We start from the raw sequence: 71,116 nt of genomic DNA on the forward strand, positions 1-71,116 counted from the left end.
TGGTCTACCAAAATGGTACATATTTGGTTCATTAAAGTTCATTATAAGTATAAAAAAAAAAAAATAAGTTGAAGTTGGATTAGAAATACGAAAGAAGACGACCCAATAGTTTGTGCATAGCCGATGTTTACGGTTTTACTTATTTGGGATACCTTTAACATTATTTTAATGGCTACAAATATTGCGGCCTTTCGTTTCTGGTGGAACTTTTGTATAACCAGCTACTATATAAATATGTCAATGCAAATTGAAACCTGTGGAAAATCAGATTAACTTACCTTTTTAGGTTGTATTACAATCAGACCGCAATTCTTATTGGAAAACTGTGACAATCCGTTGCAATTACATATGTACATGAGTATATAGAACTTTGCGCTTTATTGTGGCTAACACAATATCTATGTTTTGTTGCTGAATGCTCTTCGTTTGGCAAATAATTTGGTAGAATTTTCTTATTTTGATTTCAAATGCTGCAATACTCCAACTCACATGACACATTTGTTGTGAGTGGCTTAATTATAGACGCCAGAAATTTTCTTAAATATTAACATACATATGTACATACATATGTAACTATGTACATATGTATACAAAAAATTTCGCTGAACTATAGTAAGCACATTTGATAAGTAATTTATAACACTTTTGCTTTGCGATTTTCACATTGATTCACTTCACGTTTGCAACTGCACATGTTTACCGTTAAACACTAGCTTGTATGCGCACATAATTCTTTAAAAAAAATAAACAAGCAACAATCACACACTAACACACACGCACGCACGATTATTCGAGGTTTTGTTAGCAATTATTCGCCGCACACTAATTTCACGCTTGCTGCAAGTACACAATTCACTTGCAATGTAAGAAACACTTATGTATTTAAAGTAAACACAATAACTTGTGTGTAGTATATTCCGCAATATCTTTCGTTTGGCTCCTTCCACTCGAAACGCGCCGATACAACTGACAACTTCCGTGTTCCTATTTCGTGCAGTTTTCCATGTATACTTCCGGCCAGTGACGCTACGCTTCCGCTCGTGAGCGCACCACCCACTAGTTGTGTCTTAATTTTTGCTCACTACGCTTACGATTCGCGCCGTTGCGGTCTCTGCCGCGGCCAGCGTTTACACCTACTTAGGCTGGTGGCGCCTTTGCCAACTAACACATATGCGTTTTCTCTATATACAATAGCATAAGGCAGGCACTTCCTTTCTGGGCGGGCGCGGCGGCTGAGTGAGTGAATGTTTGAGCATAAGTGCGGTATATAAACGAAAGCAGAAAGCAGGACGAATTGTTCACACCCTGACCTGGCGTTGACCTTTGTAATGTTTACGGAGTTTTATTACTTTTGTTCTTGTTCTCATATGCGATTTGAAATTCTTGCTTCGATATTCGTATGTTTTTGCAATTATTTTGAATTAACTAAAGCACACGCATACACGCACATTCAAGTTTATGTTTTGTATTTTCTGCGGTTATTTCTGGCTGTTTTGTTTTGATTCATTGTGCATTATCAAAGCGCGACGTGACCTCATTGAGCACAATAATAACAAAAATTTCGTGCTCATGCAGTATTGTTGTTGCTGCACATAAAGAGCTGGTGCTGCAGCTTATATGACACTTGCAGGCATATATTGAATGACTACTCTTAATTTTCACTCTCTTTTTTGCATCGCACTATATTTTTCTTACTCTCGGAAAGAAATCAATTCAAGAGAAACCTCGCGTACCTGCTGCCTCCCAATACGCTGCCTCCTTGTTAAATATGTGGACTCATAGCATAGGTCGCTTCTGCTCTGGTTTTTTGCTTTGCATTTTGTTGTTGTACTTGTTGTCGCCTGCGTGCAACGCAAATATTGTATCTCTTATGGATCTGGTTTGGTGTGTTTTGTTGGCAAAGTGTGTTTGTTTGTGTTGTTGCGTGTTGTTGTGTAGTTATGAAGCTAGCATAATTTTTCTGCTGCGTAGTATTTCGTTTCGTGCATTCCACTACAATTTACTATCTGCTGTTGTAGTCTGCTGCTTGTCCACCGCCCGCGTCCTCATTGCCACCCTAAATCACTGGGACTTTGTTTGACTGCTATTGTAGATAAATGTACGAATATATAGCGTATAACGGCACATTTCATTACGTACTAGAATGACGAAAATATTTTTTTGTTGTTATTTTTACGGCTTTCACACAACGGAACGGAATGGCGTTTAATCTGATAAAAAATCGTTGCACAGTTTTAGGCGTAATTGCGTGTTTATTCAAGTATACGTCAATTTTTCACGCACATTACTTATGTCGCGTTGTTTTTTTTTACCACGAGTTCCACGTTTTGCTCACTGTATGTTTTTCTTCACTTATGTTTCTAGCACGTATGTGACGGAAATGGAACTTTTACGCATTTACGCTTATCAAAATTCCACAAAATTAGCTTTAATTGATTGTTTTTCATCATACATTTTCACCTTTGTTGCTGTTTGATTTTGTTGTAACTGTGCGCGCGGGTCCGTGACGCTCTCACACATCCTTTCAAACGCAAAGTCATGAACAGACTGTGGCTACGAGTATTTAGGGTGGCGCCGCCGACAAGCAAGCAGTTGGCTGCGAACAGCCACAGCAGCAGCACAAACGTGTGACCAAAAGTCGAAGGAAAAAGTAGAAAAACAAAAAAGCAAAAACCAAAAACGGCGACCAAAGAGCCTGCAACCTAATACAGACACACACTTAAAGCGTGTGTAAATATGTTTTCTGCTTGCAACTAAATGATTATATATGTATATAACCATATATACATTTACGTGAATGGTGCCTGCCCACTTTTAGTTGATCTAAATAGATTTTGCTTTGCGCACTCTTGCTTTTCATTACTGCTTTGTAAAGTAATGCTGTTAATCGTTTGTCTGGTAAACCGGCTATTTTCGGCCCATCACAGTTTTCTCTTCAGACTTGCGCGCTCTTACTCTACCCTCAAGCAAAAGCGTTTCTTATTGCAAGATGATTAGGCCAAGCAGTCCAGTTGTGGCATGTTGGAGTAGTTCGTAAAATGCTGCAATAAAATGCGGCAGCAGACCAATTCGTTATGTTATACCAGTTCGTTGCTAAACGACAGTATCGTGTTTAACATCATCACTGTACGATTGTCGACCGCGAACAGTTGGAATGTTAGAAAAGTGGAACAGTTTTGCATCCGTTATGAATGTCACGTGGACCTGAAGGCACATGTGATAAATGTGATGTTTCAATTTATACGAAAACCAAAAACAAAAAAGCAAAAAACAGCTTCAGTTGTAAGTATAACATATCAATTGAAAAGTCCACTGCCTGACGCAAAGATGGCGCTACTAGAATAAAATTCATATGATTTTTAGTTAACCCTAACCTTCAAAAGGCGCATGTACAAATTTGACAACTGTTGGATCATTAGTCTGTAAATAATATCATTTTGAGTGTAGCCGCGTTTTTATTAAGAAAAAAATCCAAATTAAGCAAATATTGCTTTTGAAGATAAAATACACAGTTGAAGCCGAAGCTCCAAAATAATTGGGAAGACCATAAAATAAAGTTGTTCGAAATAGCAGGCAAACATATGAACTGAACGTGTAACTCATGTGATTCGTGAACACTTGGATATGAGAAACTTCTGTGCAAAGTTGGGGTTGCGCGAGCTCATTTTTGACCAAAAACAATCACGCTGATTTGGAGCGTAATAAACCCGAGTTTTTGCTTCGATATGTGACAATGGATGAAACATGACGTCATCACTTCACTCCGAGGTCCGATCGAAGTCATCCGAGTGGACTGCTCCCGATGAGACCGCTCCAAAGCGCGGGAAAAACCAACAGTCAGCTGGCAAGGTGTTGCGTCTCTATTTTAGAATGCGCATGGAGTAATTACTATTGAATACTTTGAAAAAGGAAAGACTGTCACCAGCGACTGTACATAACGTTATTGGACTGTTTGAAAGAAGAAATCGCTAAAAACGGCCGCATTTGAAGAACAGGAAAGTGCTATTTCACCAAGTCAGTGAAAACGATGACAAAACTCCATGAATTGGGCTTCGAGCTGCTTCCGCATTCATTGTATTTTCCAGATCTGGCCCCAGCGACTACCTCCTGTTCTTAGATCTCAAAAAAATTCTCGATGTGAAGAAATTTTCGTCGAATGAAAAGGTGATCGCCAAAACTGACTTTAGATGCTAAAGGCAAATCATACTACAACAATGTTGTCGAAAAGTTCGAGGGTCGCTATAAGCAAGGTATCAATTGACCTGTAATGTAAGTATGTATAATCAAATATTTTCTAGACGCAAGAAGAAAAATAAAATTCGGTAAGTATGTTCTTATATTCTAAAATGCTTGCATGTAACCAAAAATAACCCTTACGCCAATTATTTATAGAGAAATCATTGGAAAATAGTTAAGAAAGTAATTTCTTGTAGTTAGACCATGGAGTACTCCGTCGGCAAGCTGAGTGGTATTACAGGCTTCCGCTAGGGCATAGCTAGTTTAAAAATACCATGTATTTTATATGAAATACGTTTATTTCCGGGGTACTCTTTTATCAATGTGGAGAACTTTTGCATTCAGATATCCGGAGTACTCTTTCAATTACGTCGAGTCTCTTCTCATTCATGCATTCGGAGTACTCTTTCACCCACGTGAAGTACTTTTTCATTCATGTATAGGCTACTCGTCACTTTGCCTGCAAATTATACGCATTCGCTCACTTGAAATCTTTTCTGTTTTTGTCGCTCATTTCGCATTTTTGTGCTGTCTCTCGTTGCTTATGTCATTTGTCTTTCTTGCTCGGTTTGTTTTGTTCGCTATGCCGCTCTCTGTGCTATGTACTTATATGCATATGTATTATATAAAAATGTGTGGGAAACGAAATAAATGAATAGTGGCGAGTCGCGTTAGCCACCACCCAAATCGTATTAAGAGAGCGACTCACGTGCCTACTACCAAGCAATCGTAGTGTAGTAGTAGTAACGCAGAACTGCGCGTAGACTACGCTCCCGCCAACTGCCAACTGCGCCGGCAAAGAATGGAGCAAAAATAAAGCACGTAAAGGTCAAAAACTTTTGAAGATGCTCTGCTACCCTCCGGTAATTGTGCTTGCTTATGCTATTAGACGAAAACCAGAGAACGCAAAATGTAGACTATGGGCAGAGTATGTTAATGATTCATTCATATTCTCTGATTTAACATTTGTGCCTTCTCATTTTATTTCCATTCCCAGTATATGTGCAAGATTAGATCCGTTTTTAAGAGTCTGTTATATGTCTAGCTATTATACACTTAACAGGGTATATTAAGCTTGCCAAAATGTTTGTAACACCCAAAAGGGAACGAATGAGCAGCATGATGAGCAAACTAGTCCCTCAACCTGCTCATTTATCGGTATCGTCGATATCGGTCTACTATTTACCATAGAAATCAATTCCTTCTATGAAAATCTTTCTTGTGTGGAAATTGCGTTTTTTGTGGATGCTATACCAAACCAACCGAAATTAAAAAAAATGAGGTCCGGTCGTTAAGGACCGCTTTCTCATAGGCAGACGGAGTCTTGGTTAAGTTATAAACATTCATTCATTGGGAGTTCATACGTGGTACTGGTTAAAAAAATCTTTGCAAGCTGCTTATTTTAATATTTTCAAAATTTATGGAATTATCAAGAAGCCACTCAGTTGATGCATTTTTTCCATTTTTCCAAGTATGTTTTCAGTTTTTGCACTCTTTTTTTTCCGGTTGGTTAAGAGTCCAGAAACACGACTAATGTTACTGTTGTTAGCGACAGCTGGCGGTCATATTTTTAGAGCAAAACAGTTGAAATTTTTCGCCGGCAAATGTGATAGGAAGTTCTAGCCAATACCACAACCACACAGGGTGTCAGAGCGGCTACAGTAGCGGGAGAGCACGCTAAAGCAGTGAAAGACAAATTTTTTTAATGTTCTCCGACGTGAGTATTCAATGTTTATGACAAGTAATGAACGAAAATTTACTGTTTATTTTCCATTACATTTCTTCCGTCAATGTAAATATAAAACAGTAAATTTTGAAAGATGCTTCTTTTTCTTCTTTACTGTTAACAACAGCGCGCTAGTCGTTCTACCGTTCCATCGAATGCCGAGGCCAATGCACAAAGGACCATAAATCCTCCGTAGAACCTTTCTCTCGAAAACTCGTAACGCCGACTCTTCAGATATATAGCAGAACGTGAATAATGAGGGACTTATAGAGTTTGATCTTTGTTTGCCGAGAGAGGACTTTACTTCTCAATTGCCTACTCAAGCCAAAGTAGCACTTGTTGGCAAGAGATATTCTGCGTTGGATTTCAAGGCTGACATTGTTGTTGCTGTCAATACTGGTTCCAAGATAGACGAAATTATCTATGACTTCGAAGTTATGACTGTCAACAGAGACGTGGGAGCCTAGTCGCGAGTCAGTCGTCTCGTTTTTTTATGACAGGAGATATTTCGTTTTGCCCTAGTTCACTACCAGGCCCTTTTGCTTCGCTTCCTTATCCATTCTGGAGAAATCAGAACTAACGGCGCAGTTGTTGAGGCCAATGATATCGATATCATCGGCGTATGCCAGCAGTTGTACACTCTTATAGCAGATGGTACCTTCCCTATTTTGTACTGCAGATCGACTTATAGTATTTTCTCCAAGAGCAGATTAAAGAGGTCGCACGAAAGGTAGTCGCCTTGTCTGAAACCTTGTTTGATATCGAATGACACGGAGAGGTCCTTCCCGATACTGACGAAGCTTTAGGTACCTATTGCTTAACGTCAGTTTACACAGTTGTATTAGTTTTGCGGGGATGTCAAATTCAGACATAGTGGCATAAAGGCAGTTCCTTTTCGTGCTGGCAAAAGCAGCTTTGAAATCGACAAAGAGGTGGTGTGTGTCGATTCTCTTTTCACGGGTCTTTTCCAAGATTTGGCGCATGGTGAATATCTGGAATTAATTTATTTTCCATTCAGAAAATAAACTATCAGAAAGGATCAGCTTGGTTTTCAATTCGAAGCTCGCTTTCAGGAAATTATCGTCGAACGAAGAGGTGATCGCCGCAACTGTGGCCTATTTTGAAGCAAAAGACAAGTCGTATTATAAAAATGGTATAGAAAAGTTGGGTCGCCTTGAATGTTGAACAAAAAAAAAATTCCCAAAGAAAAAAGTGTTTTACTATGGCAGGTTCCCTGGTGTCTCAATTGACTTGCATATCTATTAGGACGCTGATAGAAAAGCGGTATTCGTTATCTCGCAAGTAAACTTGTCTGCTTAAAAAAATAACAATTTTCCAAATTAATTCGTACACATCGTTTCTGAAATTTCATTTCAATGAGCTTACGGCCACGTTTCACCTACATACATTTGTACATATGGTATGTGTATGTGCATTGGACGTTGCAACCTATGCGTTGAAACGTTGCGTGAAATTCGCCATTGCCAATAATATGAGCCCAACGAAAGACACAGACGCCAAAGGCACAATTAGGGCGCTGTAACAAACAAACCCATCCAAATTCTATTTGGATGCGATATTATTTTAATTTGATTGCACGTAGCTGCTATTACAACATCAAATGTGTGGCGCGGCGTGGCGGGACGAGACGTAGTCAATTTCGAATTGAAAGTGTGCGCAATTAAAAATCAAAATTTCCACTTTTTGTCGTCACAATTTAAATGCGCTTCACGCGATTGCCAACATTAACTGCCAGCTGAGCAGCACGGTGCGCCGACAACGAGCAGCGCCACCTTTCGCCCCATAAGCTTGGATCCCCGTTAAATGGCGTAATCAATACGCGAGAGAGCGTGCAAATATTACATGTAAACGGGAGGAAATACGAAGGGGCAGCCAGCCTCCTAGCTTGTAGTCGTGCCAGCGATATCAGCTTAAAATGCGGTGCAGCGCAGAGAACAGCCAATTCTCAGTGATATTGATGACCCTGGCGCGTGCTGATTTCGATTGCGGCGTGCTCGACAAGTTCTCAATAAGCCAGCGTCCAAATTCCATTTATCAGCAGCACTTAGTTATCGCTACGCGTCAGTGTTGTTGGCAATGTTGTTGTCAGTGCTGGCGATACTGCTTAATTTGCCACACTTGCAAATTGCATACAAATTCACAAAATACACAAAAACGCTTTTCTATGAATTTAAATTCTCTTGTCCATCCAAATCGCTGCAAACCGATCCAAGCTGAATTCACATTCACCACTCGACACGCTGCCGGTTCGGGCGAAATCAGTGCTGCAAATACCCGATTCTAATTTAATTTAATTTGGTTCAGTCGAACCATCTAAATGGCTTTCATGTTGCTGATAAGCTAAAGTTTGTTGTTGCTGCATAGTTATAGTAACGATAGATTTGACGAACTGGTTGAGAAGAGATGTGGCGCAGAGGAAAACGTGACTTGCTTCAACATCGTTACGGGGTACAGGTCGGTCGGTGATGTCGTAGTCGGGCTGTCATGTTGACACGCTTCACCATTTTGCGCTGCGGCTCTGCTACCACTGTTACCCCTGTCTCTTCACTTCCCCACTCGGAGTTTTTCGTCAACAGCTATCGCATACCTGATTGATAATCAGATTTGATTTTGCATATTGAAAACTGAAAATGTGTTTAGTCGCGAACAGTGGAAAGCGAATACGAGAACAAAAACAGTTAGCTTCATTTCAAATCAGGTTAACGAAGGCAGAGGGTGGAGGGAGGTACTATTATTATTATTTTTATACTTTAAACCGGGAATGTTAAGTTTGGCACGAAGTTTTAACATCCAAAAGGAAACTTTGTGTCTGTCCGTGTATATGCTATCTAAAGTTATCAATCTGAAGTTCTGCATACCTCCTTTATTCTTTCTGCCGATATCGGAGCATTAAAGCATATGTATATGTAGCTGCCATACAAACAGGATACAGTTTTTAATCGAGATATCTTCAAGAACGTTATAATCTTCGAACAAATTGTTCAGATCGGTTCACTATATGATATACCTACTGTCTGAGCTGAGTACTTTTCAGTTTTTTATTAATAGATTGAAAGGAGACCGCGATCATCGCTAAATGCTAAAGGCCTTAGAAAATTTAGATTACTTAAGGGATGAATGAATTTAATGTGACTTTGCTTCAGCTTCATGACACTTAGATGGGTCAGCCTACTTCTAGCCATAACACCGCAATCCAACAATATATGCGATGGAATATCGGATTTTAGTTGTCTGTTGTTATCTTTTCCTCATGTCTCAGTTGCTCTTTAATTGTGTGAGGGATGAGAGAGTCGTTCGAACACCACCTCTGCTTATGTTTGGTCTTATCTAGAACACGGCTTAGATATTTTGGAGCTTTCCAGTTCAAGCGACTAGAGGAAGTATCAAAAATTAGATATCAAGTTAGTACTACTTGTAAACTTCGGAAGAAACCTTGACGTCCTGCGCGACGTAATTTTCAGCTCGTGTTAACAACGGACCTCTATTTGGCGTTACATAGGATCTAAAGGCCTATGTATGGCGTGAAAGCCAGGCAGTGTAACCTATCCTAACCAAACTTTTACTCAGCCTAGAGCAACTTTTTACTACCTTAAACGGTCTAAATATACGGTTTAAAGAAATCGCCAATAGTCAGCCCAAAATTCGCCACAAAAGCGTCTATAACCCCTTCCAGATTCTCAAGCGGGTCATTAACACTCAGTCGGTGTTAAGTAAAGATTGCGAAACCCCTTCGAATTTCGGTTAAACAATACCAAATGCCGTTTTGAGGAGTTCTTACGGTTGCGCTGTTTGTCCGGAGTGAATATGCGAGGCAAACATCGCCCCGATAGCTTTCACAGAGTCAAAAATTCATGCAGGATATGAACCACAGAATCTTTTTTATTTATATCTCGCACATTACACACACAAATATATTCATAGATTGCTAAAACTGGATACACATTTTGCAATAAGAACAACGTTTAAAGATAACAGTAAGAAATAATGTAATATATATTTTTAAGTATTACTCTAATTCGAAATAACCACTTTCCAGAAATCTCGGCAACAGCTCTCGTAACTCTTTCAGTAATTTTGGATTTTGTAAACTTTGTTTTTGTACCGCTGGATTTTCAATGATCCCTGCTAGGTCTGCATCTTCTTCGACCAAAGCATGGTTGATTTTTAGAAAGGTAAGGAATAAAAACAGTTCTGTTCAAAAGAGAATTAAAATATTTGGTTGTCACTATTTTCGAAATTAAAATTTAAAAACCACAAAAAAAAAATAAATAAAATAACAGTAAAAACGAAAAATTTATAACAATTAACTGTTTTTGTTTATGCGAGTAACTTACGCCAATATTTATGCTTTTTCAATTCTTGTCGAATTTCAATATCCGTCGGTATATGGCCTTTGAATTCCGTTTTGCGTAGCGTCTGCTGAAAATTGCTGATATAAAAGTTAAGGAGCTCATCGTAGTGATCACGCCGCATTTCGGGGCTAAACATCATCGTGAACGCATAATGCAGATCAATTGCCGGCGACCCAAATATGCTGATCTGATAATCAAACTGCGCAAATAACAGAGAAGAGAGCACAAACAATTTAGTTTTTTGTGTAAAAATGTTGAGCCGTCTTGCTCACCAGCATAAGATCAGTTAGTTTGCCATCAACTTTTTGGATCATCATGTTCTTCAAATGAAAGTCACCATGGTTAACCACTAATATGCCATCTCGCTTACCATTGCTGTGCGCGTTAAACAACTCGAGCGTTTTTGGCAGTAGTAAATGCTCGACCGACTCTATGTGTGACACAAATTGTTTTAGATCAATGTGTTCACTTAGGACTTCTTTGAGCAATCTAATGCCATGCTTAATAAATGGAAACTTTTCGAGGTCAATAGAATTCATTGAACCCTTGTCCAAGGAAGTGATGACAGCATTTGCCTAAATTGTTACGAATTAGTGTATTAGTCTAAAATAATATTGATTTTTATAATTTGCGCACCTCCTCTTTATTCAATTTATAACTGATCGCATGCAGTTTTGCTAGTTTGAGCATGGCAATTTTCCCCTCATCCAAATCTATGTGCCGAGTTCCAACAGTGGTGTAACCTTGTAATGTTAAATCGTCAAACATCACATATGTCTGCGTGGGGCTGGCGCTGCTGGCGATGAGCCTTTTGCATAGTTTAAATTAAAAAATTATATTATTTTGCTTTTTTGTTCGTTGTGCGTTTGGATACTCACTTTGGTGCCAAAATGGTCTGGTCGCCATATTGCCTTAGCACCTTCTCGATCTTTGGCAACACTTTAGTATACATGAGTGTTTCAGTTTGGAATAAATGCATATCGCCAAGCATTTCTTTCTTAAGGCCTTCTACGAAAGGTTTGACTTTTAATATGAACGAGGAGGTCTTCTCTTGCTTTGGCTGCGATTGCAGTGTGTAGTTGACTTTGGCTCGGTACAAAATACTAGCGTAGTTATCGTTTTGCAATGTGCCCGGTTTCAGCTCTAAATTGGTCACCTAAAGAAAGCAATGCCACCAATATTAAATTGTGTTAGGAATTACTGGACACACACCTTCGCGCTTTCAGCTTCGACTTGTTTTAGAATATTTTCGAAAAATGCCACGTTCAACCACTCCGGTGAAGTAAGCTGATCCTCACTGTTTTTCTCGCTAGTTGCCATTTCAATGCAGTTTATGGAATGCAAATTTTGTATACGCGGAGCTACGTTCGTATGCCGGTGCACTTTAGGCGAAGAGAAGTAGTAATGCGCCGTTCGTTTAAATTGCTTTGCATTTTATAGTTGAGTTATATAAATTACTTAGCTGCTATTGCGGTTAACTTATCGCATTCATGATTATAACATCTCATCGTCTCATGCACATGACTCTTCATTGAGTACAAATAATATTTATTGGCTTGCATTGCTGCTAGCGGACTACTCTCTCTGTGTTCACGATTAATCAGGCGTGTAGATATGTGTACATCATTAGTGTATATGTATATAATGGGTTGTCAAAAAAGTCTTGCGGTATTTTTATTGAAATTGAAATGAATTTTTGATGACTCATGTTCAGCTCCGATGCTACGGCTGCTACTATGCTGGTCTCTTGTGACCAATTCAGCGATTTTATCGCAATTTTCGACGACAGACCTTCCGGAGCGTGGCGCAACTTCGACCACCTCTACACCAGAACGAAAACGTTGAAACCATCGTTGTGCGGTGGAAATGGAAACTGTATCGGGTCCATAAACTGCACAAATTTTATTGGCGGCTTGAGATGCATTTTTGCCTTTATCGTAGTAGTACTGTAAAATATGCCGTATTTTCTCTTTATTTTGCTCTATATTTGCGACGCTATAACTCACGAACGACTTAAAAGAAACGACAATCAATCAAACACGTGTTAGCGCGTGAAATGAGCCAAAAAGGTATAGCATGACCCGATGCGACGAATAAAACTAGAACTACGCGCTTTCAGCGCCAACTAGCGAAAATACCGCAAGACTTTTTTGACAATCATTATGTCAAGAAGTGAGAGAGCATGCTGAGGCTAACTTTCAACATTGATTGTCTAATCAAATAAAATATAAATAGCGTTTATACAAGTATTTATTCAGTTCTTGAATACGCAAGTACTTCCAAACACCATATAAAACAAATAAAAACAATTCAAATTAGAAGGCACCTACACTATTTCTAAGACTTCAGAATTTCTTTGTTAATAGTGTACGTTTGTAACAATAAAAAATTCGCATACAATATTTAATTTTTTATATTTACCCGAGGAGACTCATGTAATCCCTTAAAAAGCTCAGTGTGTAGTAATGCCAAACAACGTAATATACTAAAATTTTCACATACATTTTGAGGTTAGAGTATGAAAAGTTGTATGTATGTATATACAAAAGTTATAGATCTTTTTATTAACTACAACTTCGTCATATAACTTTTTCCAATAGGACACGTAGTTTTGCCGGAACATTAGTTAAACCGTTTTTAAGGATTTATATACAGTTAGAATTTTCAAAAAATCGATTTCTTAATTTTATCTAGTTACTGTACATATATTGAATATTACTTACACACAGAAAATTTCATATTGTTCCGGTTAATCTTTACGAAGTTACACGCAAATTTGAAAAGACGTTTCAGAGCTTTTCCTAAAATGGTGTTTTCATAGGCGGTGACCAACATTACTCGAAAACGGCTGTACCGATTAGTCTCAAATTTTAACACGAGCTACTTAAATATATTTGTTAGTGATTAATACAAGATTTTTTCTTACCTTTAAATATTTTTTATAAACAATCTAAGGCCGAAATTTTGGTCAAAAATCGATTTTTCTTTTGAGAAACCGCCATTTTGTCAGAAAAGTTTATTGTGCTTATTTTTTCAATTTGCTTTACTAGATTTAACATTACTTTAACGAAATCTGTTTGGTTTTTTAATTTCAGAGCATCCAGTTCAGGGATATGGCAGTCACTGCAAAACCTCTTTTTTAAGGGGAGCTCTCGGTGATCAGCTACACACCAAATAAATATTTTTACTAATACTAAGTTTTAAAATTCAGTTTAAAGATACCGTATTATGTATTTGTACAAATTTGGATGAATAAATTAAAAAAAAAAATCGCCATTTTTCGGCCTTCTAACCTAGCCCTTAAAAATTCAAGCATTACACTCGCCTTCCTCTACACGACCCGCGCTGCTTTAATTTTGGATACATTAACTTTCGTTTCTAATGAGTTTCAACCTTTGAATTGCTTTCACTTTTTATAATTCTCAAGGGCTTCTGCACTTGTCTAATTATAATATTTCACCAAAAGTAGAACACTAAAATCACAATTACTGTCAACCGAACTGAAATAACCTTAAGCGCTGTGCGGTTCGATCAAAGCTAACACATGGTGAATTGAAGACAAGACAGTAGCTGTCTGTTTCAATTTTCTAATTAAATATATTAGACCACCGCTGAGGGCAGTGGTCGACCCCATAGAAGCTGCACTGTTTGCCAGTCTTGATAAGGCAGATAAAAATAATGAGAATTAGACGGACAGAACTCAGGTGAAAGTGGCAAGGTGAAAAGTGTATCTCAAATTGAATGTCAAATCAAAGTTTAATTTCCATTTCTGCTGAACCGTGATTGGTGGGCATAGTACTCAGATCTTATAGATGAAAGATTAAAATATTCCATATTTACGGAAATGTTTTCGTTTAATTAAAAGTAAATATTACGAACGGAGCCAGTAAAAATTTCATGTTGTCAATATGAATTAAGTTTTTTGAAGAAACATTTGTTGGACAAAAAAAGTTTTTTTTTTTTTGAGAATGTGAGAATATGGCCACTAGCCCAGTAAATATGCAAGCCGAACGCTATATAGTCAGAGAGAGCGGAAATTGCAATTGCATCGAACACATGCAGTGTAAATACACTAAAAAATATTGTAGAATAATAAAAACAAGTTAAAAGAATTTACGGTAAAACTTTACCCAACAACACACCCACACACATAGTCGGCCATATAGTACGTGTGCATATACACTGTAAGTCCTTATTTTGATTTTGATTTTGATTGGGCCCGTGTACAAATTTGCATTTCACTTTATTTTCATTGTTGTCTGTCCATACCTATGCATGTACAGTTACCGCTACATATGTACAGAGGCGTGTCTGTGCACATTTAGTTTTTATTCAATCTGTTCGTAGTTAGGGTTTAGGCACGACTACACCCTCTTTCAGTTCCTTTTATTACCTATATCTGCTGCATTTTTTACAAATATTTTTTATTTTTTGTTTTTTCATTTTCTTTCAACCGTTCAATATCGGCAATTCAACTTGTTTAAAATACAATCGAACGGAACACGGATGCGGATGCTGATTGCCATATAAGTAAACCCAACATATTACTGTTGTTGTTGTGCGCGGCGGGTGGCCATTTAATTGCTTCCCCAGGAAGAGCGAACTAACAGCGTTGTTTTAGCATTTTAGGTGGAATTTTTACGTTTCAATTCCGTTTTTATTATTCATATGTGTGTGTATATACATATATACATATATGTTGCCTGGTATGCTGCATGTGTTTGTGTGTTTTTATTGCATACAGTTTTATTTAAAATACCGTTATTTGCCAAGTGCAGGTAACACGAAAGTTACCGTTACCATACGAACCGCGAAGAGTGTCGGGCATGTGGAGACAGCGGCACTGCTAAACCGTTATAACCGACGAGGAAAAAGCATATTTTTATTGCCGTGCATTGAAGTGGAAATGTAAAGCGTGGGTATGCAAACTTGGTAATTGTTGAAAAATAAATCTAACAAGAAACAAGTAAAGGAAGGGCTAAGTTCGGGTGTAACCGAACAATATATGTATGTATATTTTCATGTAACGGGTTTTTAATAAAAGCGCTACAAAAGTTATAAAATAAAATAAAACGGTTTGGAAATTTCATCAATTGTCGCTGGCTTGTTGGCATAGACGCTAGATTTGACGTAACCCCACAGGAAGTAGTCTAACGGCGTCAAATCGCACGAACGAGGCGGCCAATTGACTGCGCCATTTCGTGAGATAACACGTTCACCAAACTTGGTTTTCAACAAATCGATTGAGACATTTACTGTGCGGCATATTGTTCAATTCCGTATTATTCAATTCGGGCCAAAAATATTCGGTTGTCATTGAGCGGTAGCGATTCACATTCACAGTAAAGGCGTTATAAACCGCACCAAATCGTAATTTTTTCGAGACGCAATGGTGACTGATGGAGTGCGTGTGGATTACTGCCTGACCAATAACGCATATTTTGCTTATAGACGAAGCCATTCAGCCAGAAATGAGCCTCATTACTGAAGATGATTTTTCGATAAAAATCCGGATCCTTTTCAAGTTGTTGCTCAGCACAATTCCCGAACATATGACGATTTTGGCGGTCAAGCGGATGTAGACCAAGATCTTTTCGCAAAATTCGTCACAACGTCATCACAGCGATGCCCAACGCTAGAGAACGACATGTGATAAACTGATTTGTGTCTTCCTCAATTGATGCGCCAGCGTCAGCAATATTCTCGACACTACGGGCACTTCTTCATCTCACTGGCACGGGAACATTTTGTAATGTGCATGTGGATTCAAATTTTTCGAGTAGACGTTCATTTCTTGATCTGACAGTATGGTTATGATGACCATAAGGACGTAGCGCTCCTAAAGTTGAGACCACTGACTCCGAATTTCGGTAGTAAATTTTAATAACTTCGATTCGCTGTTGGATCGCATGTCTTTCCGTGATAAAATGGCGAACCTTACTGAAGAGAAATGTCAAAAGAACGTGAAAGAATATGACGTTGTTTGCTGTCTCTATTGGTCTAATTTAGTAGCGTCCCTATTGAAAAACCCGTTAGTATTCTTTGCTGAGAGTTTGGCCGGTTGGAAGGAGTTCGGAATGCATCACACCTCTAAGAAAACTGTTAATATAGACCATTTATTTTTGATCTGCTTCGTTTCTTCAGCTTCGCCTCACCTGTGGCGCGATATTCGGCCGATTCATCGTCTGTTTCCGGATAGTAAGCATAGCTCCAAGACTCATTGTCAATAGTAATACGTTTCATGATATCCTGATAGTCGAAAAGCATTGTTTCTCAGACGTTAACGCGAAGCTAATTATTGAAAAAATTTAGTAATTTTGGAACCAATCGTGCTTTCACTTTTCTTAGGCCCAAAAGATCGTTCAAAATGGTTCACTGTTCCTTTCGATATTCCAACGATTCCAGTAAGATCTCTGACTGTTAATCGTCGGTTTTCAAGCATCAATTTCTTTATTTTATTGACGTGTTGATCATCAGTTGATGCTGATGGCTTTCCTGGACGTGGTTCGTGGTCAACGCTTTCTCGACCCTCTTTGAATAACTTGTACCAATCAAAAACATTTGCTCGCCGCAAACAGTATTACCGATAGCTTTTTTCAATATTTTGAACATTTCGTCACCAGAAATTTGATTCGCACATAAAATTTAATGGAACTTCTTATTTGTTCAATAATTTAACCCATCGCAAAAGTCGCCGAATGGACTTTATGTAATTCAGAAAGACAAGCATATACTAACCACTAATGATTATTTTGATGTGACATTTGGCCTAGATGCCACTAATAGTCATACAAACCGGGAAAAAATATTTCGACGAATGGGTTTTCGTGCGAAGTTTGATTTAAAAAGTCTTACTATTTTTGGCCCACAGTCGTATTTTCGACGGAAAGTTTGGAACTGTTATATTACCACCAAAATTTCGGAAAAACAGCGACGAAACTAAAATAAATAGGTTGAGTTCAGAGGGCAAAACGATTGTACGCCGTCGACAAGGTAAAGCCGTTAATCCCAGGTATACCATGAAACACTATGGTGCAAGTATCAAGGCCTGTGGGGCGTGTTCATGGCATGGCGTCTGATCAATTGCTCACCTCCATCAGTATTAGGATATCTATGAACTCATGAACTGGACATTTATGCAGGCCAATGATCCGTGGCACTATTAAGTATCTCAGTTGTTAAGTGGGACAGTTCCGTCTGTTTTTATTGGTTATATAATATTTATTGTTTTTGTGTTTTAGTAATATGCAAATATGTAATTTTTGAAATAAAACCCGATGCCTCTGAAGATCAAGTTTGCTACTTATGTGTTCATGGCTGTATAAACAGAAGTACGAAGTCATTTAATGAAATAATTATATGACATATTTAAATGGAGTACATATTAACAATATTTGCATATTTCTTGATGTACATGTGTGTATGCATTGCCCCTTTTTATAAATAATATTAACATAAATAATTAATATAAATTCTTAATTGCGAAACAAATGAACCATATACAAACTTAGCAAAAAAATATCGCGTGACTGTGATTCGCATATACTTGCCATGTAACCCTGCAAAAATTGTGTGGATTCTGTTAAAAAAGAATACTCCCGGAATACTCCCAATGGAATGCAATTAGGTATTAATTAGACATAAACGAATATCTTCAGAGTATAATTGGAAAAAATGTCGAATCTTCGTCTGCATTTCTCTTCAAATGTATGTATTAGTCTCTTTAAACAGACTTTCGTGTACTGAAGGGCACAATTAGTCTCCGCATAATCTCTACTCTTGGCTCATACAGATGAGAGCAATTCGTTTCATATAAAAACGATCAAAAATTAAATTTGCGGCGTGTTACTTTGCGACTAAAAGCAAACACATTTCGAACTTGTCGCACTTTTTGCAGGGTTGGTAAAATGTACACATACACAAACATTTTAACGGATTTTAAAACGGCTTGGTGACTATAAAAGCGATGCATTCCGACTATGTGGGGTATTCCAAAGTTTCAGAGTAATCATGGTTAATACGGGTAGTGAGTCTCATGGCGCAGATGCCTTAAGCGTACCAGAGTGGATAAATGACGAATTCTTCAAGCGCATTCTTGATAAAGACGAAAGTGAAAGTGTTAAGGTGATACAATAAATGCTAATGAGCCAAGCCAATTTATTAATTTTCAATCAAATAAAAATAATCAATTATTACAGATAAATAAATTGCTGTTGTCATCCGGCACTACCAAAACTGATAACTACGCGAGTATATTGTATCGTGCTAAGATAAAGTATGTCTTGTGTTCCCAGCCTAAACAAGAGAAAGTTCGTTCATTTGTAATGAAAACCGAGCACTTCGAAGAAGGAATGCAGAAGAATAAATTGAGTGAAATGACACTTTTTGAAACCGAAGTGCGAATGTATACGAGTGTGTTGCCGATGATTGAAGCGAAGCTGCGAGAGTTTGGCGATCAGACGGTACTGGCACCGAAGTGAGTTGCATGAACCATAATGTGCATTTATCATATAATCTAGACAAATATTATCCATTAGAAGTATGAAAATAGGAAAAAGATAATTAATAAACTGAAAATATATTATTTGATGTTTTTAGGATATTCCACAGCAGCTCGGAGATGCCGCGTAACATAGTGTTCGAAGATCTGGTGGCAGAAGGTTATTCTCTCATCAATAACCGTCCCGGTAGTTTGGAGGAAATCAAGTTAGCTCTAAAGAAATTAGCTAAAATACATGCAATCAGCTATCAAAAGACACAGATGGTAGGTATCTACATATTAGAGGGGATATGAGCAAGTCGAAATATTGTCGTTGATAAGAAATCAATTCATCAGATCAGAAATTCAATTTCACGTTTCATCACAGGGAAACAAAGAGTTGACTACATTCCAAAAGACCTACGTTAATACGGTTAATGTAGATGATTTTATTATCCTAAGAGATGGTGTCAAACTAATGAAAAAAGTGATAAGTGATCAGCCGGATCTTCAAAAGTATATATCACATTTCGAGGCGGCAGAAAAATTTTTATTTCCCAAGGTTTTGGACTTACTAAACGCGCCTAAAAACGGTAAACATAGTGCAGTTCAAGTACTGAATCACGGTGATTTTCATATGAAGAATTTAATGGTGAAATATGTCGACAATGAACTGAAAGAATTAATGCTGGTGAGTCATTCATACAGTAAAATTATGTATATATTTTTATATATAACTTTAATTTTTTACTAATTGTACTCTATCTTGAATTAAGAGTGGTCCATACAGCATAATTGTTATATGTTCTTAAGACGGTGAGGTCTGTCGTAAGATTATAATTGAATATTTGGGAGATAATGTTGGCACTACTCTGTACATACATATATCTTGAAATCCATTCTTATGATCTATATTTATGGTTTGGTCTTACAGCTCGATTATCAAACCTGCCTTTTTGGATCTCCTGCTATAGATTTACATTATGCTTTTGCCATGATGTACAGTCCTAGTATGCGATTAGAGAAAATGGACGAACTGCTTTATTATTACACAAAGAGTTTTCAAGACACTCTACATAGTGTGCAGTACCAAGGGCATATTCCAACTATTAAAGAGATAAGGCAGGAGATGTGCGATTACCGACATTGGGGTAAATAAAGCTTGCTTTTACTGATGTGCTATATTATTTTATGATATTTTCCATTTAGGTCTATACTTAATTTGCACTTTGCTTTGCTTTAACTATGCCTTCGTGGATGGTTTTGACATGAGCGAAATGGTCGAGTCTGAGGCGGCAAGGGTTGCATTATTCGCGAATACGAAGATTCTGGATGAGTTGCGTTTACTGCTTCCGCGCCTCTTATATTTAGGCTATTTCGAGGAATAATACACTGAAGCATATAATAAGGGATGTGATTTTTGTCATATTGAAAAATTAACTTTTATGAATAATAAATATGATTCTAAAGTTTTGTCGAGCTGTTAAGGAATACAACACTTTAACTCCAACGAATTGCTCTGAGTGCTTTGAAGATTCTGACATTCATTTAGCTGGTCGTAAGTCGTATATTGGCCAGTAAGAAGGATCATGTCCCAGGCTTGTGGTTGACGATGAGAAAAATATAAAGTATATTGGTGCATGGCATTTAGTAGTCCAGTACGACAGCAGGGTTGTTATTGTAGAGATTATATAAACCCTGTTTGTGGAGAGTAATATGTTAGCTGTCATCGAAATCACTTAATGGTAGGCCGAGGAAACGAGCTGTTTCGACGGGTACGGACCACAGTGAGAAAGGTGTTAAGTGAGTTGGATTCATTGGGAATGCAAAATGTGATTAGTGTTATGTAAGTCGCTCTAGGGTCACTCTTGATTCATGACAATTGGAGCTCTTCTTCTGCAAAGGGTGGTGTTGGCCTCCAAGTATACCCTTCACTGGGAAGGAGTTAATGAAGTTAATAGCTCTACTGTGAATGGCGGTCAGTGCTTGTCAGAAATTGGTCCGAAATGCGGTCAGTGTATTGTTCGATTTCGTCAACGTGTTAAAGGAATATTCTCCTGATGTTCCTGGGAGGTGGCTCCGCCTCTAAGAAGGGTGGTTTCCGCGGAAGCATCCTATAAGAAACTGCTTCGAGCGAAGAGTGTTAAGCTTCTTTACAGGAAGCATGCGGGTCTCACTGTGTAAATGTTCGATGGGGGACACCCTATTATAGTCAGAAGTGTGGTGTTTTGACCGGTCTGTAGCATCTCCATCATATCGGGGCGACGTAGTTGAAAACCAGCCGGTCGATTGCTTAGTATGTTGCCAACAACGTCTCTAGGCTTTGGCAGGAGAGAGTTTTAGGATTCTTGCAACGAAGAAGCGAGAAAGCGAAATACGTGTTCACTTTTAAGCACATGCCATCAATTTTACTCCCGACGTCGTTGTTGTACAATCATCAATGTATGAGGTTATAGAAACTCCTCTGATGGTTGTGGTTGTTTCTAAATATAGGGATTAAATAGTAGACACCACCAACAGACTCGAAATAGTAATGACGATTGGTCGACCACGAGCTATAAAGGCGTTAAAGATGATAATTGCTATGGGTTCATCTACGCTTAGATGGTGTGTGAAGGTCTCGAGTAGTAATACCTCAAGAGGTTGGCTGGCTTCCCTCTTTTGGTAGTGGGAGCTTATTCCCATCGATCCTAGGTGTTTTAGAATCAGCTTATTTATTCCGGCTGATGCCTTTGATTTGGTTATGGCACTCCGAAACTCTTCATAGGTGGTGTGCACTCTTTTGGCATTATGCGCAACCATCGGATAACACATCTTTTCACCTTGTATACCGAAGTGTGTAGTATAAATTGACGGTTAAAGTAGCTCGCGTACTTCTTCGGGTTCGAGAATGCACAACCGTTGAATTTGACTTCGACTCAGTTATCATCGTGCCTTCTCGGGCTGGACAAGGACTTGATAGTATTTCAAACCTTGCCCACTTTGTCGGAGGGAATGCATGGCTTCAGGTGCTCCACCGATTTCGTGCGCTCATGCTGGTCTACCAGTTGTCGAATCTACAAATTGCGATCCTTTTGGCAAAAGTGTCTCGCTGATTTCCTAAGACTGCTTCTACTGGGAATTTTTTTCATATTTCACGAATTATTCCAACTGGAATAAAGCGAGTAGTAATAGCTGCGATCACCTTGCAAAATTGACGTTCGCCAACGACGTAGAACTGGGTAGTGGTGTGAAGGAGCTCTCAGGGAATTCTCTGAGGCCGACCCAATAGCTTGGTTAAAGCTAACGTAAGAAACACACACCGAAATAAGATAGGAGAGTTTTGAGATCGATATTATTATGGGCAGATGGTCTGATGTGAGAGTTAGACTAGGTCGCCAGCTGTTTATTAGATCGTCACCAGCGATTATTATGACAGGTACCCATAATTCTGGTATGGGTTTGGTTGTTTGTTGTACAAATGTCTATCTGTTTCGCCAGCTCCAGCCACCTACGGTCGTGAGGAATGCCGAAGATCGTGGTGCGCGTTAAAGTCGCCAAATACCAATTTTATTTCACCACTAAGCAGCGCAACTACTATGTTCGGGCGGTATTATGTTTGGCAATATGTAATGGGGGGATTTATGTATTAAATACTTAGAGCTCGACATCACCTGATCGGATAGCTTTGCCCTGATACTCTTGATTAGAAGATTAGTCGTTACTGCACTGTGTGGTCTAAAATTAAGGCAAGGCCACAACCCTTATCTTGCTCGCAATCTTTATTTAAGACGTTGAAATCTGCACATCTCAGAAGATCTGAGCGGCTGTTAAGCTTGATTTCTCAACGCTCATAAACTCAACTATCTCTTCGATATTGCTCGGTAGTCCGCTGCAGTTCAATTGAAGAAGTCGGGTTTATCGCGGTTACTAAGTTGTGATCCTGCCTGGTTTTGACGGTCTTGGGATCTTCCGGCAATCGGTACATCTCGCCCTTCAACTCTGGTAGAGATTTGACAATAAATGGCTTACTTTGGTGTCAGTGTGGCGGCTGACAAAATAAACATCCTCTTAAGTAGGTACACTGGTTTAGTAATAGGTCGGGAACTACTATAGTTATATCTTGACTATATAGGTGTATGGTAAAGGTAAAAAATACTTATATTTTGACAAGTGATTCTTTTCGCCGTTTAGTTTTATTGTCCATTTCTTAGTCCAACTCCGAAATTTATTGCTTGTTGCAGATTTAGCGAATCTTTCCTTTGCAAAAGTATCAGTTTACTGCTTTTGCGATTAATTACGAACCGTTACCGGACTTAACGCATTTATTGCAGGGTTCGTAAAATATATACCTACGCATACACATTAACGATTTTTAAAACTCTGCTGCAATTGTAAACAGAGTAATATTTAAAATGAGAGATTATTTCAAATCGCTTGCTGACTATAAAAGCGATGCATTCAGAGTATGTGAGGTATTCGAAAGCAATCATGGTTAAGCGGGTAGTGAGACTCATGGCGAAGATGCCTTAAACACTCCTTAAACGCATTCTTGATAAAGACGAAAATGAAAGTGTAAAGGTGATACAATAAATGCTAAGGAGCCAAGCCAATTTAGTCAATCGAATAAAAAAAATCAATTATTACAGATAAATAAATTGCTGCTCTCATCCGGCAGTACCAAAACTGATAACTACGCGAGTGTATTGTATCGTGCTAAGATAAAGTATGCCTTGTGTTCCCAGCCTAATCAAGAGAAAGTTCGTTCATTTGTAATGAAAACCGAGCACTTCGAGGAAGGACTGCGGAAGGATAAATTGAGTGAAATGACAATTTTTGAAAACGAAGTGCGAATATATACCAGTGTGTTGCCATTGATTGAAGCGAAGCTGCGAGAGTTTGGCGATCAGACGGTACACCAGAAGTGCTACTATGCTGGTCTCTTGTGACCAATTCAGCGATTTTATCGCAATTTTCGACGACAGACCTTCCGGAGCGTGGCGCAACTTCGACCACCTCTACACCAGAACGAAAACGTTGAAAACCATCGTTGTGCGGTGGAAATGGAAACTGTATCGGGTCCATAAACTGCACAAATTTTATTGGCGGCTTGAGATGCATTTTTGCCTTTATCGTAGTAGTACTGTAAAATATGCCGTATTTTCTCTTTATTTTGCTCTATATTTGCGACGCTATAACTCACGATCGACTTAAAAGAAACGACAATCAATCAAACACGTGTTAGCGCGTGAAATGAGCCAAAAAGGTATAGCATGACCCGATGCGACGAATAAAACTAGAACTACGCGCTTTCAGCGCCAACTAGCGAAAATACCGCAAGACTTTTTTGACAATCATTATGTCAAGAAGTGAGAGAGCATGCTGAGGCTAACTTTCAACATTGATTGTCTAATCAAATAAAATATAAATAGCGTTTTTACAAGTATTTATTCATGTATTTATTCAGTTATTCATCACAGGGAAACAAAGAGTTGACTACATTCCAAAAGACCTACGTTAATACGGTTAATGTAGATGATTTTATTATCCTAAGAGATGGTGTCAAACTAATGAAAAAAGTGATAAGTGATCAGCCGGATCTTCAAAAGTATATATCACATTTCGAGGCGGCAGAAAAATTTTTATTTCCCAAGGTTTTGGACTTACTAAACGCGCCTAAAACGGTAAACATAGTGCAGTTCAAGTACTGAATCACGGTGATTTTCATATGAAGAATTTAATGGTGAAATATGTCGACAATGAACTGAAAGAATTAATGCTGGTGAGTCATTCATACAGTAAAATTATGTATATATTTTTATATATAACTTTAATTTTTTACTAATTTTACTCTATCTTGAATTAAGAGTGGTCCATACAGCATAATTGTTATATGTTCTTAAGACGGTGAGGTCTGTCGTAAGATTATAATTGAATATTTGGGAGATACTGTTGGCACTACTCTGTACATACATACATATATCTTGAAATCCATTCTTATGATCTATATTTATGGTTTGGTCTTACAGCTCGATTATCAAACCTGCCTTTTTGGATCTCCTGCTATAGATTTACATTATGCTTTTGCCATGATGTACAGTCCTAGTATGCGATTAGAGAAAATGGACGAACTGCTTTATTATTACACAAAGAGTTTTCAAGACACTCTACATAGTGTGCAGTACCAAGGGCACATTCCAACTATTAAAGAGATAAGGCAGGAGATGTGCGATTACCGACATTGGGGTAAATAAAGCTTGCTTTTACCGATGTGCTGTATTATTATTTTATGATATTTTCCATTTAGGTCTATACTTAATTTGCACTTTGCTTTGCTTTAACTATACCTTCGTGGATGGTTTTGACATGAGCGAAATGGTCGAGTCTGAGGCGGCAAGGGTTGCATTATTCGCGAATACGAAGATTCTGGATGAGTTGCGTTTACTGCTTCCGCGCCTCATATATTTAGGCTATTTCGAGGAATAATACACTGAAGCATATAATAAGGGATATGATTTTTGTCATAGTAAAAAATCAACTTTGATGAATAATAAATATGATTCTAAAGTTTTGGCGAGCTGTTGAGAAATACAACACTTTAACTCCAACGAATTGCTCTGAGTGCTTTGAAGATTCTGACATTCATTTAGCTGGTCGTAAGTCGTATATTGGCCAGTAAGAAGGATCATGTCCCAGGCTTGTGGTTGACGATGAGAAAAATATAAAGTATATTGGTGCATGGCTTTTAGTAGTCCAGTACGACAGCAGGGTTGTTATTGTATAGATTATATAAACCCTGTTTGTGGAGAGTAATATGTTAGCTGTCATCGAAATCACTTAATGGTAGGCCGAGGAAACGAGCTGTTTCGACGGGTACGGACCACAGTGAGAAAGGTGTTAAGTGAGTTGGATTCATTGGGAATGCAAAATGTGATTAGTGTTATGTAAGTCGCTCTAGGGTCACTCTTGATTCACGACAATTGGAGCTCTTGTTCTGCAAAGAGTGGTGTTGGCCTCCAAGTATGCCATTCACTGGGAAGGTGTCAATGAAGGTCTTAATAGCTCTACTGTGACAGACATTGGTCCGAAATGCGGTCAGTGTATTGTTCGATTTCTTTAACGTGTTAAAGGAATATTCTCCTGATATTCCTGGGAGGTGGCTCCGCCTCTAAGAAGGGTGACTGCAGGGATGGTTTCCGCGGAAGCATCCGATAAGAAACTGCTTCGAGGGAAGAGTGTTAAGCTTCTTTACAGGAAGCATGCGGGTCTCACTGTGTAAATATTCGATGGAGGACACCCTGTTATAGTCAGGAGTGCGGTGTTTTCACAAGTCTGTAACATCTCCATCATATCGGGGCGACGTAGTTGAAAACCAGCCGGTCGATTGCTTAGTATGTTGCCAACAACGTCTCTAGGCTTTGGCAGGAGAGAGTTTTAGGATTCTTGCAACGAAGAAGCGAGAAAGCGAAATACGTGTTCACTTTTAAGCACATGCCATCAATTTTACTCCCGACGTCTTTGTCATACAATCATCAATGTATGAGGTTATAGAAACTCCTCTGGTGGTTCTGGTGGTTTCTAAATATAGGGATTAAATAGTAGACACCACCAACAGACTCGAAATAGTAATGACGATTGGTCGACCACGAGCTATAAAGGCGTTTAAGATGATAATTGCTATAGAAACACACACCGAAATAAGATAGGAGAGTTTTGAGATCGATATTATTATGGGCAGATGGTCTGATGTGAGAGTTAGACTAGGTCGCCAGCTGTTTATTAGATCGTCACCAGCGATTATTATACAGGTACCCATAATTCTGGTATGGGTTTGGTTGTTTGTTGTACAAATGTCTATCTGTTTCGCCAGCTCCAGCCACCTACGGTCGTGAGGAATGCCGAAGATCGTGGTGCGCGTTAAAGTCGCCAAATACCAATTTTATTTCACCACTAACAGCGCAACTACTATGTTCGGGCGGTATTATGTTTGGCAATATGTAATGGGGGGATTTATGTATTAAATACTTAGAGCTCGACATCACCTGATCGGATAGCTTTGCCCTGATACTCTTGATTAGAAGATTAGTCGTTACTGCACTGTGTGGTCTAAAATTAAGGCAAGGCCACAACCCTTATCTTGCTCGCAATCTTTACTTAAGACGTTGAAATCTGCACATCTCAGAAGATCTGAGCGGCTGTTAAGCTTAATTTCTCAACGCTCATAAACTCAACTATCTCTTCGATATTGCTCGGTAGTCCGCTGCAGTTCAATTGAAGAAGTCGGGTTTATCGCGGTTACTAAGTTGTGATCCTGCCTGGTTTTGACGGTCTTGGGATCTTCCGGCAATCGGTACTTCTCGCCCTTCAACTCTGGTAGAGATTTGACAATAAATGGCTTACTTTGGTGTCAGTGTGGCGGCTGACAAAATAAACATCCTCTTAAGTAGGTACACTGGTTTAGTAATAGGTCGGGAACTACTATAGTTATATCTTGACTATATAGGTGTATGGTAAAGGTAAAAAATACTTATATTTTGACAAGTGATTCTTTTCGCCGTTTAGTTTTATTGTCCATTTCTTAGTCCAACTCCGAAATTTATTGCTTGTTGCAGATTTAGCGAATCTTTCCTTTGCAAAAGTGTCAGTTTACTGCTTTTGCGACTAATTACGTACCGTTACCGGACTTAACGCATTTATTGCAGGGTTCGTAAAATATATATCTACGCATACACATTAACGATTTTTAAAACTCTGCTGCAATTGTAAACAGAGTAATATTTTAAAATGTATACTTGCGCTCTCCAAAGAGAGATTATTTCAAAACGCTTGCTGACTATAAAAGCGATGCATTCAGAGTATGTGAGGTATTCGAAAGCAATCATGGTTAATACGGGTAGTGAGACTCATGGCGAAGATGCCTTAAGCACTCCGGAGTGGATCAATGAAGAATTCTTCAAACGCATTCTTGATAAAGACGAAAATGAAAGTGTAAAGGTGATACAATAAATGCTAAGGAGCCAAGCCAATTTAGTCAATCGAATAAAAAAAATCAATTATTACTGATAAATAAATTGCTGCTCTCATCCGGCAGTACCAAAACTGATAACTACGCGAGTGTATTGTATCGTGCTAAGATAAAGTATGCCTTGTGTTCCCAGCCTAAACAAGAGAAAGTTCGTTCATTTGTAATGAAAACCGAGCACTTCGAGGAAGGACTGCGGAAGGATAAATTGAGTGAAATGACACTTTTTGAAACCGAAGTGCGAATGTATACGATTGTGTTGCCGATGATTGAAGCGAAGCTGCGAGAGTTTGGCGATCAGACGGTACTGGCACCGAAGTGAGTTGCATGAACCATAATGTGCATTTATCATATAATCTAGACAAATATTATCCATTAGAAGTATGAAAATAGGAAAAAGATAATTAATAAACTGAAAATATATTATTTGATGTTTTTAGGATATTCCACAGCAGCTCGGAGATGCCGCGTAACATAGTGTTCGAAGATCTGGTGGCAGAAGGTTATTCTCTCATCAATAACCGTCCCGGTAGTTTGGAGGAAATCAAGTTAGCTCTAAAGAAATTAGCTAAAATACATGCAATCAGCTATCAAAAGACACAGATGGTAGGTATCTACATATTAGAGGGGATATGAGCAAGTCGAAATATTGTCGTTGATAAGAAATCAATTCATCAGATCAGAAATTCAATTTCACGTTTCATCACAGGGAAACAAAGAGTTGACTACATTCCAAAAGACCTACGTTAATACGGTTAATGTAGATGATTTTATTATCTTAAGAGACGGTGTCAAACTAATGAAAAAAGTGATAAGTGATCAGCCGGATCTTCAAAAGTATATATCACATTTCGAGGCGGCAGAAAAATTTTTATTTCCCAAGGTTTTGGACTTACTAAACGCGCCTAAAAACGGTAAACATAGTGCAGTTCAAGTACTGAATCACGGTGATTTTCATATGAAGAATTTAATGGTGAAATATGTCGACAATGAACTGAAAGAATTAATGCTGGTGAGTCATTCATACAGTAAAATTATGTATATATTTTTATATATAACTTTAATTTTTTACTAATTTTACTCTATCTTGAATTAAGAGTGGTCCATACAGCATTATTGTTATATGTTCTTAAGACGGTGAGGTCTGTCGTAAGATTATAATTGAATATTTGGGAGATACTGTTGGCATTACTCTGTATACATATATCTTGAAATCCATTTTTATGGTCTATATTTATTGTTTGGTCTTACAGCTCGATTATCAAACCTGTATTTTTGGATCTAGTGCTATAGATTTACATTATGCTTTTGCCATGATGTACAGCCCTAGTATGCGATTAGAGAAAATGGACGAATTTCTTTATAATTACACAAAGAGTTTTCAAGACACTCTACATAGTGTGCAGTACCAAGGGCACATTCCAACTATTAAAGAGATAAGGCAGGAGGTGTGCGATTACCGATATTGGGGTAAATAAAGCTTGCTTTTACCGATGTGCTATATTATTTTATGATATTTTCCATTTAGGTCTATACTTAATTTGCACTTTGCTTTGCTTTAACTATGCCTTCGTGGATGGTTTTGACATGAGCGAAATGGTCGAGTCTGAGGCGGCAAGGGTTGCATTATTCGCGAATACGAAGATTCTGGATGAGTTGCGTTTACTGCTTCCGCGCCTCATATATTTAGGCTATTTCGAGGAATAATACACTGAAGCAATGATAAGAGGAGGTTTTAATTTCTTATTTACAATATTTATATTTCTTATTGTTTTGGTTTGTTATTGTAAATAACCTAATTGTAAATACATTGGTAGAAGGGTGTGCAACTCTGCGATGTAATTTTTGTCATAGTAGAGGTCGCGACGTTCCTCGTCGGTGGCCATCAAGTGATCTCTGTCTATTAAACCAGCGCGCAATGCATAGCGTATGGGCAGGAAGCTGACTAAGAGAAATAGTGCTGAAAAATTACAAAAAAAAAAAAATAAAAATGGAGTCAAAAATGCAACTTTTGTTAATAAGTAGAGATACAAATGATTTTAAAATTTTATGGGATTATATAGTATACATACAGTTGTGAAAGACTTGCGTCGAGCTCTTAAGCCATTGAGTGTTTTCAAGTTTGTGTTATTTATTAAGTTATTCGAATGTTGTATTGATGACTACTTCGCTCCGCAAGTAAAAATTTACGCTTGCGATATTTACCTAAAGCTCTCTGTCTCTTCAGTTGTTGCTGGAAACTCTCAAAGGTTAACAGTTCTGTTTGACATCCAAGTAACTCCAAAGTCTGTACAAAATGTCTGAAATAATACTCAAAAAGTTCGTCATGATTGCTGGCGCGTTGCTCCGGCGTATAGAGCATAAAGTAAGAATATATGAGATCGTTGACTAAAGGTCCCATATAAGCGAGCTGGTAGTCCACGAGCAATACATCCTCCAATTCGCTAGTAAGAGAATCATGTCGGAACATCAAATTATTGGCGAGCAAATCTCCATGGCAGATGCCATACCAGGTTTGTAGTTGACGATTAGAAAAATACTCGGTATACGTTGCACGACATTTGGTAGCCCAGTCGGACTGCAGGAGCTGGAAGTAACTTTTGTACATGCTTAACGACGACACCGTATCGAGCATATCGATAAAGTTCTTGATACCGCCAGATATGAATGAGCTGTTGACGACATACGGTAGGGTCATGAAACTATCAGCATATGTTTCAAAACTTTTGGGTTGCTATCAAATGGGAAAAAGGTACGGTGTAATGAAATTGTCACAACAAGTAACAAAATACTTCAAGTATTCACCTCGTTCGTCAATTTATAGCTTGCCGCATGCCACTTGGCTAACTTGAGATAGCCTGCTTTTATTTCGCTCAAAGTCAATGCACGATTGCGAACGATTTCGTAGCCTAGCTGCTTTAGATCGTCAAAAACCAATACCTTGTTGGGCATCAGAGCATGATGTAGGCAACTGCGAAATATATGGTTAGCTTAGATTTCAAATATTCCGTAATATGAAAGCGTACTCTGCGCCAAATCGTATGCACTCGCCTGCCAAGCGCAGCTTCTCCACCAGTTTGGGCAAGACATCGTTATAAATGCCGATTTCGGTTTCGAAAAGCTTTGAGTTCTCCAGCAAACGCTGCTTCTCACCCGCCAACTCTGGTAGCGCTTTGACAATAAATGACTTAGTTTGCTGGCATTGTGTGGCATCACAGTCGCCGGACAAAATAAACGTCACCTTAACTCGGAACATGGCACTGGCATAGTGTTCACCTTTTTTGGTTGCTGGCTGAATTTCCATATTTGTTATTTGACAAATTTCTCCGCTGTTTTGGGGCTGCAAGACATGCTCGAAGAAGCCATTGTTCAACCATTGCGGCGGCACTAGTTCATCATTGTCGTATTCCGTTGCGGTAAATGAGCTCATACTTTTAGCATCGTCCATCCTACTGCAGCGATTTGTATGTACTAATAGATAAGCACACCACCGGCTAGATAAGTACATTTGAATTTAATAGCATAGAGAAAATGTTACGAGAGGGAGATAGGGAGAGCGGAAGAAATATTTTTATAAGTCAAGTTTTATTTATGAGCATTGATATATTACGCAGATATGTTAGACGCGCGTGGATTTCCAATTTGATCTTTTTATTTAAAATTGTTTGTCGATGATGGCATACATATTATATCAAGAAGTATACGAAAACTGTGTTTAGGTTTTTATTTCGCATTCAAGTAAATAATTTGTTTAGGGATAGTCTAAAAGGTCATAAATTAATAATACTCTGATCCAGAACAATTATTTGTGAACTTTATCACATATGTACCGTAGACCTTAGGGATAACAGGTAACTTGATAATGGCACATAAAATCCGTAAGGCACACAAAACGGTTTTATATATTTCTAATCACTTAAGCTAGCGCATTCAGATAATGAAGGGTTCTTAATCGTTTAAGCTATTGCTTTATTAGTATTTGAATGGTAGGAGAGGGCACGATAGTCCATAGATTTCAATGCAATCTCAACTCAACCTTAATCCTATCTAATTCAATTACTTTTTTTCGCTTATCCTTAAATCAGTTAATTATAATAATTTACTATAAATAAAGCACGACTTATTAAGTGTAAGCTCATTTAATTAAATATATTCTTAAAGTTATTGAATCATTATCCGTATGTAAATTTGTTCGCTTATTTGTTTTTATTTACATACATGTTAATGACTAAAAAAAATTACATGTGTACATATGTATCCGAGACCTTGTACGCTATAAATCTCATTAAGTCAGTGTCGACAAGTGTATGCCTGTGCGTTTCTTGAGAAGTTGCGGGCAGATAAGTGTCATTGTTAATATCAGTAACTTATAAACGAGTACATTCAAATAATTTATTTTGTGAGAGCATGTGCATCGAAAGAGCTACTCAACTGACACAGTCGAGAATTTGACTGGTTTCGAACGGGTGCTGTTCTGGTCGTTTCAGGACCACGTATGTTTTCTTATGAATACGAATCAGGAAATAATTGAGTTAGCAAGCTTTGAACTTTCGGAGAATATAAAATGAATTAAACTAAAACTATAGTACATAATAGCTGACAGAGAGAGAGAGAGAAAACAATAATTTGAATGAATTAATTATATTAAGGGGTTACATACAGTTAGAATTTCGAAAAAGAGCTAGTTCTCCAGAATATTTTCTGAGAAAACTTGTAAATTTATTGAACCAAAATTTTTTTCTCATATAAAATTGAAATATTTTATTTGATTTTTTTATTGTTACTGAAATTCCGAATTTTTCGGAAAAAATATTTTAGATTGGGCCATTGCGACGCTATTTCCGGTGACCTCTCGGAAAAAAGAAGCGCCCGTGTTGGCACCATAACTCCTTACGGGATTCTACAAAGTTGAAAAATACGTGTTTTAGTTAAAACCTTAACCTTAGACGAAGTTAAAAAATTTAAAACCGATTTTTCGCAGATATTTCTAAAACAATGAAAAGTCTTTAAGAATTGTACCTCTTAGGTTTTTATTTATGTAAAATTTCATGAAGATCTGTTTATGAGTTAAAAACTTCAAAAACACAGTTTCGAGAAAAACGCGTTTAAAAACACAAGTTCTCAAGGCTGTATCATCGAAATTACTACTCGGATCAACTTGAAAATTTAGGACAATATTCTAAAGTTTATTAAGACAATAAAAGAATTCGATATTTTGAAACCCGTAAACCCAAGTAACCCCTTAAAGTTGGTACTTGTACTTCCAAAGCACTCTGAAACGGCTTTTCAAATTTGCGTGTAACTTCAAAAATATCCACTAGAACATTATGAAATATTCTGTGTGTATTCTTTAGCATATGTATGTATATTAAGAAAACAAAATACATTTTTTTTTGAAAATTCTAACTGTATATAACCCTTAAGGACAGTCCTATCAACTTAGCAAAATAGATTTATTGAATTATTATTTTTAATTTAATTACAATTTCCGGGCGTATTTTGGTTTTTTCTAAAGTGTTCTTAATGACCATAATAATACTAGCGCTATTTGAATTCTAAATTCTGGTTGATAATGCACATTTTTCCGACCAATTACATGTTTTACCGTATAGTAGCCCCACTCGGTCTTATCGTAGCCATAGTAACTTTTTCGTTAAGCAATATGGTACGTCAGTGGCTCGCTGTTGTGTGCTCTTCTCAGCTTCGATATGAGACGTGAGTGTTTGCAGGTGATAATGTTGTTGTTATGAGTGCATTACTCAGAATTGGAACGACTAAATGTTGTTAAATCTCTTTCTCTTTAATCTGTATGCATATCACATATAGTATGTTTGTCTAAATTTGTCAACAAAATATCCGTTTGAATTGCACTTTATGAGTTTTTATCGTTAATTAAAACCTTTTGAATTCTAAATTTTACGTGAGTAAATTAAGAAAGATAATGTGTTGTTTACACAACTATTTGATACGAGTTGTTGATAATAATTATTTTTTTTTAATACCGATATAAAATAGACAAAGATAGAACCGATAATATGTAAATTAATATTTTTTATTTCAAGCAAATATGTATAAATCGATTTTTTTAATTGTGCTGCGCAAATGAAATTAAATATTATATTTAAATTGCTTTCTATTACTTAATTTTAAATTACTAGAAACGTGTCAGAACTTGCCAATCAGCCAATCTCTATTATCACCTATCTTCTACTATCTTATCACTATTGTTTGATTTGTAAAAATCGTATTATTAAATTAATTGCCGGCAAATCGACTGTTGATTATTATTATCAATTGAATAATTAGGGCACCTTCATACGAATGTAATTTATTATATAATTATATTATTTTAAATATATAAGTACATAATTCGTGTTTCTTAGATTACTTCTCTGAACAATGATTACTTAGATGAATTATTTTCATATTACGTAATGAAATTATTGGAATTTGGAATTAATAACAATAAAACAATACTTCAAAGCGATATACACGTTAGTAAATCCATGCTTAGAGAATTTACGTTTATGCAGCATTATGAGCTCTTTATTCAAACAAAAGTGGACCGATAGGTCTGTAAACGACGCCATACTTTTTCTTGCTCTTTCGACATTTTTCTTCACTAAGGTTTGACATTTCATAATGGAAATATATACGATCCACCAATCAGTCGAAATTATTAAAATTTACTACCGAAATTCGGAGTCAGTGGTCTCAACTTTAGGAGCGCTACGTCCAATTTATGGTCGTCATAACCGTCCTGGTCAGATCAACAATTCAGCGTTTAGTCGAAAAATTTGAATCCACAGGCACATTACAAAATGTTCCCGTGCCAGTGAGAGAAAGAAGTGACCGTGGTGTTGAGAATATTGCTGCCTCTGGCGCATCAATTGAGGAAGATGCAAATAAGTCTCTCACAAGTCGTTCTCAAGCGTTGAGCATCTCTGTGACGTCGTTGGGGCCTACATCCATCCACACCTACTCTTTGAGTCACCATTGCATCCTGAAATAATTACGGTTTGGTGCGGTTTATGGACCGGCGGCGTCATTGGGCGGTACTTCTTCCGTGATGATCAAGACCGGTACGTTACTGTCAAGTATATGGTCTATGCCAAGAAGCCAGCTACAATTGATGTATTTCGTACGAATATCGAACGTGAAATTGCAGCAGTATCGGCCGATTTATGCTTGAAAACCGTTGAAAATTGGGTTCAGCGTCTGGACTTCTTGCACAAGAAATCGAGTTCCATACATAATGAACGATTAAATTTAAGTTCTCTTATGGAAAGTTTTACAATCTCATGTACTATCTTCGAGGAATTCGGCATAGATTGTTCAAGACAACGGTATAATGGTCCTTCGCCCCTTATTTGGGTGATCGCGGCTTCAACCCGTTGATAAGGTAAAACACGTGGGACTTGATAGAAAGTTTTCAAATATTCGTGAGAGAGTAAAGAAGAAGATAAGCTATAAGTAAAAAAGATGGTATTTTGGCTTTACAACCAAATAATGTTCTTTGCCGTATACGTCTGGTGGAGGGCGTTCGAAAAGGTCTAGCTAAGAAGCCGGAACGCGTCCGAGCGTCCGAGCACTTAATGCCATTTCAACCAAGCACCCGTGAATATTACCGACAGAAAAGTTGGATGTATGAAGGAGTCTTAACACGCTGATATTTTCTCCTACTCCAATAGCATCTCCGAAAGCTTTAAGAAAGAGGCAACTTCTGGCTGCTGTTTCTCCGCTCACATATCAACGAGGTTCATATGGATCGATAGGAGTGGTTGGAGAAGAGGCGCAGTGAGATTTTTCATAGAGGGGCTGAAGCTGGAGGGGGAAGAAGCTCTCTTTTAAGCTTAGCTTTAGGCTAACGGATTACTTTAGTGATTTTAAGGCGAAACTACGAACTGCTTCTTTCAGCGAGGGGATCATTTATTTCAACGGCACAGCTGCAATATGAGCACTAAGCTCGCAAACTGTGTGCTCAAAGTTAGTCAGGGAGCATCTGTCCTCATTAGAAATAGCCATTTTATTATCAAACTCGTTTGTTTGCCTGAAATAGCAAGACGGCGCAACCCTTGTGCCGGTTTGGGATGGAGTCGGTCTCCGTTGTCATCTCGAACTTAGTACTGGACCTATGGATCTTGCGTGCGCGTAGAAGATTTTGGTTAACGACCAGCTACTGTGCGACTGTGAGGTCTTTCTGTGCTAGAGTAGAATATAAGAGATCGTTTGAATTGCCTGACCTTAGCAAAGTTATTCTTGTAGCAATCGTAAGAGTTAATGTATTTTGTCAAATAAGCATTCATGCTGTAAGGCTAAAAATGCGTCGCAAATTGTCAAAGTTGTATGAAAGAAGGTGAGGTGGAAATATCCAGGCATTTTCTTTTCCATTGTGCTGCCTTTGCAAAACGGAAGTATGTATATAGGCATACATCTCAGCAGTTATACCTTCGGTGAATCAGAAGACATACCCGAAACTGCTATTGGCCACCTTAACATATTTGTGATCGGCTCAAAGCGCTTTATCGATTTGTAAGGGTCTTTAAGAGTTTTCCTTTGGATGTAAGCCGAAGTCAACGTTTTTTATTGTTTTCAATTCTCGTTCATTAAGAATATAATATATTTGCGAAGTATAATATTTAAGTTGTTAAGTGCCAGCTTATTGTTATTGCATTATATATTTATGTAAAGTAAAGCCAACTTACAAATCTACCAAGAAATCAAAGCTCCTAGAAATTATTAACAATTTACACAGCTTTTCCAAATTAATAGTGCAATTAGTCAAAAGCTTAAAAGCCATATAATATCTTAATATGTGGCTTATATACATATATACAAATATGTATATATTAAATGTATTATTATTGTTTGTTAATAATTGTGTTCATGAATCGGATAAAGGTATCAATTAGCAAAAGTGCATTAACTGCAATAATAAATACAACTTAAGGGGCTTATAATCGTATATTATATGTATTATAGTACATATGTCTTTAATAAACTATATTTACCAGAGCATGTACATGTAATTGAGCGGTAATCAGCTCATAGATCTATATGTATGGGAGCTAATTAATAGTATTTCTAACAACTAAATCCACAAAATCAAGTCCAAAAATCTGTTTAGCACTCAAATCCTAGGCTTTCTGCAAAGTTTAGAAGAGAAGTTGACTCGCTAGTTTGAAGATTTTTCTTTCAATCGATTCATGCGCGAATTTGATTTATATATATATATATATATATATATGTATATATACATGTATATACATATAGTATATACAACTGGCAAACTAAAAGCTGCCAACGCGTAGCAATTTTGTCACTTTTGCGCCTTAGCAGTTGCTCTGCGAGCAATTCGGGCATTCTTCAAGCCATTCCATTTGCTAGAGAAAAGCAACGCTGTTTTGCATGTCACTTTGCTTGTATGTGTGTGTAACTCTATCGGATTTATTAGATAGGTTGCGGTGAAGATGCCTTATGGCAGTGACACCGCTACCACGTCGGTAGCGCTTTCAAATTCTGTTATTTTGGTCGGTCGGAATAGGCGTGTGAATGGCGTGTCGTCCTTGCTGCAATGTCACTTTATGGCTGACATCATGCCAGCAGAGCAGCCTGTGTCGCCTTCACTTCATTGAGGTTGCGTAGATAGACAGACAGTTGCACGAGCTGGCGTAGCCGGCAAGGCATAAATCTTCTCGAACACAATAACGGGCTGCGACAGCAGTGCCGCTTTGAAAGTATTCGGTTTGATGCGAAAAATCAAGAGCTGAGGAATGGCATTTAAAGTGCTGTAGAAATAACAGTTTGTATTAGTGTGAGCTTTAGCTGTTGTGAAAAGGATTCTGGCAATTTTTTCTTGAAAATAAGTTTAATTTTTTTTCTTTCACAGTTAATGATCTCACCGTTTCTCGAAGGAAGTCCGTTCAGTCTGCCGGGTCTTATTTAAAATCTTATGTACTTTCTATATACAGAAAGATAAGCGAATAGACTGACGGACATGGCCAAAAAAATCGTTCTAAAACTTTCCACAAATGCCTTTTTTCCAGGAAGCTGCATATTTGACGGAACCGCCGATATCGGAGCGGTATAACATATAGCTGGCATAAAAACAGAATGATCGGCACAAAAGCAGTTTTCTTCAGGAAATTTGGTGTAGGTCAATATCCAAAGCAAAGATATAACCTCCGAAGAAATTGCTCAGGTTTCTTAATGTGCTTAGAGTACCGTAGTAAATTAACTTTAAAAATTCCGCAGACCTTTTAAAGATACAGGAGTTAGAAGAATGAGCTGTTCGGTTGTTGTTTAAGTGTACTTGAAACTTTAAACGCGTATTCTTCAAACCTTATCCAGCGTGTCTCAAAAACGGATTGACCGAAAGACTTGAATTGTGGGGTACACTCAACACACACACTTAAGAGCATGAAATGAACTAAAAGGTGATCCATTTCGAGGTTTCCTTCTTATTTAAAGAAAAAGCACAGAAACTTCAAATTTAATGAGAATGTTTATCATCATTTGAAAGAACACTCTTTGACTTTACTAATTAGCTCTTTCAAATGTTGGCCGCGTCTACGTTTTAAATGGCCCGTAAAGTCCAGTTTTCGATGACTCGTTCGAGCTTTTCGACTGGTAACTGGCGATTGACACGCGTTATGTTTTGCTCTAAGGCCTCAATCGTCCGAAGAAATTTTATTTACCATGAAAATCTTACCTAACCGTCACACTTTTAAAGCTCTATCTATCTATCTACTAGGTACGGCTCTTTAAGGAACAAAAAAATGCAATTCTCATCATCATAATTCTAATACTAAGACAGCAAGCTAATCAGCAACTAACAAAACTACAAAACTAATTTGCTTGCTTATCGTCTTATGTTTTGCGCCACCCCAGCGTCCATCCGTAACCTTTTCTAAATAACAATAAATTGCTAATTGAAATAACAATAAATCAACAATAACTGACACAGCAGTTTTCGCTATTGTTCGAGTGTTAGGTAAAATGTTGTGTAACGCTTTAGAACATGTGCATTTATTTTAAATAAACAATTGATCAATGTGATAATATTTTAGCTGTCAACGTTGTAATTGGCACACAGAGCTACTCGACTATGAATATAACTCTTTGCATTCGTTTTTGCGCTCTTTACTGCATGTGTGTAAAAATTTTGCCGATAAAGCCGGTTAAAAACAACAAAGCGAAATAACGCTTCGAACGAAGGGCAGGCACTGGGTCGAACGTATCGAATTCAAAGGAGATTATGTCGGAAAAATTGCTTTTTTTTCAAAATTTTCAGTTTTTGTAAGTGAAATACCTATTGAGAGAGAGTAAGTAACGCATGAGTCGTCTAAGAAGTTTGAACGTGTTCAAAGAGCGAATCTCATAGTCATCTCAGGTGCACTACGGACTATACCAAAAATAGCATTTAATGCCATTTTACACATAGCAACAGTGGATATTGACCATAGATGCATTGCTGCGAAGAAAGCTGGGCATATGAAGGGTCCTTAAAAAACATGGATTTCTGGAAACTGCGTCGTAGAGGCCACTCGTGGTAGCTTTTTCTCTGTTTACATACCGACAAGGGCTATGTGGATGTGGAGGAGTCGCTGGAGCACAGGCACAGTGTGCTTTTTCACTGATGGGTCGAAGTTTATACAAAAGTTGCAGCGCATAAGGTTGCGACAAAGTACAGCTACAAGTCTTGCAGTCCTTCAGCATAGCAGCAATGTTAGCGCGGAACTTGCTAACTGTGCGCTTAAGCTCAAACTTAGTCACTACTCATTAGAAACAGCATCAAGGTACTTCAATATCTGACTCGTTCGAGTACTTGGTCATACTGGAATCGCCGGCAACTCAAAGCTGACCAGCTAGAAAGAGGGTGCATCCTTGACCATGAACTTCGCGAGCACTGAGTAGACGCTGGTTGACGACCCGCCGCTGTGCGACTGCAAAACCCTTTTGATGTAGATGAGAACGCTGAACATCTTTCGAACGACTTGTTCTTTACAAAGTTCATCGTACCCTCAACGTAGGGTTTTATTACTTAAGTCAAAGTTAAGAGACAAGTTGTTGGGGGAGAGTGAGGTGGAAATATCAAGGTATTTTCTCCTCCATTTCCAGCCTTTGAAAGTATTAGACACAGTACTCACCGGGGGAGACAGAGGAAGAGGAGGACCTCCATTCCGTTGGAGAGACCAGGAGAACCTGGCTGCACTTGGTATCTCTGCCTCTTAGCTTTCAGAAATACAGTTTTTTGAACTTTAGCTTTTAGGTATTCTACAGCTACTTAACAGAGAGCTTTTTTATCTCACTTTAATCAGAAAAAAACTCACTTCCAAACACTATAATTTCGGCCAATGCAGAATGCATATGAAACGCATCAAATGAAACAAAATGGGCGTTTTTAAGTAATTGAAAAACGAGACGAATGCGAAGCCTGTAGCCGGTTGCAGCTTCCTATTGGGATTTGGTAGATACTTTAGTGGATAATTTAGTGAATAAAAAACTGCGGTTATGCCGAGCTGAAGAGCTTCGCGACTGAGGCCGCAAACGTTGCCACATTTGCACAAAATGTTCACATTAAGTGCAGCAGCTGCAACCGAAGGCGGCAAAAATGAGATTTTTCATTTGCGTAATTTTAATGCCGTGCGATGAAGCAGCACGTGCAGTAGTGACAGCAGCGCTGCCGTGGGCGCATTACCCAGATTCCGGCAGCACAAAAGAGTGTGCGCCGATGCGCCGGAAAGTGAAGCAAAGAAAGTCTGTTATGTAACAGTAATAAGTAGTGGAAATTAACTTTAATGATTTGTAGCGTTCCACAGCTATTTCATAACGCACAAATATGCGCACACGAATTTCACCGTCAATACGAGCCAAGTTTTGTGTAATTTCCTGAAATTCGCGGATGCTGGCGTTTATCGTTACGCTGTGGCTGCGAATTTTCTTTCACGCCGCAGTTTCTTTGTGTGGCGGCGTCAGGATCTGGCTCGCGTTACCACCATAGGCATGCTGGTACGTGCGTTTGAGAGTAAAGCTGTTCAGTGAGCAGTAACCTGCTCCGGGAGTGAGTTCGCTAACCTGTCGAGAGCATTGAAGCGCGAACTCGTAAATTACGCGATAGCTAAGTGCTTGCCGGCGTCACCCCATTCACGGTAGCCATCATTCCATTTGTTTTGCTCTAGTTTCTTTACGGCGCAGTGCGGTGAAACCCTGCGAGCATTTCGCACGCCAAAGCACTGATGCTGGCTTCGGTTGTCTGAGTGGGCCGGTATACAAGTGATTGTTAAATATGTGAATGGCGAGTACATTAGACGCTTCACTGGCATTTATTCGGCTGAAGTTTACTTTATTTTGCGCGATGTGCCAGAATTACCTGGTTTCAGCGCTTTAAACAGGAAGAAAATGCGGTGCTTGAAATGCGGTGGCTTCACATAACTTCATATGATCAAGGAATGTTATCAGAGAATGTGGTGAGAGTCATCTTCCTGGATTCCGAGCAGATCCAACAGTCCATTACATTCAAAAGCAAGAAAATTGGGTGCCATTTGAACTGAAGCCAAGAGATGTTGAAAAACATGTCAGAGATACTGCTTAAAAGCTAAAAAAGAAATCATTGTTACATTGGCTTGTGACTGGTGATGAAAAATGAATGCATTACGGCAAACTTAGACGCAAAAAATCGTATGTAAGACCGCACCAATCAACAAAATCAACGGCAAAACCTAATATCTATAACGCCAAGGCAATGGTATGTATTTCTTGGCTTCAAAAGGATGTGCTGATTGTGAGTCTCCAAAACTAAGTGCAGCCATTAATTGCGAACGCTGCACTCCACAACTAAGCAAATTGAAACAATCGATTGCCGTAAAACCAGATAAGTGTACGACTAGGTACGAGAGGCAATAATTTTCCATCATGACAACGCTCGATCTCAAGTTTCTAAGTCTTCGATTAAGAACTATTTGGCCGAGAAGTTTTGCTTCATTCGCCATACCCAGACCTTGCTGCTTCTGATTCTTCTGATTCAATCAATACAGCATCCTTTAACTGAAATACGATGCACATCTCAACAGGGTTTCAAAAATTGGTCTAACTTATGCTCGGCCGCCAAACCGGCGTAGTTCTTTTGGTATGGACTTTCGAAAATTGCCAAAACGATGCGAAAATGTTATAGTTTCAAATGGGCAACATTTTGAATAATACAATAAGAATATTGTGCATGACCTGTTGACAGAGTTAGTAGTAGTCATTGTAGACACGAAGCTCACGCAAAAACCCTACATGGGGGAAAGAGGATGGAAAGATTCGGTTAACCTGTATTTCTGCAGCGGAGTCATTGGAAAAAAGTGGGAACTTTCATCAAAGGTAGTTCTGTGATTCTATGAAACCGTAGTTAAGTCTATAATAATCTGCAGAATTTTTGTTTGGTGGCGGCGCTGGAAGAGACTGCACTAACGAAAAAAACCGCGATACTTAGATGGCTAAGAGCCTGGGTACCACGAAATCCTCGCACACTGTGATTTTTTTTCAAAGTACTTGGATTACTAGGTCGTCGTGCCTAGTCTTGGTTGTCGCGCCTCTGTTCTCATACCTTCGCGGGAGGTCTGGGAGAGAAGTACTCACTGGAAGAGAGGGACGCTGAGCTCTTGCAGTCGCATAGTCTTTCTGGCCCGGAGTAAATCGGAGGAGGTCCAGCGAACTCTTTGCACTCAGGTAGGTTCACCTTTTAGCGGATGTAGGAATTCTGTTGTTGTTATAGCGGCAGAAAAAATTCCTAAAGTGTTTCCGAGGCATGGTGCTGGCTTGACAGTCCTTGACCGATTAAAAATCCGGGTCCGTTCCAGTTACTTAAACGGAGGAGTAGGAGTAGGAGTAGTGTAGGGATTCTAACTGGACACGGTCCGATCGAACATGCAGTTTGATCGAATATCTTGCTGGATGTTCGATAATGGCAAAAACACCTAGTATCTCATGCTTTTAGACAACCAAGTGATATAACGGTAATAAAAATAAAATATCTAAGAAGATTTGTGATACAGGTAAGTCCTAGGCGTTTTGACAATAGGCGATATCCGACTACAGAAGTTGTTCATCTGGCATCACAAAGAACCATACATAACAGTCCAAGTGTCATCCGCCCGCAAATGCTGAGGAATCAGCCATCTAACCTCACCTAGCATACACACATATGTCATAGTTATATACTTTAATAATTGTAAAATTTACACTAACCAAGCTAATCGTTTGCTAAACATGCACATGCAGATTGCGCTCAATTCTCAGCTTGTGGGCAACATACAAAATCCCTACAAATTTGTCGAACAAAGCCATTTATTTTTGGTTGTATTTTGCAACTCAATTAAAAATTACTCATACGCCTTGGTTAACTTTGCACATTTTATTATATCCTTTAATACAATGCATGACGGAAGCTAAGAAATGTCGTGTTTCAGATAACGAGAGAATGTGTACTAAGCAATTGTTGTTGTTGTTTTGTTGTTGTTATTCAGGTGAATATTTACAATTACAAAATATTTTAATCTGATATTCAGAGGAAAAGAGGAATTTTAATTTGTTTTTATGCCTTTACTGACGGTAATAAAATTGTTTGCTTTGATTTGTTATGGCATCGAGTTGACATTGCAGACGATGTGAATCGATATTTCAGTTTATTGAGCCTGTTGGCATTCTGATGCACCATATATGAGAGTGCCAATCAGTAGTTATGGAAATGCTGTGTCGTCAATATTAGTAAAAGCTTAGTATTGAATTTGCCACTCTGTGTATGAGTGCTATTCATTCAAAATTTCATTAAATTACAGAAAACAAATGTGTTGGTTAATTACTTTTCTTCGTGTTATTTTTAGTACTTGAGGATTTCATTATACTTCGTCTGGCTGTAAGACAACAAGGCTTCATGGCATGCTATTTAAATACATCTCAACCTTAGAGGATTATTACACTGCATGCAAATATTAAGCGCATTCTTCCCACACATAAAACCACTCATACACATAAGTGCGTATATACGTGTAAGCTTGTCAAATAAATTATGAATGCTGAAAAGCAGAATGTAATAACACCGCTTAACAGCTGGCAATCAGTCATTAGCCGCCAGACTTGTTTGAAGAACCCAAAAAAACGAGCAGCGATTTGCTACCTCATATACATACATATACTTGTAGAATAAGTATGTGAGAGTAAGAAAATACTATACGCCTAATGTTAGGTAAATCATATGAAACCCCCTCTTCCTATATGTACAAGTGCTCCCCATATGTGTTAGTTTGTAAATATTCTGAGTCTCTCGACTCAGGCACCAAATTTACGCTTGGAAACGTGGCATATTACCACATGGGCGCACATGCAGCGGATTTGTTAACAAATTTTTCATTTCTTCTTTGGCGCCGTTGGAGCATTTTCACACTGCTTCGGAACTCCGAACGGAATTTGCGTGTCAACACATTCTTCATCGTCAATGTGTAAATGAACAGCGCCGAACAAATGAAGTGAGCGCGTCAACTGTGATGAAAATATGAGTAATAAGACACACACCACACACACGCATACACACAAGAAAAGAGCCAAGACAAGAAAAATCATAATTTTAACCAGTAATCCAGTATGCCGACTGAGTACGCAAGTGTGAGTGAACCAATTTTTAAGCGTCATTTTTCATTTTTTACGATATACGTTGTTGCTATTGTTTTTGTAGTCATATGCCTCCTTGTGTGGTGTGTTCTATAGCTTGCGGACATGTTGGTATTTCGCTTTCGGTGTTTTTTTGGTAGATGCCGCAGCGCGCTTTCATCTGGAGCAGTCTTGGCTGATGAGACATTTTTATGACGCTCCACTTTGCCTAATGAACAACAAATGGCGGCGTAAAGATGCTTAAGTATGTGTCAAAATTACGAATCGCCAAATCATGCAATATTTAAAAATAAAGAGACAGTTCTGCTCAAGCTGAAGGCAAAGCAACAGCAGCGGCAGAACTCGAAAGTTAAATGAAAATAAAAAATTATTTAGGAAGTCGAAAAGGTCTTACCGTATTTCTTATGAAATTTAAACTTATTTTTTTTTTATTTATAATGAACTTTAATGAAACAAATATGTACCTGCTCGACCACTTTTTGCCATTTTTAAACTGGATACATTATTCCATCAGTTTTCTGGTTTCTCGGCGAAAAACTGCAATAAATAATTTTCACAGGCTTCTCTTGAAGCCAACTTTACTTCATTAAGGGAGTTCTGCATTGACTGAAACAAATGGTACTCCGATGGTGCAAGGACAGGGTTGTATGGTTGATGCATCAAAACTTTCCATCCAAGCTCTCCCAGTTTATGCCGAGTCATCAAAGATGTGTGTGGTCTAGCGTTGTCCTGATGCAAAACGAAGTCCTTTGTGTTGTTCAGTTCTGGCCGTTTTTTTCCGATTGCATAGTTTAAATCTCATCTTTTGTTGACAGTAAAATGCAGAATCAATCGTTCGATCTGGCTGTTGCTGCTCATAGTGGATGATTACGTTCCAACCTCAGAAAACACCCAACATAACCTTTCGAGTCGTCTATCCTGGTTTTGCGACCATTTGTTGAGCTTCACCAAGCTTGGACCATGATCTTTTTTCGCACATTATTGTCGTATTTAATCCACTTTTGTCTCCTGTGACCTTTCGCTTCAGGAATGATTCGATTTCATTTCGTTTCAGCAAAGCATCGCAGATGTTAATTCGATCTATCAAATTTTTCACAGACAATTCATGTGGTACCCAAACATCGAGCTTCCTTTTGTAGCTAGCCTTTTTTAAATGTTTCAAAACCGTTTGATGATGAATGTTAAGTTCCTTAAGTTGACGATCCTAGTCAACCTTTTCTATAATTTCATCGACTTTTTCAACGATAGGTCGACTAGAGCGAGGTGCATCTTTCATATCGAAATTTCCAGAATGGAAGCGAGCGTTGGCTTGAAACTGGTTTTATGCTCATAAAATTCATTTTATAGAAAAAATGGGCCCACTCTAATGTACGTATATCCGTCACACAAACTGATCACTCAAATTCAAACTCCTGTATGACAATTTTTTTATATTTGATGAGATGTCTTCACGGAATTTAGCTTGGGTTGTTGTCTAAAGCAACGCTGCAATCTCTGAACAAAGGGTTTGACCACCATAAAGCATATAGTTATCTTACGTATTGATCGTTTAAATTCAGGTCATTGTATGTATAGGCTTTTATTAGTGAAGGGTATTATAGCTTCGGTACAGCCGAACGTTTTTCCTTGATTTTCTTACTTTTTATCTATTTTTTAGAGAACATAACGACGAGAGCCATGTTTAATTCAAAATTATTTAATAATTTTAGTTCGTAGTTAAATGCAATGTGTTATTGAGTTTGACATTTACAAGATTAGACACACAATATACCGCCCACATGTTCGCACTCAATTGAGCAAAGTAAGTTTTCCGATAATCCAACGGTGAAATGGTTTTGACAGTTGATAGTACAATACTCATACTGCGCTGTATAGTTAGTATGTATAATACAAACGCATATGTTCATACATACACACATAGTTTCGGGTTGGCTGCAAATGTCATGTCAACTTTAACTCCAGCTAATGGTGGCTATACCTATGAAAGAGTGGCATCATGAGGGACGTGCGAACTAACTTGCACAAATATGCATTATGGTCCATTGTTACTTGTTTTTTTGTAGTTGTTGTAAGTGAGGCATACATTTTTCATGGAAGTGTTTGCCATTGTTCTATTTTATTTGCAAAACACACATGCAGTTTGCTTTGTTGTCTGTTGTACATATTTTCCATGGCCTCACTGTGGTTGCATCGGTTGGTTGTTGTTGGCATGCTAGTTTGCTTTTATCAGAATGTTGCTTAACACACACACACACACACACTCGTTGGAGTTAAAATTCACAATTTTTGTGTGTAAACGAATATATTGGCAGCGTGTCAATTTTGATTAGGTTTTTGGGTTGTGGTTTTGGGTAAAATCCAAGCTTTGCTTGCACACCAATTGGCTGTTGTGAGTTTATTTTGCCTCACCGCAATGAAACGTGTTATGTAAAGGGATTTATCTTGTAAAAAACGTTACATGCCCACTGTACATATGTATATACAGTGAAGCTTCACCGAATGCAATATTTGATACGATTTTTTGGAAACACAAAATTGTGAATGAATGTCATACTATATACTATATTTATTAAAGTAAAAAAAAAGGAATAGCTAAGTTCGGGTATAACGGAACATTTCATACTCTTCCAAATAGCAAAGATTAAAGTCGTCGTAATATCTTCAGGTTTATAGAGCTTGTTAGTTATGGGATCTGGGGAAAGTTTTCACCTGATCTTGTACATTCTAAGTACAAATATGCACCGTTATTAGAAAAATACGATCTCTCAATTTTACTAAAATAACTCATACATTGCCCGATTATAAAGTCTCTCGGAAATTCGAAAATCTTTACATTAGGTATATATGTAGTATTGACCCGATTCAAATCATTTATAACATACAGACATACTGTTATCAGCAAAGGATTCTATCCAAATTTTAATTATGTATCTCACATATTGACAAAGATTTTTGGTAAAAGCACAACTATGTTTAGGCCCTTGGCCCCCTATTCGCCATCTAGGAGCTTGAACAACTTTACATGTACCAATTTTGATTAAGTTGTCTTAATTTATATTCAAGCTATTGTTTCTACAGACGGACGGACGGATAGTCACAAGGTTTTCAACTCGTCTCATCAGCCTCATCATTGCTCCTTTGCTTCTCATCCGACCGCGACTACTGTCAAAATTTATAGCCGCAACAGCTCTTGGGGATAGGACGAAGAGACGTTGTCCTCAACATACAAAGTAATCGGGCGTTCATAAGCTTCACTGTCCAAATATGATTGAATGGATGTAGTGAAACGCAAACGATGAAGCTTCAGACTTGTCAAAATATAGCACTTCGAACGATCAAAGAACACGATGCACTACTCTCCCACAGTTTATGTTTTCGTACAAGTAGAAACCATCTCTGCAATCGTCTGTTTGAAGCGGAGCAGTTTCTGTTTTCAAACAAACCATCTCTGCAATCGTCTGTTTGCAGTAGAACCAACTGCTAGGAACACCAGTAAGTCTTTCCTTGACTACGTTGACGATTTGGAATAGTACATGGACCAGACTTCGGACGTAATAAACTTTAGACACGCACGGACCACGATTCACAGCGCCATCAACACGTTCACCGACTCCCTCCCAGTGAATGGTGTGTTTGGAGTCAAACCACCACCGATTGCAAACGATCCGAGAATCTAGAGTGAACATTGCGCTACTTCGTTCTGTATATTGTAGCAGGTTAAATTCCTTCTTACCCTGAATCGACTCCGATATACCAAATATACGGAGTATGTTCAGTGTGCCATGAGTCTCCGTATGACTCTAACCATCACTTTGCATGCTCAGCGAATCTCACTCTTCTACACTCCACTCCTTATGGTTCGATCCCTTAGAAACAGAGATTTTCCTCTCTCTACCATTAGATGACTTCGGTGACTATCAACCTGAATCCTACCACCCAAGAGTAGTTAACCGCTGTAGCAACAACAACAAAGGTTAGTTTTGGCTAAAAATGTTTACAATATAAGTATAGTATAATGCCTTTTTGATCTCGTGAGCTGTTGGCGCTCGAACCTTAACGTCAAAGTTTGGTATTAAGTCTTAAATATACATAGTTGTCAATTTGAAAATCATAAATTAACCGAAAATAAAGTTTGGGGTTTGTCGCCACGCTGGACGCATTCACGGCAATAAAGGCATTGATTTGTTCGAAACAAATCTCTCGTGCATTTGATTATTTCCGAACTTTGTGCTTTCAGGCTGACACATTTTTACAGCTAATCTAACGTTTCGTTGTTTGTACAGTTAAGTGGATTTAGAAAATTTTATTTCTATTGAAACTCGAACAAAGCTATAAAACTTACATCGAGCAGGGAGAGGTGTGCAGGTGAAAGCTCACAAATAACTCACAAATAACTTTTATGGCTGACCGGAAATGGAGCGTGCGACTGGGAATTGCGCCATGTTATCAGCGGAGTTGTTGAAAATTAATAGCAGCGACTTCAGATTAGCGCTAAGAGAGTATAATAGCAATTTGGGAAAACATAAAACCACTTTTGGCACCAATGAGTATGTGCGTTCATCAAAATATAATGAAATCGATGTTGAAAAAGGAGCAGTAGAGGAATTTATTTAGAGACACATTACTCATTTTTATTTAGCTGAGAGCAACGACATTATAGTCATACGCTGAGCGGTACATGAATTGAAAAAGAGTACTACATAAAGGTGTTATTTGAAGGGAGACAAAGAAATAGAATTGGAAAATAAGTTTCCTGCGAGAAAGCTGGTCGATATATACTATACAATAAGAGAACATAACAATAATTAAGGCGGGCATTGGCAATAAATTATCATAGAAGTCGTCTGCAAACCAACACGCAAGAGAATAGCTCCTCTTCCATATGTGACATAAAGCGGCTTTGAAGCAGATGTCGGCTGTTTCATTGTCATATTTCTTTTTAGTTCGGCGCAGTCGTTTTTTTGTTGTTTCTTAAGTGTGTATTTTTGCCCCTGTTTCGTCGGTATCCATACTCCTACATGCTGACCATTTGTCTTCTGTGCGCTGTTGGCGTTTTTGTTCACTTTAACACACGAATTTGTCATTACTGGCAGCCGGCCGGATGCTGTGAGCTCTGCTGATAAGATGAAATGAGAGAGCGTTATCGATTGAGTGGGCAGCTCAATGACTTGTAGGCCAAGATTTCTAATTTATGGCCACTATAAATGACGCACAGGTGATGCTACGCACAAGACCATTGGTGTGGATGTTAACAAGTTAGGGACACTTGAAAGCAAGAACAAATATTAACTTTGGTTGCATCGAAGCTATAATACCCTTCTAAAATAAAGAAGTGAAGAACTGAATTTTTGATGGCCCGTTTGTATGGTAGCTATAAGCTATAGTGGTCCGATCTAAAGAATTTGTTCGGATATTGGAAAATAATCAATACCCAAATTTCGTGAAGATATCACATCAAGTTAAAAGTTGTCCAAACAAGAACTTAATAGTATACTAATCCGAAATCGACTTACCTCGTCAAGCTGATCATATAACATACATAACTTTTATAAAGTCCAGACTCTACCTTCTGGCCATTACAAACTTCATGGCAAACTTAATATGCCTTGTGCAGGGTATAAAAGGTGTTGAACATATCGAGGAGTCATAGCTCTTAAGCAAACTGCAATACAACTCACTTTATACAGAACAAGGTGACACATTCGATCACCATCTCATGACACACTCTGGAATGTATGGCACATTTGCATGAAGCTCGGGACTTATCGCAAGAAATCAACGACACCATAAATCCAAACAATCAATTGGGCTGACAAGTACTTGTGTGAAGTAAAATAAAAAGTGATCAATTGACGAAGTGTGAAGTAATGCACTTGCTTGTTTTCTTCTCAAAAACAAAAAATAGAAAAACACAAAGAACCGAAAATCAACTTAAAAAGCCACTCAAGCAATTGCCAAACAGGGAAGAGGCAGCAATCGAACAGCATTACAAATCACAGAGGTAATGGGATATGTAGACAATTGCTAAGTGAAACATCAGCGAATATTGGGAAAAGTGGATTTTGAACAAAAGTTTCGAAAATAAATCAGAGGCATTGAGGCATCATTAAAGCGGATTTAAATGACATTAGATTTCAATTGTAGAGCAACTCGTTCCAAGAGCAAAATGCACGGCAAAAACACAAGCGGATTGCCGTTTGAAAGCAAATTATCTAATGCGAGTGAAATATCAGCTCTTTTGTTTCTGCAAAAAAATGGATAAAAAGAAATTTTGCGTGTTGATAAAATACTGGTTTTTGAAGGGAAAAAATACGGTTGAAGCACAAATTTGGATTGGTGACGAGTTTACAAACACTGCACTGCACTACATCAAGGAAGGCACATTTTGTCTAGTGGTCCCGTAGGAGAGACATGAGATGTCAGTGGGTTATGTTTAGAGGATTGCAATTCCGCACTCCGGCTTTCGATGCTTTCTCCTACTATAAAAAATAATAAAGGATTGGTGTGCAAAAGAGGTTCTTACCGACGAAAACATCAAACAAGTCCACAAAATAATTTGGAAGACCATAAAAAGTGAAGTTGTTCGAAATAACAGACACTCTAAAGATATCAACTGTACCTGTAAATCATATCATTCACGAAGATTTGAGTATGAGAAAGCTATGCGCAAAGTGGCTGCCGTGCGAGTTCACTTTTCACCAAAACCAACGACGAGTTGATGATTCAGAGCAATATTTGAAGCTGTTAAAGCGTAATAAACCCGAGTTTTTGCATCGATATTTTATAATGGATAAGACATGGTTTCATAATTTCACTCCGAAGTCCAATCGACAGCCAGCCAAATGGACCGCACACAATGAACCTGCTGCAAAGCGTGGAAAAACGTAACAGTCAGCTGGCAAGGTTATAGCCTCTGTATTTTGGAATCCGCATGAAATCACTTTTTTTGGACTACCTTGAAAATGTAAGAATCATCAACAACGTCATCTACCGCATCTACCGTGATTTTCCAGATCTAGTCCCCAGCGACTATGCCTTGTTGTCAGATCTTAAAAGATTGCTCGCTGGAAAGAAATTTTCATCGAATGACGAGGTGATCGGCGAAACTGATGTCTATTTTGAAGCAAAGAACAAATCGTACTAGAAAAATGGTGTCGAAAAGTTGAGGAACGTTATAATCAGTGTATAACCCTTGAAGATAACTATGATATAACTACATCCTAACAAGATCAAATTGATGTAAGAACTGAACCCCTTGATCACCAGAATCGTCGAATGTTCGTAAATTGTGCTGAGAAACAACTTCAAAATGATCGGGATTTTCATCGAAAAATCATTTTCAGCGATGAGGCCCATCTCTGGCTGAATGGCTTCGTCAATAAGCAAAATATGAATTATTGGCCAGGCCCACATGTCACCATTGTATCCCTAAAAAAGTATAATTTTGTGTGGTTTATGGACCGGCGGCGTCATTGGGCCGTACTTCTTCCGTGATGATTAAGACCGGTGCATTACTGTGAATGTGAATAGCAACCGCCCATTGATAACTGAATATTTCTGGCCCGAATTGGATGTTATGGGCTTGGACAATATCTGGTTCTAACATAACGGGGCAACAAGCCACACAGCGAATGTCACAATCAATTTGTTGAGAACCAAGTTTGGGGCTATGCAAGGCTATGGTCTATGCCAATAAGCCAGTGACGATTGATGAACTTCGTGCGAACATCGAACGTGAAATTGCAGCAGTATCGGCCGATTTATGCTTGAAACCGTCGAAATTTGGGTGCAGCGTTTGGACTTCTACAAGCGTGCCTATGGTGGCCCAAAAGAAATCGAGTTCCATACATAATGGCATCGAATGCACTTTCACAAGAATAATTTCATTGATATCACAAACCGTTTTCGTTTTATTTCAAAACTTCTGAAGCACTCTTATTGAAAACTCCGATATTTTGAACCAGATCAGTCAATCAATGTGTCAATCGTTCAGTAAGTTTGTGAAATATAAAATATCTTCTAAAAGAGTGCGGTGTTGAGCGTATTATCTAAATTTTTAACTGGTCCACATATGTACCATGTCTATTATATAGTTATTGTAGAATAATTTCGAAGTTTCTGTTATTGTTATTTTGATAATTTTTTCATTGAATGAGTTTTTATTAAATGATGAGAGATGACTTCCGTCTTTTTAATGGTATATAATAAAATGGCGATGCATTGTGTTTTCCAAAAGATGTTTCACATAACTCAAACATTACATGGGATCTGTACATTGTGTAACATCACAACTCAGCACCAGTTAGTGGCACAAGAATAACAAGTCTGTGACCTCAAACTTTTTTTCTCACCTCACAAACGCTCTATACAATCAATATACGATACGTATGACATTCAACCTAATGAACTGTCTCCGACTTTATTCTTTAGGCAGCTACAAAGAATTCTAAACAAAAATACACACACACCTATGTATGTAAGCACAACATGCTGTCTGTACCGTCTATATGTGTAGCGTTGTAAATTGATTGTGACATCAATTGAATTTAAAATTGAAATTCGCAAATGCTACTCAAAATCGCACAAATGTCCCTTTCTTATTTGTTTTCGTCGTGTATGTGGGTGTGATTGTCCTTGCTTTGCTTGCTTTACCGTTTGCTGCCAAGTATTTATACTATGTATGAGAGCACACATGCGTGTGTGAGCGTTAATGTGTGGTTGTTCGATACCAAATAGCTATGGTCTTCATCATCGATAGGCGTACAGAGATGCCACATGCCACGATATGGGTTTGTATCAGTGATTTTGGTTTTTCATGCTTTTCTTGTATTTTTCAGTGATATTCTTCCCGATACTTGTCCCTATTGAGTTTTCACAATTTTCTTTGAGCTTTCCAAGTGTGCGTGTTCTCTTCGCTTAAGTGGCCGTCGTTTATTTTTATAGGCCGCTTAAGGAAATTGGAAAATTGTTCAAGCGAAAGTAAATGTTCGAATGTAGCGTTTTTACTTGTTTTATCCAAACAACCTAACACGTTTTTTTGGCATATGCACATTGCAGGGAAAACAACTAGTTAGAAACCACTATAGGACTAGTATGTAGTCCCATACGGCTCAATGTGGATGGTGAAAATATCAAAACTTCCCTGCAAGCTCTCCCAGTTTTTGCCGAGTCATCAAAGATGTGTGTGGTCTAGCGTTGTGCTGATGGAAGACGAAGCTTTCTGTTTATCAGTTCTGGCCGTTTATTCGTTAACTTGCTTCAATCTCATCAGCTGTTGATGGTAAAATGTAGAATAGATCGTTCAACCAGGCTGGAGCAGCTCATAGTGGATGATTCCTTTCCAATTCCACCAAACACTCATCATAACCTTTCCAGGCGTCAATCCTGGCTTTCCGACCATTTGTTGAGCTCCACCACGCTTGGACCATGATATTTTTCGCACATTATTGTCGTATTTGATCCACTTTTCGTCTCCTGTTACCATTCGCTTCAGGAAGGATTCGATTTCATTTCGTTTCAGCTAAGCATCGCAGATGTTAATTCGGTCCATTAAATTTTTCACAGACAATTCATGTGGTACCCAAACATCGTGCTTCTTTTTATAGCCAGGCTTTTTTAAATGGTTCAAAACCGTTTAATGATGAATATTAAGTTCTTTAGCGATGTCAAGGCTGCTTATGTGACGGTCCAGTTTCTAGTTGTAAATTAGTATACCATATATTCTGACAGTTAGATTTCTCTCTAGGTTATCTGTAACACCTATATACATATACAATCATATACAAACATATGTACATCCATTTATAGTTCTAATTTTTCTACTCACACTTTTTATTGTTTTCGCCGTTTCCGTCTGGCTGATTCGTTTTAGTTTTATTTTCAATTTGTATCCGGCTTTTATCTTCCGAATGTAAAGTTCAGATATAACAGTAGATAGGCGCAAGACTAATTGTCTGCACTATTAAAGGAAATTGGAAAGTTAATGGGTTATTAGCTTTGTATTCGGTTAAAGAACTTTTTACACCGAAAAACTCAATTCAGCGTAAATGGTACGAAATTTTTGCATGAGAAGGCAACAACCAACATGAAGTGAACGGTTTACCCAATAGAGAAAATTCGAAATTTTCCTTAACTCGTTCACTTATATTGAGCACTGTATAGAGAGGCGGATCTTTGGCCTAAAAATCTGCAGATTTTGATCTCAGTAATAATGTTTATTGATTGTTTTAACTTGTTCGCGGTAGTCGATGAAAATAATTTCACGTAAGTCCGAGAGGAGATTGTCTGACAAGTGGTTAGTTTTGACCAAGCGCGACACCTATTGTTCGAATAAATCACACTAGCTAAGCAGTTGAAGCGTGTGCAAAGAACTGCTCTCATCGGAGCAAAGCAAGCGCTAGTCAAAAACCAGGACTTGTACGATTACGAGATCTCTCTGACCTAGAGTTAACCGTAAGAGATCGCTCCTCCGAACCACTATACATGCCCTTAGCATAGCCAATCTTGCCGCAAATAAATTTATTCTGACTGGGCACTCTGAGGATTCGGGTATTTCTTTTAAAAGTTTATGTGTTACCCAATGGACTGATATTTGTAAAAGTGGGTTCCATAAATCCGATGCTGTTGTATCCTTTTCATTTGGGGATTTTTTTACTTGGCGGGTCCCAAGCCCAGCGCACAACCCTGGGGAGAAATTACTCATCTATTCTTTTTGATTCGCCTTCAAACGCATGTTTTTTGGCTACCCAGAGGATACGTGGTCTAAGACTGGAAGCCGCGAGCTGCTTGAACCATATGTAAAAGAATCGAATGGCGCTCAGAGAACTTTCCTCACTTACGTGAACTTCTGCACATGGCTCCATCCATCAAAGAAGTGAAACAAATGGGTCTGGTAGTGAACGAGGGCAAGACGAAATATCTCCTGTTGTCAAACAAACAGTCGCCGCATTCGCGACTTGGCTCCCACGTCACTGTTGACAGCCATAACTTCGAAGTCGTAGATAGTTTCACTTATCTTGGAATCATCATAACATCAAGAACAACTTCAGTCTTGAAATCTAAAGCTGAATAACTCGTGGTGTTGTCAACAGTTGCCACATCCAACTAGCAGTTGGGAATTAAAGTCCTCTCTCTCGAAGAAAAAAGACCAAATTCAAGTCACTCATCATTCCCGTCCTGCTATATAGAGTTTGTGCGGAAAGTAATAGGATATTCTTCCGCTGCGATTGTACTTCAGATCGTGTTATTGGATTCGGTAGAGGGTGTTCCTTGGGCTGGTCTGTTGTCTCTGTGGAAGGTTTATGATCCTTTATGCATTTGCAATGGCGAATATCGCATTTGATAGAACGATGAGCTGTACGATATGTACGACGACATTGACAAAGTTTCGTGAATTAAGAGACAGCGGCTACGCTGGCTAGATCATGTCGTCCAAATGTTTGAAAACACTCCAGCTCTGAGAGTATTCGACGCAGTACCCACTGTGGGAAACAGAGGAAGAGAATGATCTCCACTCCATTGGAAAGACTTGGCTACACTTGGAATCTCAAATTGACGCCAAACAGCGAAAAGGAAACTCGGCTATAACCGTGCAAGCAGTGTATATGCCACTAAAGAAAAATAAGAGTTTCATCAATTTGGATTAATCCTTCGACCTAACCTAATATAACTTAGACCCCAAGGATATATATTTTTTATCACTCCAGGCTTGGCCAAAGAGTCTTCAGCACTTTTTGTACAATTTATTTATTTGTTAATATGTCCCATGCGGGGTATATTTTCTTGCGAACCGTTTTCCTATAACATATCCCAGCTCAGCATAACCTCCATATCCAAAACCTGGTTTTGCTCTGCTTTGTTATTGCCCCTCACTTTTTGAACTCTTTTAATACTGTCTTTGTTTAACTTTCCCTTCACGCTTTGTGCAGAATTGTTCGCCATTTTTTCGCTTGACTACCTTTAAAGTGCTGCTACGAAAATTTGCACAACGGAGCTGGCGTCGTACTGTGTTGCCATACTGCTGTTTCTTCGTTTTGCGTGGCTGCGTGGAGTCGAAAAAATTCGAAAGAGAGTCTACTATATATGCATCCGCACGCAATAAGTAGAAAATTAAGCGGCTCTTGCACACTCGCATATAGCATGTACATGTATGTGTGCGCTCTGGTACAGAGATATGCCAAAAGTTGCAGCAAATTAATCGCCAGCAACAACTTTCGCAACAAAAAATGCCCAAAATAAAAAGAGCGGGCAAAGTGCTGTAAAATAACTACAACCATGTTGATGCCACAAGCATCAACAACTTGGCGTGTGCCTCCGCCAGGCAACTCCCCGCTTAGCCTAATGAAATGTCGGTTAGCAGCGAGTACAACGTTGGGCCACAGCCATCGTACTGCAAAAACAATGGCCGCACTGGTGCGCGCAAATCAACAATGCGTTCAATTTAGTTCATTTGGCCATAAGTTCGGCGCTGCCATGCCGTGAAACACGCAGCCAGTAACTGCGCTATTTTAGAAGCTATATATGCGAGTTACAGAGCATTTTCAAATAGTTTCAGCCATGTGCGTGGCAACAAAAGTAAAACCAACAACCAAAATACTAAACCGTCAGTTTGCAAAAAAAAGTTATAACTCGGAATTTTCAGCCAAAAGTTTCAGAAAGCTGCGCTACAAACTGGGTATCAGGGCAAGCAAAAGAAATATCAAAAAAATAAAATTGCCGCTAAAATGCCGCACAATAAACTTCGAGTTCTTGCCGCTAGCTAGTATCGGCTATAAATTTTTAGTTCGAACGCTTCGGCGGGCTGTGACGGGCAGACATTTGGCACTTTGGTGCGCCATTTTAAAGATAAGTACTTGTATGGGAGAAATTTGTTGTAAAACATACCTAAAGGCATTAGACTTGAACGACATTCGTTTTCCACATCAAACGCTATAACATTATTAGGTTTAAGTTTAGGAGGCGTTTTAAGCGATTCAACTTGATCGTGGACGGTTATTGTACGTTCTGTTTGGACCCAAAGCAGTCATGTATCTGTGATTTTCTCACTCGTAGTTGTCGGTCCCTCATCATTAAACTTCGGTGTTTCGATCCAATGCAAGAAATGTGTGAGGAAGAGCCTGTGAAGGGAACAAAGCGTCTAAAAGTGTGTGAATATCATAAAAAGTTGTACAGAGATGTCAAAGCTCATATTCAGTTCTGTAATTTACTCAGTCCAACAAAGCAGTATCGAAACTTTATTTTGGACTCCAGGAAGTCCAATTTTTTATAGAAACAAGTAAGGAAGGGCTAAGTTCGGGTGTCACCGAACAGTTTATACCCTCGCATGATAAAGTGATAATCAAGATTTGATTATCAGTCATTTACATATTTTTTAAATACCGTTTTTGTGTAAAGTTTTATTCCGCTATCATCATTGGTTCCTAATGTATATATTATACAGAGAAGGCATCAGATGGAATTCAAAATAGCGTTATATTGGAAGAAGGCGTGGTTGTGAACCGATTTCATATATATATTCGATATTTTGTACATGTCATCAGGGTGTTAAGAAAATATTACATACCGAATATCATTGAAATCGGTCAAGTAGTTCCCGAGATATGGTTTTTGGTCCATAAGTGGGCGACGCCACGCCCATTTTCAATTTTTAAAAAAGCCTGGGTGCAGCTTCCTCTGCCATTTCTTCTGTAAAATTTAGTGTTTCTGACGTTTTTTGTCAGTCCTTTAACGCACTTTTAGTGATTTTCAACACAACCTTTGTATGGGAGGTGGGCGAGGTTATTATCCGATTTCTTCCATTTTTGACTGTATATGGAAATGCCTGAAGGAAACGACTATATAGACTTTGGTTGACATAGCTATAGTAGTTTCCGAGATATGTACAAAAAACTTAGTAGGGGGCGGGGCCACGCCCACTTTTCCAAAACAATTGCGTCCAAATATGCCCCTCGCTAATGCGATCCTTTGTGCCAAATTTCACTTTAATATCTTTATTTATGGCTTAGTTATGACACTTTGTAGGTTTTTGGTTTTCGCCATTTTGTGGGCGTGGCAGTGAGCCGATTTTCCCCATCTTCGAACTTAACCTTCTTATGGAGCCAAGAAATACGTGAACTTAGTTTCATCCTGATATCTCAATTTTTACTCAAGTTACAGCTTGCACGGACGGACGGACAGACAGACATCCGGATTTCAACTCTACTCGTCACCCTGATCACTTTGGTATATATAACCCTATATCTGACTCTTTTAGTTTTAGGACTTACAAACAACCGTTAAGTGAACAAAACTATAATACTCTCCTTAGCAACTTTGTTGCGAGAGTATAACAAGTAAGGAAGGGCTAAGTTTGGGTATAACCCGAACTCTTGGAACTTACAATGCCAAGCCAAATTTTGTTCAGCGATGATTCTCATTTCTGGCTCAATGGCTGTGTAAACTAGCAAAATTGCCGCACTTAAGACGAAGACCAACCTGAAGACATTCAAGAGTTGATATTTCATCCAGAAAAAAATAATGGTTTGTTGTTATTGATCTATATTTCTTCAAAAATAGTGCCGGGAGAACGTAACCGTCTATGCCGACCGTTATCGCGCCATGAAAATTTAATATTTGATGTCTGCAATTGAAGCTCATGATGTCGACGACATTTGGTTTCAATAAAATGGCGCCACTTCCCACACATCGCATCAAAGAATGGATTTATTGAGAGAACACTTCGTTGAGCAGATAATTTCACGTTTTGGGCCAGTCAATTGGTCACCGAGACCGTGTGTTATCATACCGTTAAATTTATTCCTGTGAGGATATCTAAAGTCTAAGGTCGATGCGGACAATCCCACTTCGATTCAGACCTTTGCGCAAGCCATCATGCGTCTCATTCGCCAGTTACCAGTCGAAACCAATCAAGATTGGGTCATAGAAAATATGTACCCAGTATTCAACCGTTGGAAGCATCTGAGACGGAGCCGCGGCCAACATTTAAAAGAGATAATTTTCAAAAAATAAGTGCTGAATAAAGTTCTTTCGAATGATAGTAAACATTTCCCATTAAATTTGAAGTTCTGGAAACGGATCACTCTTTATTAGCAAGAAAGTATTTTCTATGAATTTTAATTGTATATCCCATACGTTGACCGATTTTTTTGGTCAAAAGTCAACCATAGATACTGGTCCATATATTCGGTAACTAGGAGCTTAGTTGGATTTGGAATTGTATTACGTTATATTAATTACTTCTTGATTTGTGTACTGAAAATAGAAAGAATCAAATGGAATTTAAAATTTTTCTCTATGGAAAGTAGGGTTGTATTTTGATTTCGCCCTATTTTGCACTGTGTGATAAGAATATGAGAAGAATGCCAAGTTCTAAAATTAGTCGAAATCGGTCCGTCGGGTCACGAGTCATCATATACGATCTCAGAGGTTAAATTTAATATTTATTAATTTTTTGCGCTTTAGTGTTTTTTATTAGTTCCGTTATATGGAGAGTGAGCAGGGTTATCTTCCGATTTCAACCATTTTTACACTGTTGTAGGAGATCTTATAATATTTGTGCTGGGCAAATTTGGTTCTTGTAGCTTTAGTGTACATTTCTCACTCACTTTTAGAAAAATTTTTTCCCACACATAGCGCGGGGCACTACAGTTTCCTGTCCCAATTAGAGTTTCATATCTTAATTTAGTGCTTAATTTAGTTTAGATGGACGGACAGACAGACAGTCACTCGGATTTCAACTTTTCTCGTCATCCTGACCACTTATGTACACATAACCCTATATCTATCTCGAATAATAAACTAGTAGTATTAGTTTTTTTCGTATACCACACACAGGGTTGCATTTTATTATCACCACAAAATTTTTGCTGCAATATCATTACTAATTGCTGTGATTTTTCGCAGTATGCTAAATGGTTCGAATTACTCTCTTCCAGACACACAACTAAACTGCTCGTGCAATTATTAATTACTAGCGGCTGAGTGTACGAGGCCGTATGAATAAATGCCAAGTATTAGTATAAGTAGAATTGCAAATTCTTAGTACATAGACAATATAGTTAGAAAAGTTGTGTTTCAAACTGCGACTGTTACTTGCAATTTCGATGACTTGGTGGCGACTAATCACTTCATCTTATAACATACTAGTGACGCTTGTTAAAGAAGTTTATTGAGTCAGTGAGAGTAATTAAAGAAGATTTGTATCTGGCAGGCCAAATTGATGTTCACATTTCTGGAAGACTGAAATTTGAGAACTTGTCCATTAGTGGCAATCTCAATTAGTTTTTAGGACTGATAAAACCAACAAAAAGGAAGACCCCTATCTTAGTGAAATTCAAATTCCACTTCTGTTTCTAAACCTGAAGCAATGCCTCAGCATTTTCCTTAAATGAAGAGTACATACTGAATCATTTTAAATTGTGACAAAAAAGCACCCGGAAATTATAGTTAAATTCCTAAGGTAAATGCTTTGCTAAGTTGGTAGGAATGTCCTTATTACTATGCCAAATATGAGCGCGATCCGTGAACCAGTTTGTTTACAGCAGCTGCTTAAGTCGGTACACCTCAGTGCGTTGCGATTTTTACAATGGAAACAATATCGAAGAAAGAATTTTTCTAAAATTTTATATTGTTGTTGGAAAAGACTTACGGTGATTCAGTTTTATCAAAAACACAAGCCTACGAGTGGTACAAAGCCTTCAAAGATGGTCGAGAGATCGTTGAAGACATGCCTCGTTATGGACGACCTTCGATCTCTTCAACTGATGAGAATATTGAAAAAGTGAAGCATATTGTGCTGGAAAGTCGTCAGGCAAGTGTTAGAAAGATGATAAGGGAGCTTGACATTTCTCACGAGTCCGTTCGAATGTTTTTGGTGGATATTTTGGGTAAGAAACGTGTTCTTGCTCGACTCGGCTCGATAAAGCTGAATTTTTTTCAAAAAGATTACGATTGTGAACAAATTTAAAGTTAAGAACGCAAAGAATGCCATCTATCAACCACCGTTTTCACCAGATCTGCCTCCGTGTGTTTTTTCTTCTCTTTCCCCAAAATTAGCTAAAGGTGCTGAAGGTCATCCCAAAAATTGTTTATGAAAAGTGTTTCGAGGACTGGAAAATCGTTGGCATAAGTGTATTAGTGTGTAGTGTTGAGGATGACTTTGAAGGCGAGAAACTAAATATTAAATATTTTGTGTTTTATTTTACACTTCTGGTACTTTTTTTGTCACATTATACATATATTTAGCGACTTTTAGATACTTGTGGCACATAAGCTATGCTAACCCTTTTCTCAACTTAAAATTGGGCTCATTATAAAATCGGGTTAGGTACATATGTACCTAAGATTTCGGATGCATGTGAGAAGAGTTAAAGTGAGATTAGATTAAGTTGCCAAAAATTTCTCCACATGAGTAATTTAATTGTGATTTTAAAAAAGTTAAGCAAATATACTATGTACACATATGTATGTATATATACTATAATCGTTTTTATTTTATTTGGTAAATTCATAACTATATAGTAAACGATCACATCTTGAGTCTTATGTATGCATATTTATATACATGTATTTGTTTGCATATAAGCAGAAGTCTAAGAAAACGTCATAAAATGTTTGCTAGATAAACTATCGTTTATAAAATATATGTACTTATGTATGTACATATGTATGTAGATATATAAACTGAAATATAATGCAAATATAGAAAAGAAGACAGCTAAAAACGATTATAAAGACGGTACTGCTCGAAGGTGTGGTTCTCGCTGATTTTGGTATGGAGAACAGCACCACGAAATTAAGCGGCGTGGGGGTATATGTGGGTCTCTAAATCAGTAAATCGGAGGATATACGAAGGGTAGATTTCTATGGACACTTTCAGGGAAACAATTTCCTCTATTCGTGAATGGAAAAGAGGTATAATAGGACAGGAGGATATCTATCTACACCGCTGGGCCCAAAATAGACGGAGGAGTATATTCCAAAGATATCGAAACCTCTACTTCTATCCGCCTACCAAACGTAGCCAGCATCAAGGTATAGAGAAAACCTGTGAAGTTCTATTGAATAATTGCGGACAGACATGCGGCTTTGATGGCTTTGTCGACACCACAGATCAATTCCAACGTAGTCAACAAATGCAGGAAGGATTTATCCTAACTGGCAGGTTAACTCTACTTGTAATTTGACTTCCCAGTCAAAAATCAAAAAGTCAGAGGAGTTGACAAAGCTAAGAGCTTCTTTAGACGAGTTCGAAGTGGAGTCAATACTTTGAACGCTAGGAACGATCAAAAGGGAGCTTTATGTGCATTTTGAGCAAATGAAAAAAATAGCTAATAGATCATAACAATAAGCTGCAAGATAACAAAGCAAATATGATCGAAATATGACAGGAATTGTGCAAAATACCTGCTTTCTAGATCTATAAATAGCAAACTTAAAGCTACGGAGCACTGATCTTTAAGATGGGCTGAAAATGTGCCTGCCTTATAACAGTAGTTTCCGCAGCTGCCAGCAAGAAGGAAATACGGAAACGGGTTTCAACTTTCTCTGCGAGTTGCCACTTTTGTCACAAATCCGACATAAATTACTTGGAACCCATTAAGCAGCAAACCCTCAATGGGTCTCCAGAAAAAGTATTTCAGGATATAAGTAGTTTCATTAAGAGCACTAAATGGTTCGAGCGGAACGATGAAATGGAATAGCAAGGCGATAAGGTCCTACGACTTGCATCAAAATGGCACATCCGGTGCTAATTGAGCGTTTGGTGACGGCACTCGTGCCTAACTACCCACCTATGAGGATAGTGCCATAAGTACTAAGCCTAACCCGATGGCACCATTAGAGAGCAAATGACTTTCGTGTGGTACATACGCGAACTCCCAAATTTCAGCTGAAGCGTATTCGTAGTTTTGTTTTGACCGCATATTATAACAGGTTTGTCTAAGAATATTAGAAAAATGGAAAAAGAGCAATATCGGTCGATGATTTTATTTTTGTTATAAGGGAGGAAATATAGTAATGAAATTAGATAGTGGATCCCGTGTTCACCGACTTTAATTCTTCGATGGTGACTGTCAAGATTTGGTTCAATAGTCCAATTTTCCCGAAAACGACTACCACAATGGATAACGTGTCAAAATATCACGAACTTGTATTGAGAGATTGCCATTTGAATATGCTTTAGATAGATGAGGCAGTAGTTTTTTTAAAACACTGCGTTGGTTTCGATATTTTCGGGCTAACAGAGGCAACGGCGAGAGTACATCGATATTTCTCGCTATTCCAGACCAAACCGGAATAGTTACACTGTTATTCTTTGCTATTCTTGACTATGAGCAGTACATGAATAGTCTGGTACACATCAGAGAACAATAAACGGTTGAAATAGTAGACTTCATCCGGCGAACATTCGAAGAAGGTAAAAACTCGGTTATCGGTTAGAAAAATGATGACCACAGTTTTCTGTTATATTCAAGGTGTGTTCTAAATGTACTACTTCTAGGTTAGTTGAAAGAAAAGCACACCGTCGATACTGTCAAAACGAACGAATTGGTTTACGAGGTAGCAGTTCGTCTACCGCTTTCTCCAGTTTTGGCCTCGTGCGACTACTTTTTGTTCTCAAACTTAAAAATTTCTTCGCGGCAGAACTTTAAAAAAGCTGAAGAGATTAATGCCGCCTCAGAGACCTTGCATTTCATACGAGTTAAAAAGGTTGGAGAATCGCTGAGTCAAGTGCATAGATCTAAAAGGGGTCTGTGTTGAGAAATTGCAAGTCTTTTGTAGACTAAATACTTAGCGTTGTATACAAACCTAGTAAAAAGTAATCAAGTGCGTTCTATGTATTATACTATAATTATTGTTGTTATTCCATATAGACAGTTTTTTAAATTTATTTCGTGGCAATAAAGGCTCAGCTTCGTTTCATTCTCACAGTGTAATAATACCATGTACTTAACGTGTGCGCGCAACGGTAAATGTTGCCGAATTTTAATTGAAATTACTAAATTTTTACTTCTCTTGCGTTTTTTGTTGTTGTAATGTAATGTCGTATCGTGATTTAAACTCCTTTTTTTGGGTCGAAACCGAAATTTTTGGTGCATCGTACCTTTTTGGGCATCGCATTTTCGTTTTCTTCTTCAATTGCCATGTACGAGTACTACGAATACATATGTAGGTGTGTATGTGTGCATGTATTTCGTTGCAGTTTTTTTCGTAGCGGTTTCGCCTTTAATGCTGGAAGAGGCGCACAAGTTGGGGTGTAGAAACCTGTAATTTTGCGCCGTACTTGCCAATGCGCACACTCACACGCCTTTCTGGTTGTGTCAGCAGCATAAAATAAAACTTGAATGAATACCGGGTCCACATGGCAGCCAGCAGTGTTCGACGCACTGGTTCATCATCATTTGGTGGCATCGTAATCATTAACCGTTTGTGTTTGCTGCATAATCAATTGTTTCTCTTTTGCTTTTCTTTTTTATTTCTTTACATTCATATGTGTTTGTTTGTGTCTTTGTAGTTGCGCCTGCGCCGCCAGCCGTCGTTCGCTCTTGGCGTGTATCATTCATGAGAAGAATTTGTGGTCTTCATCAAATTACGGATACGGAATGCTCACAAGTAGTCATAATGTTGCGGACAAGTGCTGGCGAATGTGTAATGAAATGCCAAGCCAGCAACAGGTTAAGCTGTTGGCCAACGCGCTGTTGTGGTACCTTACATTTGTGGCTGGAATTAAAAGGTTAGAAAATTATTAGTTTCACAAGCGATATTTGCGATTAGTTAGTGCTATTAGTATAAAAGCCTTTCATTATATTCTTGTTATACTTTGCAACATGTTGCTAGAGTGCATAATAGTTTTGTTAAACTAACGGTTGTTTGTATAACCTCGAAATAATCGAGTTGGATATAAGATATAAAGCACCTGCGGGCTAAAAATTTTGAGAAAGTGGGCGTGTCCCCGGCCTCTATTAGCTTTAATGTATATACATATCTTCCGAACCACTAAAGCTACAACAACTAAATTCGCCTAGAGCAAATATTATAAGAACTCATACCGACAGTGTGAATAGGGATGAGATTGGTTGATAACCTCACCCACTCCCCCTATAACGGTACTGTAAAAAACTTCTAACAGTCCGATAACTAAATAACTAAAATGCTAGAGGCATTAAATTTTAGCTCCGAGATACTCTGAGAGAGTTTTAAAAGCGATGATCAAAATTGTACAATGAGTGTGGCAACGCCCAATTTTAAGTAAAATTTCATATCTCGGTATCTGCTCGACTGATTTCAACCAAATTCAGCTTTCATAATATTGTTACATACAGCGTGAAAATGAGCGAATTCAGACTCAATCTACCTTTCATAATTTTAATTTCATTAATTTTTTTCATTTTCTAGTATACAAATCAAGAAGAAATTAGTATAACGAGATACAAGTTTGCACAAAAAGTGTCTTTGTAATATGTCACCTTATGACCAAAAATTGTCCAAAACGAACCGAAACAGTTGAAGCCCCTAGATGCCTATTCTCTATAGTTGACTTTTTACCGAAAATACCGGTTAACGTGTGAAATGTATAATTGATATTTAGAGAGAATTCTTTTCGGATATTAGTATATTTGTGTGTTAGAAATGGGTTGAATCGGGTTAATACAGAAAATTAGCCCCATATAAGGTTAGATTATATATAAAGATTTCGCACTTCCGCATATATGAGGCAACATGTGAGTTATCTCAATAAAATGAAAAGAGCGTGTTTTTAAAATAACGGTGTTTATTTGTGCTTAAAATGAATAAAATCGGGTTAATACTTGCCCTATACCCCATACAACTAACAACCCTTATGTATTTTTTTCTTTATTGTCGTGGACACCATTGACGCGTTTTGTCGTTTCATTCGAGGCTGTTTTCTTCCTTTCATTAGGAGGTGTTTTTTACGTTTTACGATCCAAAGGCCAGCGCACAGAGGATACTTTGTCTAAGACTAGAAGTTGTGAGCTGCTTGAATGGTTATGTATCTGAAGGTACTACCTCGGCTTAAATCCTTGCTACTTGCAAGAGTATTAATTGTTCGGTTATTCCCGAACTTAGCCCTTCCTTACTTGTTTGTAAAGGATTTCAAAAATAAATTAATACACACTAAAAATATAGTTTTTGGAATTATTGTGAATAAAATTCATTATCAAAATTTTATTTAAACTGTAAAAATGTACAGAGTTACCATCCTACTTAGTTCTATGTTGCCAACAACGCCGTTTCCAAAAAAGAACACAGTTTTGATCGGTCATTTTATATTGCAGCTATATGCTTTAGGAATGCGATCTGAAAAATTTCTTCGAAGATTGCATTATTGCTTTAGGCAATAACCCATGCCAAATTTCGTGAAGATACCTTTTAAAATATGAAAAGTTTTCCATACAAGCATTTGTTTCCGCTCATTCAGTTCGTATGTCAGTTTTACCCTATTAGCATTTTTAAGAAAAAAACAGCTTTTTGGGAAGAAAAGGATGTGTACAAAATTTCATATTAATATCTCAAAAACTGAGGGGCTAGTTGGCGTTTATACAGGCATACTGGTATGGCTAAACCAACTCAGCTCGTCAAGCTGATCATTTACATATATGTACGAGGTATGTTCAAAAAGTATCGCGAATTTTGTGTTTTTTCAAAAATTATTTATTTATTCATGAATATCTATTTTGTCTCCTTCCAAGTAATCCCCATGAGATATTATACACTTGTGCTAACGATTTTTCCAATCTTCGAAGCACTTCAAAAAATCATTTTTTTATCTTCTTCAGCTCCTCGCTCGATGCCGTCTTTATCTCGTCAAGAGAAGCGTAACGTCGTCCTTTCATGGGCCTCTTCAGTTTTGGGAACAAGAAAAAGTCACAGGGGGCCAGATCTGGGGAATACGGTGGCTGCGGCATCATTAGTGTGTTGTTTTTGGCCAAAAAGTCGCGCACAATCAACGATGTGTGAGCAGGGGCGTTATCGTGGTGCAAAAGCCAATTTTTGCTCTTTCCACAAATCCGGGCATTTCTGGCGGATTGCTTCAAGCGCAAATTGCGCATAACTTGCCAATCGATATGTTTAGGTCCTCAGCAACTTCTCTAACGGTGATTCGGACGATTGGCCAATACCATTTTCTCCACTTCATTAATTTTTTCGTCTGTTGTTGAAGTGCTCAGGCGTCCGGCACGCATCTTCTCGGCCTTCTGAGAACATTTTGTACCACCATAAACGTTGCTTCTGGTCCAAGGTAGCTTCTTCCGTATGCCACAGTCAACATTCGGAATGCATCCGCGCGCACTTAATTTTCGTTTTTCAGAATAAAATTTGATACAGGTTCTTTGATCTATTTTTTTGAATAGGTAAAAATCGAAGACGATCCAAAACACGTGCAAGCAAAGCAGCTGTCAACAATTAAATGAACATTCAAAATGGCCGAGCTTGTCGGCATAAGAGAGAGTCATGAGTACCAACATAACGCCACAAAAAATTCGAAATTCGAATATATGTACGTAAGCCGCGAAAATTCGAAATTCGCGAGACTTTTTGAACACACCTCGTATATACTATATATATTAGGGTGTGTGTTTTTTAATTATTAATTTTTTTCAATCCCCTCCTGAAATTTCTTTGGAAATACCCTAAACAAATTACCTGAAAAATTCAGCCCTTAATATTAACATTAAAGATTCGACCAAGGCATGTAAAAATTTTCCATTGAAAATACACGAAAAACGTGATTTTTTATCTTTAAATTTCTATAGCTCAGAGGCATTTTATGGCATTGCTTTGACTTTAGACACATATTCCTCAGAATTGAACGCTCTACAAAAGTGCCCATTGCGACAAAGTCGAAACTCACACCGGTAAGGTAGTGCGGGGCTCTAAATCTTATTTTTCCACGAAAGTCGCTTTCTTTTGTATTTATCTCGTAAATGACAAGAGCTATATAAAAAAAGTAAATGACAAACTTGTAAAAAATTTTATTTAAAAGGTCCGAGGGCAAAATCGCTATTATTAATATTTCTCGAGATATTCGGCTTTTTAAGTAAGGCTGTATGGAATGCCCATAGATTTTTTTTTTACATACCATCTGTTTACAATGAGAGCGCGTGCATATATGGGAAGCTTCATTGTGGGTAACATTGCACGGACCTGGTACTCGAATTGGTGCCAAATTGGTAAAAGAAGAAACGATTGACGTTCTGCTGTAAGCTCGGCTATAACAGTGTAAGCAGTGTCTACACCAATAAAAAAGAAGAAGACTTATTATTAACAGAAAAATATGCTCTCTGACTCTTATTAAGATACCATCACCAATGCATAAGTGTAAAGTCATTCGGCTGTTTGAAAATCCTGATATTATTGAATGGGTCGAGAGCAAGTTTTCCCCGATTTTTTCCGATTTAGGCACAAAGAAATATTGTTATTGGAAAAAAAACGCGCATTGACTTTAACTGAGATAAATTACATATTGGAGGAGAATTTTTATTAGAAATCTGACACATTGACCAATATTTTCGGTAGAAAGTCAGTCATTTTGGTTCATATCTTCGGTATCTGAGGACTTAAACTGTTTAGTTCCGATTTTGACAATTTTAAGACTAGCGATGGTATTCTTTAAAGAGACTATTTGTGGAAAATTTAATTCTGTTATACATATGTGTTGGTGTCTACTTTATATACTGTTAATTGTGTGCAGTTTTGTTATATGGAAAGTAGGCTTGGCTATCTTACGATTTCGCCCATTTTAGCCCCTATCATAGAAATGTCAGGGTAATATAAAAGCTTTATATCCTAACTCAATTAGTTTTAGACATTTAAAACAATAGTGGCTAAACAAAACTATCATATTATGTAAAAACATATTGAGGAAAGTATAATAATGTATAAATCTTTTCTTAAATCCAAAGTCACAGTTAATACTTGTATATGCTATATTATGGAATGGTAATAATATATAGCAACAAAGCTAAAATGGCGACTGGCTCCACAGCTGCCTATTATACCGCTACGTTAGGCAAAAAATACCAAATCAAAAGCTACTGACTAATCAAACCACCCTCACTTTAGTACTACAGTCTAATTAAAACTTATCCCACATTTGTTTGTGTCTAAGCTGAAATGCGATGTGTACACATAGTGTTCTATATATAACATATAATTTGAACTGAAATTGTCGCACTTGAAAAATTGTAGCTTTTAAACAGCAATTATAAGCCCAGTTGCTGTAATAAATATTACTTCAACGGATAAATATCACATTGAAAGAGATATAGCATCACGCTGTCGATATGTTAATGAGATTCCGCGAAATCAGCAACGAACAATGTGATTTAACGATTTTGCACTTTTTCTTTTCCATTGTAAGTAAATCGATTTTAACAAGGCATACGGTCAACATATTCAAACTGATTGGGTCAACAAATGCGGTGCTGACCACATGTCTATGGACTTAACACTTCTCTGTGACGTCGATCGCGCATGGAAATATTTTTAAGGCATTAGTGGGGCGATCGTTATTGAGCTTATAAAGCAATTAACTACATTAAATAATAATTACGGCAAATATTTGTTACATCAAATGCGGATATGTACTAATTTATATACATATTTATATTATTTAGGCATGCTAATATTGTTATTGTGGGACTTGTTTACTCGTTACGGTCGAATAATCACTAATATTAGCTGACACATTAAATTTAAATGACTCACTTACGTAGATAACAGCTCTTAGTTACAAACAAATGCGCTTTTAATTTCACAACCGGATCAAGAAGGAGTTTTTGTATGATTATATTAGAATATTAATGTCACAATATTAATTGTTTAAGCTTTAGCTCATGACAATTTTCAATGAAACGTGTTACTTTAAGAGGAAGTCAGTTTGCTTAAAGCGAGCTTGCTTGAGCGACCTAAATTGAGTCGCAATTCCAAAGCTCCAAACTGCATCTGGACTATTTTTAGATATCTAAATCCGCCATATCAATTGAGAAAACATAACCTTTCGGTCTCGATCCTAATGAACCGATACGACTAGAGTTTCTAGAAGTGATGAAGTATCGTATATAAGTGTTCTTTGCAAATATAGTTGTTCTCGTCCATTAAAAGTCCAAAAACTAAACAGCACCGGGTGGAAAGAACAGTTTTGCAAAACATAACAGTAGTTAAAGCAAATTCAATACCATGGTGTCATTCAGCGCTTCATAAAGATAATACTTATGGATTATACGTGACCCATTTAAACAGTGTAGGTCCAGGTCATTATGTATAAAATGAATAATGGCGTCAATATGTTGGAAGAAAGAAAGTTCAAGAATCGATCAATCACGATCTATAAATACTAGAGAACCCGATAACAATTAGTGCGTAAAAAAGTAAAGAACTCTCTTTTCGAAAGGGAAATCTTAAAATGTTACCATTAAAATATTGTAAGACCAATTCGGCTCTACCTTAGAACCTTCGGACAAATCTCGGTGGGTAATGGCGGTTTGGTAAGCACCGACTACATGGTCCAAGTTTTAAACTGGTAAAGAAGGCCCAAAGTAAATCATAGTAAATATTAAAGATGATTGGTGTTAAGGCATTTTAGCTGGGCGCAGCACACTAAACATTTCTGGCTTGAAAATGGAGGATGAAGT

The 71,116-nt window shown here is 38.0% G+C and overlaps 4 protein-coding genes and 1 pseudogene across 5 annotated transcripts; 3 read left to right on the plus strand and 2 right to left on the minus strand.

The window, feature by feature from the left end:
- Positions 1 to 9,837: 9,837 nt before the first annotated feature.
- Positions 9,838 to 11,752, minus strand: LOC120768557. Its single transcript, XM_040095306.1, has 6 exons — positions 11,548 to 11,752; positions 11,214 to 11,491; positions 10,972 to 11,143; positions 10,608 to 10,910; positions 10,318 to 10,534; positions 9,838 to 10,174 (listed from the first exon to the last, which is right to left on the minus strand). The coding sequence occupies exons 1-6, from the start codon at positions 11,653 to 11,655 to the stop codon at positions 9,990 to 9,992; spliced, it is 1,263 nt and encodes a 420-aa protein (XP_039951240.1). The 5' UTR covers positions 11,656 to 11,752; the 3' UTR covers positions 9,838 to 9,989.
- Positions 11,725 to 25,401, plus strand: LOC120768575 (annotated as a pseudogene).
- Positions 18,346 to 20,328, plus strand: LOC120768566. Its single transcript, XM_040095317.1, has 6 exons — positions 18,346 to 18,459; positions 18,534 to 18,811; positions 18,934 to 19,099; positions 19,203 to 19,505; positions 19,749 to 19,965; positions 20,024 to 20,328. Exons 1-6 carry the CDS (start codon positions 18,346 to 18,348, stop codon positions 20,200 to 20,202), a joined length of 1,257 nt encoding a protein of 418 aa, XP_039951251.1. The 3' UTR covers positions 20,203 to 20,328.
- Positions 25,402 to 27,465: 2,064 nt separating the features above from the next.
- Positions 27,466 to 29,649, plus strand: LOC120768580. The gene is made up of 6 exons (XM_040095339.1): positions 27,466 to 27,786; positions 27,855 to 28,133; positions 28,256 to 28,421; positions 28,525 to 28,827; positions 29,069 to 29,285; positions 29,344 to 29,649. The coding sequence occupies exons 1-6, from the start codon at positions 27,578 to 27,580 to the stop codon at positions 29,520 to 29,522; spliced, it is 1,353 nt and encodes a 450-aa protein (XP_039951273.1). The 5' UTR covers positions 27,466 to 27,577; the 3' UTR covers positions 29,523 to 29,649.
- On the minus strand, positions 29,571 to 32,514 carry LOC120768545. 2 transcript variants are annotated; one of them, XM_040095291.1, is made up of 4 exons: positions 30,842 to 32,512; positions 30,621 to 30,786; positions 30,021 to 30,549; positions 29,571 to 29,775 (listed from the first exon to the last, which is right to left on the minus strand). In XM_040095291.1, the coding sequence occupies exons 1-4, from the start codon at positions 31,321 to 31,323 to the stop codon at positions 29,597 to 29,599; spliced, it is 1,356 nt and encodes a 451-aa protein (XP_039951225.1). In that variant the 5' UTR covers positions 31,324 to 32,512; the 3' UTR covers positions 29,571 to 29,596. The 2 variants fall into 2 exon arrangements, 1 of the variants encoding a protein (XP_039951225.1); XR_005704774.1 differs by having other exon boundaries at positions 29,684 to 29,775; positions 29,888 to 30,549; positions 30,842 to 32,514.
- Between the last annotated feature and the right edge of the window lie 38,602 nt (positions 32,515 to 71,116).

The sequence above is a fragment of the Bactrocera tryoni genome, chromosome 1, assembly GCF_016617805.1.
Source record: "Bactrocera tryoni isolate S06 chromosome 1, CSIRO_BtryS06_freeze2, whole genome shotgun sequence".
Taxonomy (NCBI): domain Eukaryota; kingdom Metazoa; phylum Arthropoda; class Insecta; order Diptera; family Tephritidae; genus Bactrocera; species Bactrocera tryoni.

Excerpts from the sequence above, each read along its gene's own strand:
- LOC120768566 (XM_040095317.1), top strand. The coding sequence starts at position 18,346 with ATGGTTAATACGGGTAGTGAGTCTCATGGCGCAGATGCCTTAAGCGTA. Across the intron at positions 19,100-19,202 it reads GCTATCAAAAGACACAGATG|GGAAACAAAGAGTTGACTAC; the intron begins GTAGGTATCTAC and ends GTTTCATCACAG. Across the intron at positions 19,506-19,748 it reads AACTGAAAGAATTAATGCTG|CTCGATTATCAAACCTGCCT; the intron begins GTGAGTCATTCA and ends TTGGTCTTACAG.
- LOC120768580 (XM_040095339.1), top strand. The coding sequence starts at position 27,578 with ATGTATACTTGCGCTCTCCAAAGAGAGATTATTTCAAAACGCTTGCTG. Across the intron at positions 27,787-27,854 it reads GACGAAAATGAAAGTGTAAA|GATAAATAAATTGCTGCTCT; the intron begins GGTGATACAATA and ends TCAATTATTACT. Across the intron at positions 28,134-28,255 it reads CAGACGGTACTGGCACCGAA|GATATTCCACAGCAGCTCGG; the intron begins GTGAGTTGCATG and ends TGATGTTTTTAG.
- LOC120768557 (XM_040095306.1), bottom strand. The coding sequence starts at position 11,655 with ATGGCAACTAGCGAGAAAAACAGTGAGGATCAGCTTACTTCACCGGAG. Across the intron at positions 11,492-11,547 it reads TCGAAGCTGAAAGCGCGAAG|GTGACCAATTTAGAGCTGAA; the intron begins GTGTGTGTCCAG and ends TGCTTTCTTTAG. Across the intron at positions 10,911-10,971 it reads ATAAATTGAATAAAGAGGAG|GCAAATGCTGTCATCACTTC; the intron begins GTGCGCAAATTA and ends GTAACAATTTAG.
- LOC120768545 (XM_040095291.1), bottom strand. The coding sequence starts at position 31,323 with ATGTACTTATCTAGCCGGTGGTGTGCTTATCTATTAGTACATACAAAT. Across the intron at positions 30,550-30,620 it reads GCTATAAATTGACGAACGAG|CAACCCAAAAGTTTTGAAAC; the intron begins GTGAATACTTGA and ends CCCATTTGATAG. Across the intron at positions 29,776-30,020 it reads GAAGAGACAGAGAGCTTTAG|CACTATTTCTCTTAGTCAGC; the intron begins GTAAATATCGCA and ends GTAATTTTTCAG.